The sequence below is a fragment of the Podarcis tiliguerta genome (genome assembly GCF_965153285.1).
Source record: "Podarcis tiliguerta genome assembly, chromosome: 3".
NCBI lineage: Eukaryota > Metazoa > Chordata > Lepidosauria > Squamata > Lacertidae > Podarcis > Podarcis tiliguerta.
This window is the reverse complement of record NC_139536.1, coordinates 55,479,360-55,551,448: the sequence shown is the minus strand read 5'-3', so window position 1 is coordinate 55,551,448 and position 72,089 is coordinate 55,479,360. Positions and strand designations below refer to the sequence as shown.

At 42.5% G+C, this 72,089-nt stretch overlaps 1 protein-coding gene across 1 annotated transcript; it reads left to right on the top strand.

Annotated features, from left to right (window-relative positions):
- The first annotated feature begins 12,220 nt into the window (after positions 1-12,220).
- Positions 12,221-53,646, top strand: PPP1R14C (protein phosphatase 1 regulatory inhibitor subunit 14C). The gene is made up of 4 exons (XM_083435167.1): positions 12,221-12,705; positions 49,568-49,651; positions 50,077-50,109; positions 52,382-53,646. The coding sequence occupies exons 1-4, from the start codon at positions 12,442-12,444 to the stop codon at positions 52,454-52,456; spliced, it is 456 nt and encodes a 151-aa protein (XP_083291293.1). The 5' UTR covers positions 12,221-12,441; the 3' UTR covers positions 52,457-53,646.
- The last annotated feature ends 18,443 nt before the right edge of the window (positions 53,647-72,089 follow it).

The window sequence follows — 72,089 nt, the reverse complement described above, 5'->3', positions numbered from 1 at the left end:
AAATTAGAAGATAGGAACAAACACAAAAACAAGCACCTGGTAGTATGAACAGAAAATACCAAAGCTGCTCCTCATATACATATACATGTGGATGTGGACTACTCTTGTCTAATCTGAATGAGGGGGAAAGTAGATTAACAGGTAATAATGCTCAAATATGGCTAGGTTCTCAGTCACATATGCTATTTCCTTTACATCTCCTTTTAAACATGTAACATTAAGCAACAGTTTGGCTGATGGGTAGGACTGATCTTTTGGGCTAGGCAAGATCATGCAGTCAATTCAGGGTTCATATTAGGCTTAAATGTGCCTTCTGTACCTTTCTTATGTTGTTTGTTCCATGTTGTTAATTCAGGGATGATTATGGAGGAGAAATCAAAATGTATGCTACAGATTTATGTAAACAGACAGATTTAAGTGAAAATTTACATGAGCCTCACATGTGAAAATGTTCTGTGATATCAAAGTGGCTTGCTTAATATCGTGGTTCAAGCTGATAAGAGTCACCAACTTTTTCTTTCTTTCTTTCTTTCTTTCTTTCTTGATCAATTAAACTTACAGCACATAAAGAAGCCACATTTACAAAGTAAATGAATATGATAAAGGTAACTTTTATTACCCTAAACAATGGATTGTAACTGTTATTTTAATTTCTCATGCTTAAGAAAAATTCAAAAGAGCATTTTTTTTCAATGAAAAGTTTCAATGAATAAATTTATCATCAGTTAATTCGTTTTTCACCTTGTTGGAGCCAGACAGTTTATCAGTAAACAGATAATAATCTCAAATCAGCTGATTGGACCTTATCTATTTCATTCTGTCACATCCTGAAATCTCAGAGCTGATAACACAACCAATCAATGTATGCCAAGGACTAGTTTGAAATAGAAATTGTCCCATTAAGAACTCCAAGTGAGAAACTAACTTTGTTATGGTGATCAGACTGAAGAAAGGGTGCAAGCAAGGGTTTGTCTGCACATCTGAGAAAGAATATTGTGAATGATTCAGCTGGCCGCCTTTTGCAATGCTACTTTGGCTTCAGACATCGAACCCTTATTTCCAAGGCTCTCCTCCACCTTTACATTCTGATTAGGCCAGATCTACGCATGCAGCAGAATGAGGTAATAGAGTCCAAAATGGCAGAATGAACACTTCTATACTTCAAAAGTGGGCATACCATTTATTTATTTTTAATCCTCATGTAAGCAGAAACATTCCAGGAAGAGAGATTCTAGCCAAGCCCTCTCCTTGACCCCATGCCCCTAAAAATGGCATGAGAAGCAAAAGTTCAACCAGTGAAACTTTTTGCCAGCAGAAAGATGCAATAATGGGTAAATTCTAATCCCCCTCAATGTTAAAGCCATAGGAGCCCCACTGGGGAGGTGTACAACTGTGTGTACATTTTGTTTCCATTTTTCTGCAGCTGAAGACAGACAGACAGATAGATTTGAAATCCATCCATCCATCGTTCCATCTATCTACTTACCTAATTTTTTTCCAATGTTTGATCCTAAAACAAGGCAGTCCAATCTACCTGAAGGGTACACTATCTATTAATGCAACTCCATTTTCCAAAGTCAGATAAAAACCACACACACAAAAAGAGGGTACATTGTACTCAGATGACTTTTTGGGGATCTTGATTATGCTTGTAGCAGTCAGCTAGGTTCACATTAACCTGGCAAAGAACTTCACAGCTGCACAAAAACTGCTGGAGAAGCACAAACAAGAAACAAGCACAAATACGAATAGAGTTTCATTCTGCAGAAACATATTCCCTGGTGCTTCAGGCAGGCTGCCAGGTCACAACCCAGAAAATGGTTGTGATTCCTTGTGATTCCTTCATAACCCAGGAACCATGGGGAGAGATGCAGGGGTGGCATCCTTCATTCCTAGACCTGTCACCCACCCTCTGTCCTTACCTGCTGTGAGGTAAAATTAAGAGTCCAGATTGCTGCAGTGAGGTGCCTGGGGCAGGCCACAAGTGAATAAAAAAAGCTGATCAAGGTTATGTACACATTACCATTTACTCTGGCTACAATGTGCTCTCACTGCTGCTGATTTAAGCCACAATTCATACGCATTGTTACATGCCACCCCAATCTCTGAGTGGTGTGAGATTCCAGGGGTTGCAGGCATGCTTGCCAGGCTCCGTGTTTCCTTTTGGACAATGAGGTCCAGTGGAGACTGTGGTGTCTTTATGATATATGGTTTGTTTATACCTATATACAACCTAAGCCTGGGGTGGGGGGCTTCCAGCTTTAAACTCCAGGAGGGCCTTGTCTCTCCCATGGATTGGTTTGGATTCAAACTGTCAGCCCACATTGTGCTGTGACCCCCTTTTCTCCAACTTGCAAACTGCTTTCCCAAAATGTAACTATTTCCCTCTTCCTTACATCAGCCCACTGGAATTCTGAAATTTCCCTTTCCAACACTGCATTGTCTTTGGCTAACCACCAGAGCCCTAGGAGGGGCTCCAGCCCTCTGTGTCTGACAGAGAGCCTTTGCCTTGTTGATGGCTTCCTTGATAGGCCATAGCCCAGTTTTTTGTGCTCATCTTTTCATGCAATTACTTCATCAGGAAACCAGCTCAGTTTATATTTTTAACATGGCTTATATTTTAACATGCTAAATTCGATGTCTTGTTTCTTGTTTAGTCGTTTAGTCCTGTCTTCCACTGCCTCCTGCAGTTTGGTCAAACTCATGCTGGTAGCTTCGAGAACACTGTCCAACCATCTCATCCCCTTCTTGTGCCCTCAATCTTTTCCAACATCAAGGTCTTTTCCAGAGAGTCTTCTCTTCTCATGAGGTGGCCATAGTATTGGAGCCTCAGCTTCATGATCTGTCCTTCCAGTGAGCACTCAGGGCTGATTTCCTTAAGAATGGATAGGTTTGATCTTCTTGCAGTCCATGGGACTCTCAAGAGTCTCCTCCAGCACCATAATTCAAAAGCATCAATTCTTCGGCGATCAGCCTTCTTTATGGTCCAGCTCTCACTTCCATACATCACTACTGGGAAAACCATAGCTTTAACTATACGTCTCTGCTTTTTAGGATGCTGTCTACATTTGTCATTGCTTTTCTCCCAAGAAGCAGGCGTTTTTTAATTTTGTGACTGCTGTCACCATCTGCAGTGATCATGGAGCCCAAGAAAGTAAAATCCCTCACTGCCTCCATTTCTTCCCCTTCTATTTGCCAGGAGGTGATGGGACCAGTGGCCATGATCTTCGTTTTTTTGATGTTGAGCTTCAGACCATATTTTGCGCTCTCCTCTTTCACCCTCATTAAAAGGTTCTTTAATTCCTCCTCACTTTCTGCCATCAAGGTTGTGTCATAATTCAATGTCTAGCACCCCGGAATTAAAAGGGGGGGGTTCAGGCACCCCAGAAACATATAATGTTATGCAGTAGCTTATTGAGAAATACTCCTGTTTGATGTGTTTCTCCTCAAAGAAGCTTCCATCTGATTTGAAAATGTACCCTGTGGTTAAGCTGAGGTGTGTACATTTCAGCCGTCTGTTGCACATGTGCCGATGGCACCTTCATTGAAGGTGTGTGCAGGGGCAGGAAAACAAATCAGGTAATGGTGAGTACAGCAATGTAAAAATGGGACTTGCAATGCAGTGAGAGGAAGTGGTTGTGCTGCGTTTTCAATTCTACAACTTTATGATTCTGTGATTCTATGGATGCTAAATATTTTATTTACAAAGTCTGAATGCTTGTCAAGGATACGATACGACTGAAGTGATGGGATATTAAAGTACATTAGAAGAAGAGACAGAATGTAATGGCAGTAGAGTATTATGGTGGAGCCTTCCTTCCTAGCCATAGAAAATCCTTCTGGACTTTTCTCAAGATTGGATCAGAAATGGCCACATATATTCCACACCTATTTCCCCTACAAGGCAACAATGAAAACTTAAAGGGGAAAAGATCTATTGACTCTCATGACAGCATCTGTATGCATGCCTCTAAGCAAGTGTATTTTGTCTCATTTATAAAGATGTGGAAATCTTTTATTTTTATGGGAAGAAGGTGAGAAATCAATAATGCAAAAAGGTTTTAAAAACAGCACAGCCGTGATGGACAATTAAAGTCTCATAGGCTCTGGTAATATTGATTTTCCTGGTGCCCTTGAGCCCTGCCGTCTTTAAAGAGAAGTGTGTTAACCCTTTGATTTAATGAGCAAATTGGAAGCATCAGTTTTGACACTTGGGCAATGTTTATCACAGGTTTCCTTCCAAGATATTGGGGACTGCCACAACTGCAAGGAGATTAACAGAACAAATTATATGCGTAATTGCATGGGGAGAAACACTGCCATCATGCCTGTGGTGTTTCCACTGAATCCAAAATATTCTCAAACCTGGCAGAATAAAAATGTTGTGTTTTTTTAAACCACACAAATGACAACCACAGGAACAACCAGAGCTCACCGGTCAACAACACCTGCAAGACACTTGGAGGTGTACAGGCAGCCCAACGAGGTCTTGATGATCTGATCACTGCTCCACGTACTTCTATGTCACAACACGCAGAATGATGCCACAGGGAATGTGGCTCTCATACTGCAAAAGGGCCTCCACATCTGTTTTGTAATATTAAGCTACCATCTAGAAGCCCACTTTCTATCTTCTCCCAGAGCAGGAGTCCTACGCTTGTGGCTGCTCTGACACGTCACCTTGAGACAGAGACAACATGCTTCTTTCTTCAGAAATATCATTTTTGTCCAGATTCATATCTATGCAAATATGCTGATTAAACATATTAATTTAAGTAATTTAGCCGGCTAACATTCATTTGCAGAGCTATTCATTTGCTCCCCGTTACAGATCTGCAAAGCATTCTCCCAAGGGCCATAACATCACACCCTTAATTGGGCTGCACCCCTATTTTTTGCCATGTTGGTTTTTTTAATATGGTATGTTGTTTTATACTTGATTTCTTTCCACCATCCTTATCTGTTTGTTTAACCGCCCTGAGGACATTTGGTTGCAGTGTGGTGGGATGCATAAGAGGCCTTTGTCTCCATCTTGGCTTAAGAGACAGTTGCTTAGATATAAAATAAAGTGGAGAGGGTTCGGGATCAGAAGCTATGCTGGGGGACCAGATGGGAAACCTCTTTTGACTGACTCGGGCCTGAGGACACTGGTTGTCGGTCTTCAAAGCTTCTCCCCTGCTGTCTTCCAAATGTGCACTTTGTGGCCACTTCAAAGAAAGAGGGGAAGTGATTTTCCAATCAAGTATTTTTTAAAAAGGAGATTAGCCATGGACAATGCTTAGCAGGAAGAGAATAGAGATGGAGCTGCTGATTTTGTACCGGAATTACCTAATCATTTCATGACATACGCTGAAGTGTATCAGAATGTTTATAAAGGCCTCTTTGGCATCAACAGTGTCACTAGCCAGCAGTCATAGCTAGGGAATGTTCCCTATTAAAACAGTACGCTGACATGCATAGGACTGGGTTGTAAGTATTCCAGCTTGTAAGTAGCTGATCAGGGCATCCTGTGTTTTTTTCAGCCAACCACCACCTGTCCTCTGTAAATGGTGGGTTTTACAGTTCTGAGGTAAACAAACATGATGGCTTCTTTTGCTCTGAATGCCTGCCTCTGCTCATCAAAATTAATAGGGAGCTTCAAGCAATCTTATTTCTTAATGCTGCTTCTATATTACTTCTAATTTTCCTAGCAGTATCCTCATTATTAAATGTCATCCTTATTAACAAAGTGCCCTGCTTTATCTGAAACGCTGGTCTTAATGTTTCATCCATTAGAGTCTAATTTTAACAATGACAGAATGATCTCTCTCTCTGTTTCACGGTCTACAACCACAGGCTTTTCATTTTTACCTTGTGGCTGTCTAGTTAGGAGACCAGACTGTATCGACTCTGTTGTTTCCCTTATGGAATTTTCCATGGACACCAGGCCCTTATATCCACTGCAAAGTTGTCCTGAGTCAGCCCCACTGAAATGAATGTGCAGCTCCCATTTGTTTCAGTGGGGCAATTAGAAATGTCTTTTCAGTGGATTCTGCTCTGTGTTAAAAGTACCCATTCGATATCTTGGTAATTCCAAAATGTTGCCGGTCCCCATTAGCGGCAGAAACAGCCTGTTCAGTGACATAACATCAAAATGGAAGTGTGTGTGTGTGTGTGAGAGAGAGAGAGACAGGGCACTTCCTCAGCTAACAGTGGTCCCATAGCTAGCACTACAAGGGTGGAAAACTTTTTGGGGGCCAAGAACCACTTCAACCCAAGAAAAATAAGTTCCAATAGTATCTATCTCTCATACTTCCCCCATCCTGATGTCAAAACAAAAGTGAAAGCATAGAATGTTTCGTCAAAAGAATGCTGGAAGTGAGGATTGGCTGACACAGCAGGGGTCCCAGTTGCTCATTCCGCACGCACCTCCACTCCTGGTCTACATTTTATGTGGATCAGCCTATTTGAATGAGACATTTACTGGAAAACTCAGTAGAAGGATAATGCTCCCTAGTTATGTTGCTGATTGATACAAAAGGTATACTTCGTTTCTTTTCTTTTTTAAGTGGGTCTTTTCCTTGTAGGGTATATGTGTTGTATGGTTGTGTTTTTCTCTTAGTTGTTGCCTGCCAAATGCCTTGCTTCATGCCTTGCTCATGCTGAGGACCACGAGGCCTAGCCTACAGCCCGATGATTAGTAGGTATGAATTTTTATTGATCAAATATGCTAGGGCACTTAGATTTGTTTTGCAACTAGATGGGCTGGATGGAGTTAGGAGTTATGTTATTCACTTTGATTGTTTTGACAATGCTGCTTACTATTTCATAAGCAAATTATATCCAGTTGCTTTAAATTAAATCATGTAAGTTGCTTTATTTTCAAATATTTTATCTAATTTTGTATTAATTCCTATTAATTCCTTTTTCTCTATAACTTGTATATAAGTTCTATTCCAATTCATAGTTCCAATTCATATCATTTTTTATAATTTAATATCACCATTGAACTTTGTATATTAATTTTAAAAAGAATGATTTGTTTCAGTCACCATCTGAAGCGCTTGTGTTTGTTTTATTGTGTAAGCTTTACTTTCTGTTGCATTGTGTTGCTACTGAGGAAGATTATTGGCATGGTATGAATTGGATCCCCAGATTAACATTTGGTGCTAAAACCTGGAACTTAATCAGAAGCCAGGAGTTGGAAAGCTTAACATGAGTTTAGTTTGTGGGAAAATTTGACTAGTGGGGGAGTAGCTCTAGCATGTAGAGATATTTAAAGCTGAGCAGCCTCATTATTTCAAAAGCACATGGACAAACAAAATCCCTTCCCTTTTCTTTGGTTTGTTTACGTAATTATATCTAATTTACAGAAATGAATGTTCCAGGGAAAGGGAAAGCAAAAGAGTGTTGCTGATAAGAGTCAGGGAAGTGTGCTGAGTGGCAGTAAACTTTCTATTGCAATTATGACTAATACAAGGAAAATTTGTGTTCAGTGGTACCTCGGGTTACATACGCTTCAGGTTACAAATGCTTCAGGTTACAGACGCTTCAGGTTACAGACTCCGCCAACCCAGAAATAGTACCTCGGGTTAAGAACTTTGCTTCAGGATGAGAACAGAAATCGTGCTCCGGCGGCGTGGCAGCAGCGGGAGGCCCCATTAGCTAAAGTGGTGCTTCAAGTTAAGAACAGTTTCAGGTTAAGAATGGACCTCCAGAACGAATTAAGTACTTAACCCGAGGTACCACTGTACTTGGTTGAGTGAACCCATAGGTTCAAGGCCCCATAGTGGCTCCACTGGAATGTACTGATGACTTATTGGAACAATATTTTGAAGAGAGGAAACTTCAGGTGGTTGTGAAGAGGAAGTGACAGGTTGCTTATGGCTTTTAGAAACTAGATGGTCGCAAGTTAAAAAGGAAAAAGATAAGATACAGTTTTCTTGACTCTGGGACAGGAGTGTATGAAGTTGCAGATGATGGGCGATGGTCTTGAAAGAGAAGTAAAGCAAATAGGTACATAGAATTTGGGACTCTCTCCTGAAAACAGGGGATTTCTGGAGAACTGGAAGAACAGACATCTGGCAACGAGCATTTGCAATGCCACTTCAAGAATATGAAGGAGAAAATTGTAGATTTCCAAGGGGCTGTAAAAGTTTTGACGCAGCACCTTAAGAAGCAACCGGTCAGTGATGGAGAAGTGAATGGTGTTGCGCATCCTCAAGGTAAAGCTTTGGTAGAAGAAATGAACAGTTCCATGCTCATACAACTATTTGGTCAGTAGTGGGAGGAACCTCTTCAGATAATAATGATGTTGATGTTTGGGAATGAGAATGGATACAAGGAAGTGGTAACAGGGAGAAAATGGTTGCTTCCGCTCCACTGGAGGTGAAGGTTTGCAAGCAGGTCAATATTAGGCTTGCTCACGCTTCTGCTTGTACCCGCTTAATCGGAGCAAATGTCAGTTGGGTTTTCCATGGATTGACACTTGCCCTGATTCAGCGGTAAAGAGCTGAAAGGGGTGGCAAACAGAAAACTGCTCGAACCCATGCCTAGAAAGCACAGGATAAACAGAAAACCTCTAAGACCTGTGCATTCTCAGCACGGAACAAGCAAAGTGTGAACGAGCCCATTGCTTTACATAGTGGAGCTAAATAGGAAGAGGAATCTGTAGTACCAGATCCTGTTATCACTGCTAAGGATACCACACACACCAATAGGTTATAGTGGAGGCAAAAGTTAGCTTCTTCTGAGCTTGAGGACATAGAGAAACTACAGGAAGTAGAGGAGACTATTGAGGACTTCCTTCTGAGTACACATGCACAGAATTGCACTCCACGAAAATTAAGCATTATATGATAGAGCCACCATATTGTGCAATTTGGTATTCAGTGCATGCCGTGGAAACAAAACAATCCAATTACACATTGGCTGGAAATATTTGGTGATAACAGGCAAATTATCTTTTCGGCAATTTATCTTCCATTATAGATCTTTGTCTCACAGGATCTTTGGAACTTCAGGGTTCCAAAGGATGTTGTTTGACAACAATTGCAGTAACATATTAAGAACATACAAAGAGGTTGCTACATCAGGCCACAGTGGCCAACCAGGTGCCTGTGGAAATCCTGCAAGCGGGACCTGAGCACATGAGCACTCTCTCCTGTGCTTTTTAGCAATGGGTATTCAGAAACATTACTGCCTCTGACCATGGAGGTGGAGCATAGCTGTTGAAGGTCAGTAGCTATTGACAACTTTCTGTTCCATGAATTTATCCAATACTCCCTTAATGCCTTTTTATATTTTCTGTGGCAGCTCCTAAGCTGTGGAACTCCTTCCGCACAGAGGTTCATCTGACACCTTCATTGTATAGCTTTCATCATATGCTGAAGACACAGCACTTTCCTCTGGCATTTGACCCCTGAGATCTACTGTATATATGGTAGGGCCCATCTTACTCTTCTAATTGTAAATTGTTTAAACTGATTTTAATCTTGTATTTTTTTATTGTTGAAGGCAGTTAATAAATCCAATTAATAATAATACACCAGATATCAATTTATGATTCTGGTCATACTTTCTGTTGCATTATCAGTATTTAAAAATAGATTTGACCCTAATCAGATTGGAGATCCAGTTGTTCTGACTCTGTCAGTAGTTCAGTACATCTTACTAGAAGCAGTCCAACTACCGTAATTTTGCAAGGAATTAGTTGAAAAGAGCTGCGGCTAGTGTTGGAGGACCGGCTCTGTAGCCATAAGGTCTGAGATTCAGTCTCTGCCATCTTCGGTTTATAATATTCTGTCTGAAGGGCTGGGAGATCCCTCTTCTTAAGACCTTTGAGAGCTGCTGCCAGTCAGAGTGAATTGCAGTGGGCTAACATGAACCAGCAGGCTGACTCAGTATAAAGCAATGTCATATGTTCAATTAGCTTTTCCCCTTTTCTGCCAAGTGAAAGAATTGGTGGTGTCACCTTTCATTGAAGGCTCTTTCTCCTTTAATAATGCATTATTCACAGGTGTAGTATCATCGTTTACTGTCACTGGGTGCTAAACTCAGACCAACTGCCGGAAGAAGAAATCACATTTACCCACTCATATTGCAAAGGTTACTACAAATGTATTTGGCAAAAATCTGTCGAGAACACCATAGAGTTCTCAATACTGCAGTTACCAGGGTAAGGGAGATGAGAGACATGGATGAAAAGGTAATGCAGGGTTTGGTTTGGTTTGAGACCCAATTTTATTCCCCAAGTATGTCTCTTAAATGTGTGATAAGAGCACTTTTGAGCATGTGCAGAGTGCTTTCCCCTCATCACTAAGTAACCACATGTCTGGGACTAGTGGGGGCCAAGAATTTCCCAAAAACATGTTTCCAGGTCCATCCCTGGGATGAATGGAATGGAATATTAATGTCTTTGCACTGTTGTGTTAAAGGAGTGCAGACTGATCAATATTATTAACACCATTTCCAGACATCACCACCACTATTAAGATTGCTATTTATCATTAGTAAAATATTCCCTGTGGCAATTTTCCTGGTATCATGTAGTTGTTTCGTAATTATATTCTACTAAGACATACTAGATTGATCCCTGACTTGAACAGGTCCTCCATTTAGGTTTTGCTGCTAGCTGTTACTTATTGGTGGCAGTTCCTGGAATCTGCTTCAGAAATGGCCATCAAGCCCTGGAATCAATCTCTGTTCCGTATAGATTTATTTATGCACATTTAAGGCCCTCCCCTTCAAAAGGCTAAAGCTGTGTGAGAATAAAAAGTGTCATAAAAATCCTCATTAAAACAGGATAAAAGTGTACCAAGCTACAATTACATTTAAAATATAACACCCCCCCCACCTGTGACCTAACCTTAACCTACAAAATCCAGCTCAAACAGATAGGTCTTACTGGAGATGTTCAGGCTTCGGGCCAGCCAGCACGTTACATTACTATTGTGTTTTATGGCATGTTAGACATGCCTCTTTCTTAACAAAATCTCCTAGAGTGGGATCCTGGTGCTGGGAAGGCTTCTTAAAATACCCTCCTGCCTAATAGAAGCTTTATGGGGTGATGAACTGTAGGGAAAAGGAGGGCATGGAGGGGAGGGCATTTAAATCCCCTCGCCCTGTGTCACAATCAGGATTGAGTTTCTGGAGTTGATTTTCGTAAAGGAGATGGCAAACTCACTCTTAAGCACCTTGCACAAAACACACTACAAACATTATTTGTAGCCACTGAGAATGAGTTAGAGGGCCACACACACTGCATATTTTGTCACCACTTTTGTCCAGGGGTGTATATCCTGTGCTCCCAGCAATAGTGGCTGTGTACACACCATACATTGAAAGTACACCCCCCCCCACCGGAATCCTGGGAACTGTAGTGAGAGGTCACAGAGCTGCAATTCCCAGAAAACTACAATTCCCTGGTTTCTTTTCTGGGGGAAGGGCATGGGCTTTATTGCGTGTGCAGGACTAGCCAATTGCCCGATGCCATACAGTAAGGTCCAATGTCTCACTATTCCAGTTTAAGCCCAGTGTAACTTCAGTGGTTCCCTATGGTGACTGGTAGTGGCTATCCACATATTAGCCTTCCTAGATTTAGCAATGCAGAGCGTTCTGGTATCCTTAAGCGCTACATCTGATGCAAGTTCCATCAGATGTAGCTTGTGCCATCACTGCTTTTGTTCTCCCAGTATAAATCTCCCTTCCATGTAATTCGTACAGTCCCATCCTACCCCTGTTTACTTGAAAACCCCTCTGGGTGTCAGTATTTTAAAGGAACAGGGTGTCTTTGAGAAGGACCAACCTGCATGAACAACTAAACAACTATCTGACTTTTAGTAGACATTTGAAGGCAGCCCTGTTTAGGGAAGATTTTAATGTTTGATGTTTTTATCTTGTTTTTAATATTCTGTTGGGAGCTGCTCAGAAAGCTGGCTGGAGAAACTCAGCCAGATGGGCGGGGTATAAATAATAAAGTATTATTATTATGATGATGAACAGGTGGGAGGAAATTCAGCAGGTGAACCTTGGGCAAAGCTTCACCTGACGAATTGCAGCCTAGCCACTATGCAGTCACGAAGTGGTAGCCCTAATGAAGCTTGCTTACTTAAAGGCACAAGAGCACTGGCCACGGGGAACGTTGGTAACCCCAAGAAGCGCTCGAGGGGGGCGGGAATCTGCCTGACGTCAGGCGGGCGGCGAGTTGCGCCTTTAAGGCGCTCTCCCCGCCCCGTTTCCCGGCCGCCGGCCGCCCCGCCCCTCCTTCCAAGGCTGAACCGGCGGCGAGAGCAGCGCGATGAGAGGCTGCGAGCTGCAGGTGCAGGCAGGGCTGGCAGCGCGCTCTGGCACGGCGGCGTGGCGGGCATAGAGCACCTCGGCGGGCAGCCGTAACAGAGACCCCCGCCAGCCCGAGACCCCCGGAGGATCGGTCTCCCCGCGCAGCAGGGGCTGAAGCAGACCATGTCGGTGGCGACCGGGGGCAGCGAGCCGGGGCCCGCCGCCACCGGAGGAGGCGGAGGGAACCGCGTTTTCTTCCAGAGCGGCGGCGGCTCGTCCCGGGAAGAGTCGGTGGCCCCGTCGGCGGCGGTGGTGCAAGTTCAGCAGCAGCAGCGGCGCCACCAGCAGGGCAAAGTGACGGTCAAATACGATCGCAAGGAGCTGCGGAAAAGGCTCGTGCTGGAGGAGTGGATCGTGGAGCAGCTCGGGCAGCTCTACGGCTGCGAGGTACTCCTGGCTGGGGAACTGATCCCGGGAGGGAAGGAGGGAGCCTTCGGGGTGATCGGGGCCCGGATCCGAAAGGCAGGAGGGAAGGGCGCCCCGTCGAGGCCCCCAGACACACCCCACAGCCCTCCGCGGCTCCCGGCTGGCCGGAGAGCGCCCAGCAAGTAGGAGCCACAAGTACTTTCAATCCGCCCTCCCTGCCTCGGGAAGCGGCATCCGGGCGAGCAGGGAGACTGAGCAACACGCTGCCTCTCCAGCGCCTTCTACAAAACCGCTTTCCTGATTTGATCGCATTTTTTTTTTAAATTAACCTGCATGCCATTTTTAATCCTCTCATTTGCATATTGGGGATTCCTTTTCATCACGGTCGTTTTATAAATTGCACCGGAGTGTGAAGATCTCCCCGGCTGAGGAAAACGCCGGAAATGTGTGTGTGCGTGTGTGTGAATCTGAATGAAGCCACCTCTAAATGACATTCCCGTGTTCTGTCTCCCCTTCAGCTTCGCCCTCTTAAGGGTGTGTGTGAGAGAGAGAGGGCGGGGGGGGGGAGCTATGCAAGATTCCCACTTCCCACAACCAAATAAAAGGGCACGTTGTTGCCCCTTAAAACAAACCCGTGTCTATTTTGCCATAGGTGTGCTGAGTGGGGGGTTCTGGGTGTTCCTGCATGCGGCGCTTCTCCTCGGGATCATGTGATGCTCATTACCCTCCGCGCTTCTGCCTACAGCGGCTTAGCTCAAATCCTCGGCCGGCAACGCGGAGGAGCGCGCTCACTTCTATGAATGGTTTATTTGCCTCTCTTTCTTGGCTCCAAACCCCACCAGCCTGCCATACCACGTACTGTTGATAATGATATTCATTAGTGTACGCGGAGCTGTCGGTTTGCTAACCTCTCAGTGTGATCTCAGATCGCAGGTTTAAAGTGCAAAGAGATGGAAACTGTTTTAATATCTGAGGCCAGCCTTAATTTGTTAGGCTAAGTGGGCTCTCCGCTTTCGGATAATGCGTAAAATGGGGAGGACATCGCAACCAGTGAGTGCTTCTGTCAGGCTTGCATACTAACTAGAGGTCGTATGTTACTAGATGTTTCTGTAAGGAGAGGAGCATGGGAGGTGGGGTGGAGTGATTAGATATATTTTTAAATCGTGAGTGTTGCCTACCTTAATCTTGTCTGTAGTCAACTTAGTGCCAGAGAAAAAAAACCAGATCAGTGCCTTTGGGGGTTCATTTCAACGGAGTTGGCAGTCCTTTTCTCCTACAGAGCCTGTTTCACGTTGGAGTTTGGTGGAATGTGTCAAGGCTTGTGCTTGGACATGTTAAATGAGAACGTTGCTTATTCCTTTACTTACATGTTGGGAATTTTCCTGGTGAAAGAACAGTGAGTGACAGTTCAGTATGTATAATGGGGAAAGCAAGAATCAGCTTTCCTCGGGGATGATGAGTTGTTCCTAAGGAAGCCAAGTGCTCATCAGGTTAGCAAATAGTATCTTGCACAATTTATATTTGATTGGAAGAATGAATGCTCGATTTCTAGCAGGATTGAATTGCTTTTGGAATTAGGTTCTTTTGACTTTGCTATGATAGTTAGCTTCTGTTCAAATAGCAAATTGGGGAAAGAGTGGTTGTGTTATTTCAGACTATAAATTTCTTAAAGAATTAAATGAGTACTGTAACTATATTACCTTCAGGACATATCTGAAGGCAGCCCTGTATAGGGAAGCTTTTTAAGGTTTAATGTTTTACAATGTCTTTATATATGCTGGAAGCCACCCAGAATGGCTGGGGCAACACAGTCAGATGGGGGGGGGGAGTACAAATAATAAATTATTAGTATTACTACTATAAATAACAGCTGGGAAGGGGGTTATGATTTAGATCAAAACCTTGGTTGTTTGGGAAATGGAGACTTGCAACTCTGCACTATTTTCCCAATGAAAATTATCCCCCACTCTCAAGCTGCTATTTCCCCAATACCTTGTCAAGGGGGACACAGGTATCATACCTGTAATATTGTCCTATGAAATAAAGAAGCTTGTGGTTGATTGTAATTGGGATTAATGGTTCCAAGGTGGGGCAAAAAAAGCCAAAACTCCTTTCCTCATCCCACCCTGACCCCCATGGTCCAGATTCAATTCTCTCTTTTCCTCTCCCAAATTTGTGTGCTCTTCAGTTGTTGTTGCTTTCAGCAATTTCAGAAATTGACTATTTACAGACCTCCCATATCTAGTTCTAGTGATGACCTTGGAAGTCTAGTTGTCATTGAGGTGGCAAACCTGAATCTCTGCTGAAGTATTTCAAACTCAGGGTGAGAGCTCATTGAATGTAACTCCATACAAAAATCCTGTGGAATTAGAAAACTTAAGTTAGGGCAAAGGGTGGTAGCCTAGTCAACTCACTGACATGCTAGTGTTTTGTAGCAGCTTATCTCCCTGCTGCAATGCTCCATGTGCACACACTTAAAGACCCCCCTTTTTTGTCTCACTGAGGGCCAAAGTGGAGGTAGTCGTGATTGTACACACATTCAGCATATTAATGGATAAAGGTCTACTTTTGTCACAAAAAGAAGTATGCTGGGAAAGAGACTTGAACTCTTTACACTTTGCCTCACAATAGTTTCAGACACTTCCCTGCCTGTTTCACTCCAGCACATGAGGTGAACTTGGCTGGAGAGAGCAGTCATTGAATGGGAGGAGGGTAAGACATTGGGGGAGGTTCAGAATTGGACACCTCCCCTCCCTGCTTAATATGTGAATGAATTAAGCAGAAGAGCCTGGTTGGATCAGGCTGAAGGCCCATCTAGTCCAGCATCATGCTCTCACAGAAGCCTGCAGGCAGCACCTGAGGGCAATGCAGTGGTACCTTGGGTTACAGACGCTTCAGGTTACAGATGCTTCAGGTTACAGACTCCGCTAACCCAGAAATAGTACCTCGGGTTAAGAACTTTGCTTCAGGATGAGAACAGAAATCGTGCAGCAGTGTCAGCAGGAGGCCCCATTAGCTAAAGTGGTGCTTCAGGTTAAGAACAGTTTCAGGTTAAGAACAGACCTCCAGAACGAATTAAGTTCTTAACCCAAGGTACCACTTTTATTGCTTTCTCTACTTGTGATCCCCCAGCAACTGGCATTCAGAGGCAAGCTGCCTCTAACAGCGGAGGTGGAACATAGTCATTGTGTCCATTGTAACCAATGATGGTCCTCCATTATGGCACTCCACATGTAGCTATTTCTATAGCATCTAGAAATAGGCCAGAAAAAGCATTTGGGATGAATTCTCCTCTGTTTTATGTTCTAATGGCTTCTTGGGCATCTAGCCTAACTGAAAGCTAGTAAAGAATTAAGAACCTGAGGGCAGGCTTCATTAGTTTCTTGCAACACACATCAAAGGAAAATGTCTAAATATTAATGCAGTGTAGAATATACATCTTCCATTGTTTTAAGTGAAGTGTACTATCGTAGCTGGAAGAAGCTTTGTCAGTAAATTGTGCCAATTTAGATCTTGTTCTGATGGTTTTGTCTTATTGGGTGGAGCTGCATAGTGCAACACTTGCACAGCTTGTCAGGGGCGTTATTCTATACAGCTATAGTTGAGTTAGGTATGGTGTTCAGTGCTTTGGCAAGACTGGTCAAGGAATCACCTGAAGTCTGCAAGATGTGAACGTGAAATGTTGCCGTGTCCTTGCCTTCTAACTTGAGTGCTTCTGTTCAAAGTGCCAGCCAGCCTCAATGATATGGAAGGTTCAACTGGGAAAATTCATGTTTTCCTGCCCCACCTTCCACTAAAGACTCTGTGGCTCTTGGGGGAGACATTGAGTGTTGCTCATTCCTCCTTTGATCGTTTTTGGAAAGTGTGTTTAGCCCCCTTAGGTGCATCAAGGCAAGTGGTAATTTTACTGACCGTTCGGGTTATAATAAGAAAAGTAAAATATAAATACAGTATATAATTAGGGCATAAGCATAATTAATTTCAGAGACAGGAAATGACTTTGGATTCATACATGTATTAGGTATAATTATTGTAAAATAAATGGTTAATGAAGCTGCAAGTTCTTATGCCTACAGGAAAGCGAATCCTCAGACAGATTGTGATGATTAAATGCTCAAGCCAGAAACTTGTTCTGATTTCTTCTTCTTGCCATTCTCATGTGGGGGGGGGGGGGGAGATTGTAAAAACCTATTCTATTCCAGATAATATTTTCGGCAAGAAAGGTAGCATTAAAGTTGTGCACTTTTAACATGTTGGTGCTTAAATAAGCAAGTTCTTTAATCTGAAAAGTTCACGTGTGTTATTGGCAATAACACACATTTGAATATTTGGAGCCTCTGAAAGGATGAGGCTAGAAAAGTATGCTAGAAAAACCTTTTTGATACTTGTAAGATCATCTTGACTAGTCCTCTCATTATAAAGGTTGCACTTTGATTTCTTGGATCAAAAGTGAATACTATACATTTGCTAGAATCAGCCCCAGGCTTGCATTGCTGAAATTGGTTTGGCCCAGCTCAGTTCCATGCAGGCACTGGCACCCACAGATCATGAGATGGTACATGGGAGAATGTGTGAACGGGTGAGCATTCCGGTGTAAGAGTTCTTCACTTTGTCCCAGGTTAAAGGTAAAGGGACCTCTGACCGTTAGGTCCAGTCGTGGCCGACTCTGGGGTTGTGGCGCTCATCTCACTTTATGAGCCAAGGGAGCCGGCGTACAGCTTCCGGGTCATGTGGCAGCATGACTAAGCCACTTCTGGCGAACCAGAGCAGTGCCATTTACCTTCCCGCCAGAGTGGTACCTATTTATGTATTTGCACTTTGACGCGCTTTCGAACTGCTAGGTTGGCAGGAGCAGGGACCGAGCAACGGGAGCTCACCCCGTCACTGGGATTCGAACCGCCGACCTTCTGATCAGCAAGCCCTAGGCTCTGTGGTTTAACCCACAGCACCACCTGCGTCCCTTTGTCCCAGGTTAGGCAGAACTAAATGTTAAGCTTACAGATCATAGCCATGGTAGCTGGTTTATAACACTGTGAAGGCTTTATCCAGGCATTGGGAAACTCGGCCCTCCAGATGTTTTGGGACTACAACTCCCATCATCCCTAGCTAACAGGACCACAGGTCAGGGAAGACTTTTTTGGGTACCAAGGATGTTAGGGTGATGTAGTAAACTGGCTGGACATTATGCAATGTCTATGTGTGTGCATGAGAGGAGGAGAAGGGCTCTTGTGCAAGGATCTAAGCCCACATGGTAGCGATTGTTGAAGACCCTGTGCTGCGCCTCTGCATATTAAGCTTCACTTGCATATGTTTTTGAGGGATCTCTTCACTTTCTTTCTAGCAGCTTCAACAGCATAGAGATGCAGACCAGTGCTCAACAAGAAGCCAAGTTCACACTGTTCTATAGCTTGTCATAACCCTTGCCTAAAGCAGTAGCCTTTGCTCTGATGCGGAGTTGCTGGCTGGATCAGTGGCAGATCTGTGGACTCAGAACAGCAACCTAGGCCCCAACACGGATGGCCAGCCCAATCATTAGTCCAGTGGCACTGGAGGACAACCCAGGTCCCAGCATCATGACCAAGCCTGAGCCCCACAGATCAGGAGCAGTGAAACATGAGACTTCCCACCCCCACAGGTCTCGGGAGTTTGTACTCTCTAAGCATGCATCTCCTGAGGAACCACCCCCCAAGATCCGGAGGGACCCACATCCCCAAATCACTTTGTCAATTCAGGGAGCACACCTGGATGGACTTCTCAGAAGGGCTCTAAACGAAAGGCAAAACACTCCTTCTGGTCTCAAGATGCAGACAACAGCTAGTATCTCATAGAAACCACTTGTGGCCACGTTAAAGCAGTTTCCTAGATCAATTGTTCCGGTGACCGCATCTGGCCCTATTTGAGAAACGGTGGCTTAGACAAGATAAATGCACTGCATTGCAAAGCAAGGCTGATGACTAATGTTGCGACTGGCTAACTTTGCCCTCCAGAATCTTAAGTGCAGGTCATTCCTCTTAATAGATTGTAGATTGTCTGTGGATCACTCACACAACACGGCTCCTAGAAGCTGCAATTTTAATAAGGTTTAGTTTACGACAAAGTAGTTTGCAATAAAGCTTGCAAACAAAGTGATGTTTAAAGCTATAAATATTTTCTGACTTGACTCTTCAGAGAATGGATCATATCTGGAAAGTGTTGGGTAAAGACTTTAAAAGCATTCTTTATAGTGCCTGTTACTTTAAAAATCTTGAAACCTGATGTGAGTGAGATGATGAACTATATTTAGAACATAAATAAATCATTATTCAGGGAACCCTTGTCTTTTCTATTTTTAAAGTAATGGATATGGTAAAACAGAAGGAAGTGATTTCAGGATGGCTAGTTACTACAGTAAGAATGCAACTTAATTACTACAGGAAAAGGAAAATGTTCAGTTCAGTGTGTATATGCCCCCGTCTGATCAAAAGAATCTTGAAACTTGATGAGGTTCATTTTTAAGCCAAGTCCCAAACACAATAGTGTGTGTGTGTGCGTGTGTATGTGTGTGTGTTAAACAGGGTCACATCAGAATACATATCAGCCTGTTTGTTCCAGGGACTCTAAATGGATTGGCTTGATAGAAAAAAGCAATCTATACTTCATACATTCATCATTGTCTAGCATATTGAGGTGGGATTAATATACAATAAGAGTGTTCATTTTGTAGCTAATAAAAGTGGAATATTGAAGCCGCTATAGGAGAACTGTGTTGTTCAGCCTGCTAGCCAAAGCATCATGGTGAATTATATTTGGGGTACTACTTTGCTACTCTGGGAGCATTTGGCTCCTTGCTCTGGAGATGATGGTGTGGAAGAAGGGCTCATGGGCAAAGTCATTGTTGATAGTATGGAGCTAGAATGGACCAATGGTCTGACAGTTATGGCAGCCCCTGAAGGTGCACTTTTACTGCTGCTTTGGAAAGTGACACCACTTGTCACATTTTCCCCTCTGGGCAGCCCATCTCTACCACGATGCCATCCTTTGTGGAACTGTCAAAATGCCACATGAAATATTTCAGGAGAAATATGCTTCTCTGTTTGATTACTCATTTGGGTTGAAATTATGCTTTAATTGCTTTATTTTAAGCTGCTTTTAGGGTGTATTCCTGAGGGCCAAAAAGTGGCACATACAATTTATTTGAAAATAAATAAAAACCTCTTATCCCTGAGGAAATGAACTTGCAGTGGCTGAGAAGATGGGCAGGACACCCACACTTCTATCCAAGATACGTATTATTTTTGTACAGAAGCCCCAATAAGAAGACCTCTGCTGGATCAGACCAGCATTCTGCATTCTCATAGACCAACAAATAATATTGCATGGAGACGTGTATGAAAATAGGAGCTGCGCTGCCCCGGAAAGTGTGCTCATCATCCTGTTAAGTACACAGTCTCCTCTTGAGGAGCAAACTCAGAAGGGCGTGTGACAACTTTTGTCAGTCGGAAGCAGAATTATTAATTGCAGTATTTATCTCGCCCTTTCTCCAAGGTAGTGTGTATCACACTCGCCTTCATTTTGTCCTTGCCAAACTGTCCTGTGGCTAAGTTAGGTTGACAGAGCATGACTGTCCCAAGGTTACCTAGTGAGCTTCCTGGCTGACTGGGGATTGCTCAGCAGTCTAACCCCTACCCGCCTGTGCAGTGTACTGACTGACTGAGCAGCTAGGATGTCACAAAGGATCCTCCTACTGTTGAACAGTCTTGTGGCTTATTCTAGAAAGGGGGGGGGGGGAGTTGGACACCAGATGATAGTGGAAATAATTCTTTTTGATAAAGGGAAAAAAGCACAGGGGAGAAGGGCAAAACTGACAAGGACATCATCTTTTGGGGTAGAGACAGGTAAGTGTGTCTTTTGAAGTATGAAAGTTTGGAAGGCATATTCACAGGGGTAAAAAAACAAAAACCCCACCTGTGTTGACCGCTATTCTTATGTGCAGCTGTGTATGCCCTACATTTCACACCATGATGTAGGATTTTGGTTTGACTGGGTGATCTTTGGGATTTTTTCCAACTCCAGAGCTCGAATTTGTTGATAGTCTTTGGTAAAATTGCCCATTTCTTTCCCTTTGTTCAGGAGATTAGCTGATGGCTGTCAATAGCAGGCTTTAGCAGTGACTAAGAAAATAGCCCCAGACTATTTGGAGAAGAGAGCCATGTCTGTCTTCCTCCTTTGCCTGGGGATGTTGTTTTTAACTCTATATGTGAAGGCCTGGCAGTTTGGGAGAAAGGCAAATGGGAGCTGAGTTGGTTTTGGAAGCGTTTTGAGGTGCTGGTTGTCCCTGATGTGGCGCTGAACATTGGAACGTGGTAGAGAGTTTTTATCCCATTTATTTGTATATAAGCACAAATATTACAAAACACTGCTAGCCTCATTCCACAGTAGACTCAAACTTGAGTAAGCACTATGCTCCTGAAGCTTCTCACCACCTAGAAATTGGGGAGCTTGTAATAACATGATTAGTTTGTTGGATAATTCATTATTTCACATAGTGCTCTCGCAAATTGTATATCTGTGTTGATGACAATTAACTTGCAGAAATACAGTATTGTAAACCCAGTTTCCAGTCGAAGTTGAGCACATACTTAATGAGCTCCTGGGATATAAAAGTGCTTCACTTTGAATCTAACCTTGTTAGAACACAAGGTTGAAGGATAGTGTCTTGGGGCCCCTCCAGATATCCTGTTTATTGCACATTCATGATGATTTGTGCTTGCAGTGCTACTGGAGTCATTACACGCAGTCCTGCTCTCAGTGCTATTTGCACATGCAAAGGTTTTGGGATGGTCACACTTCTTCGTTTCCAATCGGTGCATATTCTGTAACTTCCACTGAAATTCCATCTCTCTTTATCAGGGCTTTTTTTAAGCTGGAACTTGCTGGAACTCAGTTCCGGCACCTCTCAGGTGAGCACCATTGCCATTATAAGAGAACAAGGGAGGCCTTCATAGTGAGTCTCAGCACCTCTTTTTCCAGGAAAATAGCACACCTCTTTATACCACAAAAGCAACTTTTAGGGCTGCTTTTGTTGCACCATAGCCCCTCTGAACAGCAGCAATGTGGTGGCAATGTGGAAGTATTGCTGAGCAAGCTAAAGCAGAATAAATCCAGCACTAATTCTCTATTATTGTGTCAAGAAGATGTTGCAGGATACACGTGTAATAAAACAGGTGGGGAGAGGCCCTTGATTTAAAGACATGATACTGAAGTGGGTAGGGAAATGTTTTGTTCAGGTGATGGGAATGTTTGGCTCTCCAGGTGTTGCTGAAATACAACTCCCATCAGCTCCAGCAAGCATGACCAATTGCCTGGGATGATGGGAATGGGAGTTCAGCAATATCTGGAGGGTCAAAGGTTTCCCACACCTGGTTTTGTTGGGCATGTGCTTCACCCAGTGGCGGAGCAAACCAATTGGGTGGTGTGCGTCCCAGGGGCGGAGCCAGCTGCCTGTGGGGGTAGGGCCAGCCACTTGCAGGGCGGAGCAAGCCAGGGCAGGACACTCCGCGGGGCCTCCGAGGAGTCTGCCTGCCTCCTCCCTCTCAGCCGCCCTACAGCTGAGGGGGAGGCAGTGGGCGGACTGTTTGGGGCAGCACGGAGCCTGTGGGTGCCCAAGCCAGGAGAGACACATGGCTTGGGCACGTTGCAGGCCCCGAGGTGAGTGCTGCCCTGTATTTTGTCACTCCCCTCAGTGGTGACACCTGGGGAGGCCCGCCCCCCCTTCCACCGCCCCTGGCATCACCCACTACAACGTATTTTCAGAGTCTGTGCCAAAATTGGAGTAATTGGAGGGTCTCCTTGCACCCTCTTGCTAGTAAGAAAAGAATATTTTTTGGTGTACTGTTTCAATACATGAAAAGAGTTTAGTTGCAGAAACTGAAGTGATTCTGAATAGCATATTCTGAGTCAATAGCAGACAAATTGCCATTTGTGCAGATGTGTAGGCTTTTCTTACACCTACATTCAGAATCCAAAAAACTCACAAATTTGACTGGATACTACAGATTCTGTCATTCAACATTTTGGAGGGCAAAGCTTTTTGTGACCATTCATGTAAGATAAAGAAGGAGGCAGCTGTCCAATTCAAAAGTATATGATAGAAAAGTGATTATTGTAAAAAGCATATGAATATTCTTTATCCATTATTTTTGTGTACTTTCTGCAATAAGTATTGTACTGAGCTGTTCTCAGTTGGCAAGGCAGGGAAGGGGTTAACTAAGCCAACAAACTTAAATCCCCCTCAGGAGTGGATACTCCTCCCAGTTTCAGGAATTATTTCCTGTCTGCTTCCTCAAAAGTAATGTAAGGACAAGGGAAGCAGTATGAAGGAATGACAGTAATTGTTTTATGGGCTAGTAAGGGTAAAAAAAATGTTGTCCATACCTGGTTACCACAGTATCTGAAATGAACAGTTTTTGTTGAGAAATTGTGTCCCAGATTAAATCCTATTGACTTGTTTGGAACAAGCGCCTACTCTGAGGATCAAACTGGTTTTTGCAGAACTCCAGGGTTGAGGCTCAGTGGCAGGGCGAGTGCTTTGCATGTAGTTCCCGGATTCAACCCCCAGACTCTGAAAGACTAAAACCTGGATAGTCACTGGCAGTCAGTGCAGACAATACTGAGCTAGATGGATCAATCGTCTGCCTCTGTGTAAGGCGGCTTTCTGTCTTCCATCACTTTCTTAGCAGATCATCATGCTGGGTCCTGGGTGTTTTTTTTGGTGTGCTGCTAAACCAGGAATAGGCAAACTCCAGCCCTCCAGATGTTTGGGACTACAATTCCCATCATCCCTCACCACTGGTCCACTGATGGGAGTTGTAGTCCCAAAACATCTGGAGGGCCGGAGTTTGCCTATGCCTGTGCTAAACTGATGAAAGTCTTCAAGATGACATCTTAATACATATGCTGTGGCAAGATCACGATTAGACAAGCCTTCATTTCCCTGTTCATGCAGCATCTGAGGGTGGCTCCAACAGTAAAGCTATGGATACGTATGTAACATCTGGAATTGGTATCTGCCATGTTAAAAAGCAAGTCAACAGCTCTTTAAGTGAAAACTGCCGAAATCACCTGCAACCAGTCCTTAAGTGGCACTTCATACTGAACAAATTCCTCAACACTGCTGTTATAGATTGTGGTGAAATCTGCTGAACTAGGTGTAGGTCTACTTCAAGTAGCAAGGTTCTCCAAGCTGACGGCATTCTTCAGACTTGGAAGTGGCTGTCAAAGCTACTTAACCCATGATTAATATTGGATTGATTTTAAAGCATGTATTTCCTCCTCTGGCATTCGGAGCATGGCATGCAAGAATGCGGCTATGCAAACAGTATAAATGAGTGGCTGCAGTTGTTCCCTAGATCAGAGGAGTATTTCAGGCTTGATCAGTCTCTAATGAAATTATACTATATTGTATATTCTCCATGTTGGGAAAGCTCCTTCATAACACATCATCTTCTTCAGAATACTTTCCCCAGGCTGCAATCCACTCATTCCATTCTTCTCTTCTCTTCTCTTCTCTTCTCTTCTCTTCATGATGACCCTTCACCTGCCAATTGGGGTTACAGTCCAAGTTTGGGGAAATTAAACCTTGGTGGATTATCTTTATTTAAGCAAGGCCCATCTTGTAGAAAATAAACATATACTATGCATAGCTAGTCTTATCAGGCTATATATATATATATATATATATATATATTCTGCTTTAAAAATGTACACACGTAAATAATAAAACACAACATGGCTGACAAAAAAATGGGTCACTAGGAGGGTAAAATACTAAACATATTATTTTACAGTGCATAATAATGAGGTGATGACAGTAAACCAGTTCATTCAATTCTTCCATAAATCAACTTGGAAAACACAGAATGATATGCAACAGGCTACTTTCTGTATGTATAAGAGTAGATTAGAGGAAAACTTGGGGATTACATTCCTGTACTCTCCAGCGATGGGAATCCTCCTCACTGCACAATTGTCATCCTCATGGCATAATTTAGCCAGCAGAAGTCCTAAAGTGATTTTTAGAAATTACATACAATATATCATCAAATAATGATTAAAACAATTTAATGGAGAACAAATATTCTGCAGTTTGTATTGCAGTTTCATCTTCAGTATTTGGTATGTAATGAACCTGAACCATGAAAATATGATAATACAAACATTAAGAAATCTAAACATGCAAATGCACTCTTTTGGGGAACATGTACACTAAAGTTATTCTCTAACAAGGTACAGGATACCAACTCTTATAAGAAAGAGATGAGTTACATATTGTTGCTCACCACCCCAATATTTGAGCAGTGCAACATTCAAAAGGGATTCCGGGCAGTTACCCAGGGTTCTTTTTTCCTTCAGAACGCGATACAGCGGAGACCGTAGTGTCTTTAGGATGTATGGTTTATTTTCACATATATACAACCTGAACATACAGCATCAACATCAACAGCCCGAGAGGATCTTGTTCTCCCAAAGCCCCAGCATTGGATTCAAGCAGAAATCATACATCCCTCTGACTTTCTCTGACTTCCCAGTCTGCAGCCCCCCCCCTGCTTCTAGTGCACATTACTCAACTCTCAGCTCTCAACTCTGCCTTTGTTCTTCTAGCTACCCATGAGTTGAATGAGGGGCCCCTTCCCGTTTGTCTTCTCATGCATAGCCCCTTCCTTTCTTCCCTTAATGGCCCATTACCTGGGTTATCACCTCACCAGGCATCTATACCATGAATGAGAAGGGGAGCCAGGCATTCTGCCTACTACTCCCCCGAACTCAAGACAATGTCTTGCTTGCTACTTCTTATAACAAACTAAGGTGTTTTGGCATTACAAATGTTGTGTTAGCATATCTTGAGAGCAGATTTCATTGAAGCTAAAGAGGCTTTCAAGTAAAGGCTTCATGTGATACTGTGAAATGAACGTTTTCCTTTCAAGTGTTGTGTCTTCACGGGTTTAATAGTGAATCAACATAGGCTGTATGGCTAGATGTTAATGGCACCCAAGTGTGTGTAAACTCATTTTGTGACCTACTTTAAATCTGGCTTGTAGTGTTTTTCCATCTCCTGGAATTTCATTCATGTTAGCCAATGACTGATGTATTAATATTTATATTTGTCTGCACCTACTTCAGTGAATGCTTCTCACCTGACTTATCTGCTGTGCACTTCAGAATTGAGCTGGTTGCTATGGTTACCTACAGTCCTGGTTCAGAGGCTGCATAAACAGTATGTCGCAGGCCTTTTGCAGCATTTAGGGTGGGTTCTCATGTACTAAAATCCTCCCTGAATTTGCAAAATCTAAGTAATTACTGGCCAATGGCCAATACCTGGACATGGTTCTTGAGCAGGTGGTCACAGACCAGATCCAGGCGCTGTTGGAGGAAACTGATTTTCTAGATCCATTTCAGTTGGGGTTTAGGCCCAGTTTTAGCACAGAAAGTGCTTTGATTGCTCAGTATGATGACCTCTGTTGAGAGAGAGAGAGACGGGAGAAATGTGTCCCTCTTAATTCTCCTTGACCTCTCAGCAGCTTTCATACCATCAACCATGGTATCCATCTAGAGTTGCTGTCTGACTTAGGGGTGGGTAGAACTTCTTGGCAATGGTTGTGGCCCTACTTTGGATGGTCATTTCCAGAGGGTGATGATTGGGAAGTGCTGTTCAGCTCCATTGAGCCTTCAGTGTGGGGTTTCTCAGGGTTTGATTTTACCCCCCGTGCTGTTTAACATCTACATGAAACCACTGAGTGGGGTAATCTAGAGTTTTGGAGTACATGGTCAGCAATATGGTGATGACACACAGCTCTGCTTCTCCTTTACATTGGCAGGTGTGGCAGTGGATGTGCTAGACCTTTGTCTTGCCTCAATAATGGATGGGATGAGAGCCAACAAACTGAGGCTCAGTCTAGATAAGACTAAGGCACTATTCGTGGATGGTCAGACTGGGTGGATGGGAGGTGGCCTGCTCTTGATGGGGTTAAAACCATTGGAATACTTTGTTCCAGGCACCAGGCAAACCATTTTCCTTCTCCCAGGCTTTTGACTAATTAAACCATCTATGGCCTTTTAAACCGGAGAGGTATTGTTTTTGTTTGTTCCTGGGTTATGTATCTTGGTGTTTTTATCTTGTATAAAAATTAAATAAAAAAATGTACTGAGAAATGCCCAATCTACTTGCTTTTCTTTGTGGTATTTGATAATATACATTGTGTCTGTCATGTAGTGTTGGCAGCAGATCAACGCTGTGTGACAGTATGTAATGTTTTGCAACGGTTAGCCATGCCTAGCATATTTGGGGATACCACTGATAACAGCAAACAACTTTTAGAACTCATTAGCTACTAGATCAATTTCAAGTAAAGCTGTAAATGTTAGTGTATTGTTTTCAGTTTGTCCTATTGACTTCCATTCTGCTGTAAGAGAACTTGTTGCACTCCCTATTTCTGTTGCAAATATGGGTTTTGATGAAATATTAGTGGTCTAGTAGGAGGCGTTAAGGTCACCTTTGACTTTAAGAAAAATCTGTTACACTTATACAATGTTCTTGTTTTTGTGTGATTGTATAAGGTAGGGTGTGGTAGCCCTTCCCACTGGCTATTTAGACAAAGGCATTTGTAAACATTGCAGTTATGGTTAGGCATTTGCAATCAGCCTTTGCTTTTGAATAACTGCTCTTAAAAATCCAGCTTTGGTTTTAGTAGGATGAGCATCTTTGTAGGATCGGGACACACATCCCTGCCACACAAACACACCATCTTCCTAAAACTCTAGCTAAAGTAGCACATACAGGTAGAACTGTATTCCATGTTCTCTTCATCCTTTCTTACCATTAGCATGGTGCTGAGTCTTCTCTGTGCTTGTTCCCCATTTGTGGGAATTCCCTCTCTAGTGAGATGCATTTGTCTCTCTCATTGTTAATTTTCAGAAGGAATTTTAAAAACATTCCTGCCTACCTGAGTATTTGAGACTTGAAAGATGCTGTTCCTGGCAGTGCTGAAAGAATTGGCTGAGAGAATGTGATTGTTTTTAATGATACTAATGTGTTTGCCATCCTGGGCTCCTTTTGGAGAAGGACTGGGAAATAAATTGAATAAATAGTAATATGATATTTAAGGTATTTTACAATGCTCCCCTAACATGCCAAACGAGTCTCATCTGCAATCTGAAATGAAAATAAAATATGAAAAGGCACAAGCATCTCTGGTGGTGGAACATGGAATAGAACCGCTGTCTTATTTTACCTTACTGTTTTTTTAAAAAAGATTTTCATAGCACTCTTCATCATATTGAATTTCATGCTGGTGTAGAGTGCAAAACAAATTTTGAACAAAGTCCACATACTTTGATACCTCCATAGATCTCTGGGTCATAGCCAGGGAAGGATACATGCCTGGGGAAGGCTGTGCAAGGTAGTAATTTTTAACCTTTTCAGACTTAGGACCTACCTGTAACCCAAAACATGCATTTGGGAACCCACTTCTTCTTCCTTACTTTTTTTAACCCTATATTTGTATGATGTTGGTAATGTTGCTGCTGTTGCTACCGACCTTAGATCAGTCCATGACTCAATCATGAGTCTCAACCCAATACTTGAAAAGCAGTGGTCTAGGGAATATTCAAGTCCATCAAAGTTCAACTGTGCTTTTTAAAATTAAAATTAAAAAAATGCATGATTAGCAGTGGTATGCAGTGAATTTTTTCACAGGGGGACAGTGAGGGCCAGAGGCAGCAGCTTGCAAGGATGATTGTGGGGCGGGGGCAATGATGTCATGCACATGAGCAGCACACGTCCCTAAGCCAGGCAGAAGATTTGTGGGCTTTGGGAAAGAGGTGCCATACCTCTGACAGGATCCTGGAGCCCTCCTGCCTCCTTCCCAAAGGCAGGCAGGCTTTGGGAAGGTGGTAGGAGGGCTTTTGGACCCTTTAAAATATCACACCTTCCTCCCAAAGCTGGGCAGAAGGTTCCTGGACTTTGGGAAGGAGGTGCCAGGGGAACAGTTAGGGGACTAGCTTAGCCCACTGACCGCAGGCCACTGATGTCTAGCATTCTTTCAGGCAGAGAAATCAGGCATCCAGAAAAAGTGCTACCCAATTCCTCTTACGTAAACCTGATTCTAGTGATAGTCAACAAGCGTGAAAGCAGTGTGATGCTTGATGAGCACGCTTGTATTCATTCATTCATTCATTTTTATTACATTGTTTTAACATCTTAATTTTGCTTCATATACTTAGATTTTTGTTTTTGTTTCCCAGCCCCCTTCCCAAGTTGGCTATAGCATGCGCATTCGCATGCACACACTCGATCGCATGCTTGGCAGTTGAGGATTGAAGAAGCGCCATGCTCTGAAACATCTTACAAAAGCATGTTTTAGCTATACTTTATGCAAAGTGCTTGTGAACTGTGTCAGATGTTCCTCCTTTGGAGCCCACCCACCAGGCCCATAGCTTTCTAGGTTGCTTGAAACTCCTCTTTCTTTTTGTGCTAACAACACATACCTGAAACAAAAATAACCTGGTTAAAGCAGACATTTTTTGTACGTAACGATTTCCTGTGTTTCAGAAATAGGCACAGTTACTAGGGAAAGCTGCATGACTACTCAGCCAATTGCAGAGTAGGTCAGGCCAGTTTCTCAATACTGTAGAAAGTTACTTAGAAATTGATATAACTTAGTTTACCTCCAAGGATGCATGGACAAAGGCTAACATTTATTAACAACTGACTTTGTTTTCATGCTTCTCAGTGAGAAAGCAAATATGTACAAAAATGGAAAACGAAAAGACGGGAGGGGGCGCCACATAACTCAAAAGGGTGGGGTGCCTCAAAGATGTTCCAGTGATGGCTCAATGATGGTCAGAACTCTTGGGACACTTGGACAACCGATTTAATCCATTCAAAGGAAAGCCAAACTTTTCTTCTACAACAGTAATTGCCGGAAGATCGTTTTGAGTCTAGGAACCTCTCAGAAATTGGATTAGTACTGCAATGTAAGCAGCTTGTCCCTGAAGGTAAATAACCTACCCATTGGTCCATGAGAAAAAGTAATTCATTTGTTTCTCAAACGATTAGCAAGGATCATTTCCTACTGTTGACCAAATGTTACTAGTCTGAGTAGATATTACTGGGCTGAATGGACTAATAATATGACTTGTTATAGAGCATGTTTACATGAGGCTGATGCTGGGTAGACTGCTGAGTTCAGAAACCAGGGCACTGCTATAGAGAAGGCTCTGTCCTGAGTTGCCACCCCATGGGTCATACACATTGCACTGTTCATGGCTTTAGTACACCAGTATCAAAACCTTGAATGGTGTGGTAGCTTACAGGGAGTGCAGTGTTTCAGGGCCAGTGATGCTACCCCACCTAGCTACCCCACTCAATAATCTGCAGCTACATTCTTCAGTGGCTGCAGCTTCTGGACTATCTTCAAGGGTAGCTCCATGTTGAGTGCATTGCAGTAGTCCAGTCATGAATTAGAACCTGCTTGAGCTACATTCTTTCATTTGCTCAAATTTGCTCCCTTTGTCAGTAGGAACACTGTAATGTTAAATAGGGTGATGTGTTGAGAGACTAGTAACAGCAGTTTTCCTTTCTTCTACTGCCTATGTCAGGGGTCAACAAACTTTTCCAGCAGGGGGCCGGTCGACTGTCCCTCAGACCTTGTGGGGGGCCAGACTATATTTTGAAGGGGGGGGGGAGAACGATTTCCTATGCCCCACAAATAACCCAGAGATGCATTTTAAATAAAAGGACACATTCTATTCATGTAAAAACATGCTGATTCCTGGACTGTCTGCGGGCCGGATTTAGAAGGCGATTGGGCCGGATCCAGCCCCCGGGCCTTAGTTTGCCTACCCATGGCCTATGCCTACCAAAGGCTAGCCTCCAGAACAAGTGTGAGGAACTGTTGGCCTTCCAGGTGTTGGTGAACTACAACTCCCATCATCCCTGGCCACTGGCCATGCTTGTGGGGACTGATGGGAGTTGTAGCTCAGTAACATTTGGAGGGCCAGATGTTCCCCACATCCACTCTAGAAACTTAGACCTGGCTTTCTCTAACCTCATCTGCATTTCAGGGGGTTGGACTAGATGACCCTTGGGTCCCTTCCAACTCTAAGATTCTGTGATTCTAATTTAATTCAGCTAGGTTCTCATAGCTTCTGCTTTGCAACATAATGTTGCCAGTCCTTCCAGGGAAACAATACGTCTCTAACAGTCGACTTGTTCATTGAGCAATGTATATTTGGAAGATTTAACATTTAAATTGAATTTCCTACGGCACTGCAATACACCACATAGCTTGGTGAAATGTTGACTGGGCACTTAAATTAGTTGGAGTAGAACAGGCAGAAGGTTCCTTGGAGATCAGTTAGCCTCCCATTCATAAGTCTGATGAACATATTAGGAGCATTATGAAGGCTGAAGGTCATACCATTGATCTTATTATAAGCCTTGTCTGTTTTCCCTTTATCTTTTGCATGCATCACTAGCTGCTAATCACCTTGGGTCTGGAGAATGGGCAAGAGATTCTGAGAATTCAGGGTAAAAAATTCAGGGTATTATTCTTCTCAGCTGCATCCTTGAATTGCTAGTAATCAACACAAGTGGATGCAACCACCTTTCTCTCCCCCCCCCACCACCTTAAGTAAGATGGATCTTTCCATGCTGCAGTTTATGATCAAGTAAACACACAGTCCCCAAAGACCTGAGTAGATTGCTAATGGGAGGATTTTGAATTTTAGCATTGTGCTCAGGACTTTACAGAATGACAGCACAATCAGTGCCTCCTAGTGAAAATCCTCTTATCAGGCTGCCTCAACAGGATTACTCTGCGGTAACTATAAGCTTTGCTTTTGACTTAAATGTTAATAGGGTAATTGTAGTTCTATAATAGAAAAAATGGATTCAATCTCCTTTGTGGTGTAAACCTATTTCTACCTATGCTTCAAATGACAGGCTTAATTACAAGCTGTTAGGCCCTGTCCCTTTCTTCATAGACACATACTAGTAGAAGGCATGGGTCTGTGCATTGCGGCATGTGTGAATCAGGACAGTGTTGTGCTCCACACTTGTTTGTGGTAGGGCCAAATTAGCTTGTCCTGGCTTCTCCCTCTTCTTCCCACTGCCCCCAGTGTGTGTGTGCAAACTACTGAATAGTTTAAACCAATGTTGGAACTGGCATCACTGCTGGCTGTTTTCGACTTTTGCCCTTTTAAAATGGAAGCCAACAATGTAAAAAACAGCTAAAACCTTAAGACAAAACATGATATTAATGTTCTTCTCTGCAATGTGCAAGAGAGAAATGTATAACATGCTTACATTTTGAATTTAGCTCCTAGCAGCATCTGCTGTTTACTTCCCAGGCAAATTAATAATGATCTGGCAAGATTTCATGCTGTTGAAAAGCTTGATTTCGTTCAAGAGCCAAACATATTATCTTCTGTGGGTCTTGATAAGCAAGAATTCTGAATCATGTCTAGAAACTTCTTTTTGAATAGTTGGTTAGAACTTAGTGCAATTTTAATAATTACACTTAAGGTTTCAATAGTACAGCTTGAAATGTAAAACTAGTCAAGCGGCTATGTAGCCCATGAAGCTGAATCAGCTTCCTGTTGCCTCTGAGCAGGTGATTTCCTAAATTACATAGAAGTGCAGACTTCCACAGAGCTCAGTTGGTTAGAGTGTGTTGCTGATAACGCCAAGGTTGCAGGTTGGATCCTTGTATGGGACAGCTGCATATCTGGGTTGGACTGGATGAGCCTCAGAGTACCAATGATTTTAATCCTTTGCAAAAAAAGAGCGTTGTCTCAAAGGTACATCTTCTCTGCTTGCAATGTGCTGACTAGCAGCTGAGCCTTGCTTGAGCATCTGTTTGCTGCGAGGGGTTACTCAGCAGAAGCAATTACTGGAGGCAAGCTGTGAGTTCCTTATTTGAGGAAGTTCAGCCTACTCCTATACCAACTATCTGCTATTACCACATTTACATCTTTACAGTCAGCCACATGGTTTTAATTAAGGTCAGGGCACGGAGACCTGTCACTGTGAGTGATTTGATTTTGCTAGTAGAGAGATGGAGCCCTGGATCTCTAGATAGTTTGGTAACCCATGGAAAAGGAAATTTGCTAGTGAGAGTGGGTGGAGTCACTTTAATAACTACTCTGCCAGGATTCTAGATGGTCCATGTGGTGCCTACTTAGAACATTAGCTGGGGCAGATTCTTAGCTCTGTTTTCATTTGGAAATATGCAGCCAAATTCAGTATGAAGCAAGTCAGCACCTGCATTTCTTCCAGCATTCCAGCCAGAGACTAAAAGCTCCTGTTTTGATTGTTGCCTCTTCATTGGTACATGATTGACTGCACTTTGTAAACTGATTAGAATGGGATCTCTAAATGAGATAACATCCTGAGTTTAAAGGAATGTTTCCTCATAGATGAAAATTGGTTCTCAGAAACTACGTTGTTTCTCTATAAGCACATAGCTGTTATGCATTTAGTATCTATGGTATGCTACAGCCATTTCTGTATATTCAGGTCTACTCCTTTGCGTGTTGAAATGACTGCAGCTCCACAGATACCAGCAAGGACTGTACAGGAAGAGGAGTCTGTCCCTAACACATTTTCAGACTGTGCAGAGTAGCCCTGAATGTGTGAAAATGGCTTGTGGATCTGGGTTACGAGACTTAAGAGGCAGGTTAAGGATAAGGTAGACAAGTTAGGCTTTTAGACTTCAGAAATTTAAAGATGCTATTTGTTTGTTGTTAACTTGAAGCGCCAGGTTAATTTCAGTTTAGTCTCGGATTTCGTAACTGGTAATATGGAGGCAGAAATATCCATGTATCCTTTGCCGCTCAAAGCCTTAAATTAGAGGAGGGGCTTTCTGTGCCATACAGGTGGGATCCTTTGTGAATGAGAAGAGGTTGTTGACTTGTGTTCACAAAGGTCTGGTCCCTGGGGCTTGGTGCCTTTGTGCCATTGTGAACGGGGACATTTTCTCTCCGCTGTGAATTATTGTATCCTGTGCCTCAGCCTGTTTGCATTGGCCCCAAAATGGTGGTGGGCTGCTCGAGGTGACCTGAGGTGAGATGGTAGGCAGCTACTTGGCTGAGAGGAAGAGGCTCGCTTTCCACTTGGGGCTTGCTTAATAAGGCCAGGTCAGCCTATTTGCTAATTGATTCCCGGGGGAGGGGGCATTCCTGACATCAGAACTGCAAGTGCAGCTTATTCTTTTGCCAACCCTTCTGTCATACGGTAACTACTTGCTGAAGCATAAGAAAATGAGACATGCTTAGCTCATTCTTCCATCTTTGATGGAGGCCAGCCAGCTCAGAGGCAACAGGTGCTGTCTGTAATCTGGACAGGCCCCACGCCTCTTTAAAATTGGAGCCTAACTGAGCTCCCCACAGCGGCACTGGGGCTTCTGGGTCATGCTCTCACTTGAGGTGGTAGGCTGGGCAGCCATGTTGGTGGGCATAGTAGCCTGGCTCCTTGTCTCATTCTTCCTCCACAGAAAAAGCTAGATTGCCCTCCCTTCCGTCCTGAGAGCCCTCTCATTTCTTGCTAGATTGTTAACGCCACAGAAACTGGTCCCTCTATAGAAGGTGAGGCTCATGGCCTCTCGTTGCTCAATCATGAAGTACCGTATTTTTCGCTCTATAGGACGCACTTTTTCCCCTCCAAAAATGAAGGGGAAATGTGTGTGCATCCTATGGAGCAAATACAGGCTTTCGCTGAAGCTCCCGCCGGGTTCCCAAGGCTTGCGGATAGATGCCCGCACACCCCGGGCTTCGGGCATCTATCCGCAAGCCTTGGGAACCCGGCGCAAGCCTTGGGAACCCGGTGTATTGTGTTTCCAATGACTGATCTGATTTTTCAGATTCCAGATCAAGGGATGACCTGTGGCCCTCCAGTTGTTGTTGGACTTCAACTTCAGCCAGCATGGCCAATAGTTAGGGACGATGGAAGTCATTGTTATCAACATCTGGAGGGCTACTGGTTCCCCACCGCTGCATTAGAGTGCTCTCTGCTTTTCAGGGCCAAGTTCATGGTCTCCCATGCCTTCAAGACATTGGAAAATCCTTTTCTGAGTACCGGTATTTGCTACATGTTCTAGCGCACACCACTCATTAGCTTGTCTGATTCACTTTGATAGGCAACTGTTAGAGGCACAGGAGACTTAACACACAAATTTTAGCAAGTGAAGTTTTCCTTATAGCCTCACTGTGGAGAATTACTGTAAGACAATTAATTGTTCAAGGCACAGAAGCCATGCCATAAAGAGAGAGGGCAACTCAAGGTCTCTTGGTATGTCTTTCTGTATGAGAACAATACTACAAATTTGAAAGAAAGGGGCTTTCACTCAGGAAATGAACTGAGGCGATAGGAACTTAAGACTCAGAACTTGATATTTTTTAGATAATGATGTGGATTACTTTAAAATGTTATAAGCTAGCCCTGCTGTGCTTATGGGGTGGGGTCTTGCTGACTTTTTGCCCCAAAGTCCTGTCCTGAAGGCACCACTGTCATCAGTAAGACTCAGTGAACTCAAGCACTCAAGAGCCATTATTTCCTAGGGAATCACTCTGGTAGTAAGGCTTCTTTCTGCCCCTTCTCACTTCACTTCCAATGTTTCATATGCATATTCTGGTTCCCATTGGCATGGGTAAATTCCTTAAGTGCATAGTCCACAGAAAAGAATTTGACCAGGGGTCTGAAGCTGAAAAGCCTTTGTAATATGGTGGGCAACCTGCATTTGGGGAGCTGGAGCACAGCAACCCTAGAGGTGGGCATAACAACGTCATTCTGAATCCTGTTGAGAACTAACAATAGGCATCTTTGTATTGTTGTATATCTTCAGAAGCAGGTTAAATAGGCTTTCATAAAATAGGAAAGGAAATGACAGTCTTTAGACCCACACCTTAGAAATTCATGGCACTTGGCTTAAGGTTTCGTGACACTAGGTTTTCATTTAATACAAGCAAGATCTAATTTAGATAAAAATGGTGTATGTTTGACTCTTGTGTCTCAGCAATAGGATGGAATGTAATCATATTCTGCTGTGTGTTTTTCACTTAGGAGAAAATACCGTGTTTTGTAATCAAATGATGGTACTCCAACTAGTGTCCTTTGGCTCAATACTGAGATTAGTGCCAGTGATATCTGACACTATTAAATGTGCAGTTTTTCCTGTGCATTTTGTTGTAATTAAAGGTAAAGTTGAAGATAAAGCTATATTGATTCATTTTCCGTTCAAAGGTTGTTGGTTTTTTTAACATTTGAGTTTTTGTTTTAAAACAAAAACAATTCCTCAACACAAAATTTATTCTTTGTAGCTTAGGCAGAAACCTAGCACTATGTTATGACAAACTATGTGTTTTGCACACCTAGTGATCTGTGTGGTATTTTGCACAGAAGTGTTTTCCATGTACAAATTTTGTAACCAGCCACTTCAGTATCCAGAAGTGGTGACCTGGGACTACTACAAAGTTGTTTTCCGCCATGCTGCACCCAATTTCAAAACTGTTTGCTTATGCCATTTGTAAGATCATGCTGAGAATGTTTTGGCAGTGGGCTTATTAGAATAAAAGAGAGGTTTAAGGCAAGATGCAGCTGGGGAAAGCTTTTTTAAAAATCTCTTAATACTTTATTAAAATGAGTTGTGAAGAAGCAGGACTTTCAATCACTTCGGGTTGGATTGTTGTTTGTAAAACTTGGGTTGTAAAATGGTTGCTTTTTGCTTTAAAGGCATAGGACAGTCAAAAGTTCTTAGGATGGTTAAAAGCACAATAGGTTGTTTTGCTTAGAAAGGTTTCCACAGGAAGGTCTAGTGTTCATCCCAAGAACCTAGGGTGGAATCCATCATAGCACTTACGCAGTTGTGCTGTGAGAGCAAGGATTTCTGCTTGTGAAACAGAACGTTCTCCCCCTGCACATCCCCCAAATCTATTCTAGAAGTTCCCCCAACCCCCTGAAGCAGATTTGTGGAGGGTGTGGTACAAGCAGAAGAGGGGGAAGTCCCACTATGCGAGCGGAAATATTTGCACTTATAGGGCCCATTAGCCGAATGTTGCCCCTTTCAATTAAGGGGAAATGGAAACTTACCGTATTTTTCACTCCATAAGGCACACTTTCCCCCTCTTAAAATCTAAGGGGAAGTGTCTGTGTGTCTTATGGAGCGAATGTGTGGTCCCTGGGGCTGGGGGGGAGGATCCGGGCTTCCCCTGCCAGCCCCGACCTGCTCTTTGGGGCTGGGGCTGGGGGAAACCTGGGCTTCCCCCCCAGCCCCAACAAGCTCCTGAGCAGCTCTGGGGTAGTCCGCGAAGCTTCCGCTGGGCAGCGGGGAGCCTTCATCCTGCTGCTCTGGGGAGGCTTCGCGCGGCTATCCCTGGCTTTTGCGGGAGGTGGGGGAAGGGACAGAGTGAAGCCTTATGGTCAGGTGCGCCTTATGGAGCGAAAAATACGGCAACTAAGACTCCTCTCACCTCATGATTGACTAATGGGATGGGAGAGGAATTTATTTTTTAAATCTGCCCTTATGTGTAGCTACTCAAGCTATTCAACTAAATTGTCCTGTTGGTTCCTTGTGCAACTATACTAGTACAGAGACAAAAAGTGACTAGATATATTGCTTGGTTGTGATAGAAAAGCCCCAAACATCCCTCAACTTCTTGTGAAGCTTAACTAGTTCAGAGCAGAAAGGTCACTCTTCTGTCAATCACATTCAAAAGCTCTTCATTTCAGTGGCTTTTCTCAGTATTCTGATCCATCTCCCTAGCTTTGTTGGGCACCATAGCGTAAATCCAGCCCTGCACCCCATGCTGCTTTTATTTACTCTCAAGCTGCCATTGATCTATACAAAAGTCTGGTAGGCTCTACAAACAGCCTTCTTTTACACACGCAGGTTGTCATGTTGAATAATCTACCCTGTCACAACTTTATTAGAGCCCTTGTAGCTGTTGGCTCCGCAGGTGAGCAAGCTCTTCAGTGCGTTTCAGCTGTCCTTTGTTATGACTTTGATAGAAGTGGAGGACTGATATTGGTTTGACACTGTCAGGCAGAGAGGTTGAACGAATCATGGAAAAGAGTCAGAGCTCAATGTTAAGTTTAAAGAAATGGGAAGGAAAATGGAAGAGAGATAATACGGAAGCAAAAGGGGAATGGAAAGGGCCATACTTTCCCCTGCTCCTGACAACCTACCTATCTCATGGCACACATCTCCAAGAGCCATTATGGGCTGAAGCAGGCCAATTCTTCGCCATTTTCCTAAAACAACAACAACCCTACTCTGTCAGTGGCACTGTTTTGCTTCCAAACTGGGGCCATCAAATTGAGCCATCAAAAGGAAAAATTGCTAAGAATGCTGAGCCCTATGTGGTACTTGAGCTTTTCATAATTTGTGTTCTATGTGTGTATTTGTGAACAAAGCAACTATTATAAAGTTGTCATGAATCTGCAGAGGTAGCCAACATGGTGTTCTCCAAATAATCTTGAAGTCACAACTCCCATTGCTTCCAGCCAGCATAGCCAATGGTCAGAGATGATGGGGGCTGCAGTTCAGAATATCTAGAGGGCATTGCGTTGGTGACCTCTATGTGGCTTAATATGTAAAGCAAGCCAAATCAGGTAGTGCTGTCCTTGAATGTCTCACTATTTGAGGAAATGAAGAATGAACCACAGAATAGAACCACAAAAGACCATATCTTCTCCAGATGTAAATTATTATTATTTTTGAAGTCTATTTTTAACTTGATAGTTTTAGCTTCAGGTTGAAAGTGTAAATGCTCCATTAGGCTTAGGGGAAATAGGCAGATTGAAAGATAACTATTTCTTATTCTTCTACTACTTCTTCTTCATAGTCTCAGACATTCAGAACTTAGTGTTAGTTGTTAGACTTTAACATTAGAACCTTAAAAAACATTGCTACTGTCTTTTTGTGATTGATTCTGGACAACTATTTATGGAGCAGTAAAAGATTTGCTTCCTTTCATATTTCTGAGCTCAAATTTCAGATCTGGGTATGTGTCGTCTTAAGTGGCTGGTCTTGGCAGTTTAGTAGAGCTTATTGGCCATCTGTTCTGTCTAGTTCACCACATGGTGAACTTGAACTGAGCCAAAACATGACAGAACAGAATGTAGCAAAGCAACTTGCTCAGGTAATGTGTTTTATTCTGAATTAGATACTCATTTTTTATATATATAACCCCCCCCTCCACACCAGTACTTCAGAAGTACTTGAGTGTTGCTGGAAACTTTGCAAGATGTAAAGGACAGTGCAGTGCACTGGGGGAACCAAAATTTCTATATATAGTCAGTGTGGACACCTCTAGTCTGCTTGCCGCCACTAACCCTCTTCTCAATGGGTGGGCACCAGAGCCAATTACAGCCTCTTGACTAGACTTCTCACTGCTGCTGCACCCTGCTGACTTATTAGGGTACTAAGAGCATTACCAGCTGTCCTTTAATTTGTACATTTTCTGTGTGCAAGAAACAACAAATACAAAACTGATGTCACCCACCCCTAAAGGAAGAGGCCATATTTTCCCTCCAGGGTTCAGAATTCCTGAAACCCGGTACCTCCAGTCAGAAGGTATTGCCCCCTGAAGTTCCAGAAGTGTTTTTGCTCAGTAAAAATTGAAGTGTATCTGTACAGTAAAATGCAGAATGCTTCAGGCTATTTAGAAGTCTCAAATACTACAAGCAGGCAGCAGTTAAGTGGGCAGTTCATGAGATTGGGGCCACTGAAGACTTCCTAACACATCTGTAGGAGGCAGGCTAAGGAGAAACCGCCCACCCACATCTTCCTAGCAGCTCTGGGCCCTTGCTGGAGCTTGTGATTTTTAACTCCTCTCTGGTCCATCTTGTTCTGTGCGTGTTTCAAAGTCTCTGTTGCAAAGTCTGACAATTCCAGGGGCTTTTGAGGTTGAGAACACTTTTTGATGTACTCAGATTGATTGATAAAAACTTAATCAAAGAGCTTTCTCAGGGTGGTGCACATAATAAAACACAACTAAAATCCATGAAACTGTTAAACAAGTGTGCATAAAATAATTATCATTAAAACACAGATAAAAGCAGCAAAGCTTTCTAAAGGAATATAAGTAACTGAATGATGTCTGGGTAGTCTTGCTGAAATAAAGTCTCAGCAGGAGTCTAAAACAATGTAGTGATCTCTTGATATTTATAGTGGCGTGGGCAAGCTAGCCTTGGAGCTTCCCAGCCAAAGGCTGCTGCTCTCCCTGGAAACTAACATACAAAATGTTAATAAAGCTTACAGGCTCTGAATCCAGCCTGGCAGCCCACTCCAAGGGAAGTAGCATTCAGAATCACAGGGAGCAGTAGCTAGATGAATTCTGTAAGCTCATAGGCAGGTTAGAATAGGGACTGGTAGGGAAGTAAAAATGAATGACGGTAGCAACAGGGTGGCTTTGAAATCTGTTTAGATTTAGATTCTGGGCTTTATATAGCAGTAGCTAGGAAATTGGGTCACATGAACTGCAAACTCTGAGAAGCTGGAATAACAGAAACTCGGGAGTCCCAAGTATAGGCAGCTTGGAAAAGTGGGCAAACATTGCATGGTGAGCAGGTGACTTATTGTTTTGACTCTGCAGGCTTGAAGATGATCAGCTAAGAAGCAAGCGAAGCATGGCTGTTAAGGCATGATTAGCACACACTGTGACGCACAGACAGCTATTGTGGCTTGGAGTAGATTTACATGTCCACATGTGTACAGTGGATACTCGGGTTGTGAACGTGATCCATGCAGGAAGCACATTAGCAACCCGCAGTGCTGTGTCTGTGCACACGCGGGTTGTGATGTGGCGCTTCTGCGCATGCGCAAGGTGCAATTTAGCACTTTTGTGCATGTGCAAGCGCCGAAACCCGGAAGTTCCAGTACTTCCGGGTTTGGCGCGGTGCGCAACCCGAAATTACGCAACCTGAAGTGTCTGTAGCCCAAGGTATGACTGTATTCATACCAGGGAGGCACTTCTGCAGGGGGAGGTTAATATGAAAGCAGGCAGAATGTAGTCAGAATTCAATGAGAGCAGCAAGTGTCATGAGCTCCCATTGGCCTCTGGAGTTGATACAGGTTTGTAATTAGTCCTTGCCTGCCTCAAGTTTTCATTACCATAGTTGGCTGTGCAGGTCCATTGGACTGATTTCCCTCTGTAGCCCAAACAAGCCCTTAAAAGTGGTTTGTATAATTAGGGCTGCTTATATAAATAGGAAATGTGCCAATGGGACAAATGGCAGTCACTCCATGTACTTTCTTATTCTCTCCACCTGCCCCCCCCCCCACGGTGCTGAAGCAGAACACTGGCAGTAGAATATCTGATTTCTGATGGAGATGTAGCTTCCCCCTGTGAAATGCTTGTTGATTGCATTGTGATGCAAGGAATTTGAAGTTGTGTCCCCCCCCCCTTCATTTTGAGATGGTGACACTGCTGCTATGATACAGCTGGTGTAATTCAATATGAAGCTGTCACCTTTGTGCCAGAGGCAGAACATCATGGCATGGGGCATGGCAGGCTTTCTGGTGTATGCAGTGCTGTAAGCAAATGAGTGACTTGAGACCTTATTGTGTGTGTATATGTGTGCACATTTTCCTCTATCTGGACCTATTAGATGTTATCTGGAACTTTGCGTATTTGTCTCCATTTACAAGGGTTGCAAATGTATCCTGTTCCATGGAGTCTCCACCAAGCCACAGCATTCAATTATTTTCCCCAAACATACCCAAACAATCCAGAACTCAAGTTTTATCCTGCATAATACGTGCAATTGTGGAAGGGGATGTCCTCACTGATAGCTGACTACTGTAAAGGTGCAGGTTCTTTAATCTCAAGATTTTTAAGAGAAGGGAAAAAGTATGCCCTGAATTGCACACTCAACAAATGTATGGAAAACTACTTGGAAGACTTAGAAGATCAGAGTAATAGGATCTGGAAACAAGATCAAATGAGCAAACAAGCAGACAGTGGGACAATATTCACCTTTTCAGCTAATTTTTCTTGAGATGGAGAGGGCAGGAGATGGAGTAGGCCCAGTGGTTTTCAACCAGTGTGCTGTGGCACCCTGGGGTGCCTTGAATGATGCTCAGGGGTGCTGCGGGCAGTACTGGCCTCTGTCCCTCTTTCCCTCTCTCCCTCCTCTGATGCTCTCTCGCATCTCTGCCTCCCAAAGACTTCCACAGCTGTTTGTTTCAGCATCTCTGGCTACACGCTCCCCAGGTGAATGATTCCTCTGGGACTGGTCAGGGGGAGCTGGTTGGCATGAGCTGAGGTGGCCTTGGAATAAGCAAGCAAGCGGGCAAGGGAGCCCAGCTAACCAGTCCGCCTGCCCTTGCTGTTGGGAATGGACAGACTAGTGGGAGGCTGGGCAGGCAGGTACCGCAATAGCTTGTCTTGTGCTAGCTGTGTACAAGGCCTGCCTGGGAGCTGAGTGCCCAGTGTTGCCACACAGGCCCGGCAGTGCCTGCTGCTGCCACTGCTGCCTCCCAATGTAACGTGCTGGTCTCACATTCACCTTTGGCCAGTCTCCATTGGGCCACTAAGGCTGGGGGGGTATCCTCATCCCAGGCCCCTATGGGGCAATGTGAGGAGGCACCTCTTTTGGGGCCAGGACGGGCAGCTCAGACACCAGGGGCAGCAGCACCGGCTGCCCAGAGGACTCCCAAGGAGAAGGGAAAGGAGAGGAGGCTGAGGGAACGCTCCACAAGGGTGTTCAGAAAAGGGTGACAAGCTGCCAGCTCTGCAGGCAAGGGGTGACACAACTGGGCTCCTGAGTCCCACAGGGGAGCTGCAGAAAGAATGTAGTTGGTCAAGGGAGCCATGAACTCAAAAAGTTTGAAAACCTCTAGAGTAGGCAATGAATGGCGGGAGCAGGAGGGAGAAGCTGCAGTGGCTGATCGGTCACCTGCCTGTCTTGATACACGTTTGCTCTCCCTTTATAGCATTTTAAGAGAATCCACTGTAGAAGTCTTGCCCAAGGGCTTCTGGACCTGGAACAAGCACAAATAGCACCAATGGTACACTTTGGGTTACCTAACTCTGTAATTTATGTTGAAGTGTGTACTTGACATCAGTTACTAACACATTTAACTACCATGTCCTACTCTATGTGAAATGGAGGGCTTCTGCCACAGGATATGGAATTTGACAAGTGTATAGTTAAAACACATTGGTTTATATCCAATACTTTTAATGAGTAAATTCATTAAAATTAATAGACATGACTGATTTAGGCTTATATATGTCCATGGTGTAAACCACTGAGCGTAGGGCTTTCCAATCGGAAGGTCAGCGGTTCGAATCCCTGCAATGGGGTGAGCTCCCGTTGCTCAGTTCCAGCTCCTGCTAACCTAGCAGTTTGAAAGCACATCATGTGCAAGTAGATAAATAGGTACCAGTGATTCATAATGTTGCCCTTTTTGCTTTGGCGGCCAAAAAAAACCCAGAAAGAAGACCCTGGACAATATAGCAGTGAACTGTAAGGGAGACGCAGAGATCTAAATAGAGACCATTATTTGTGGCACGACTCCCTTTTGCTTGTATTTATTTTTGATTCAGATTTGTCATGGCCAATGGCTAGTACAATCAAGTTATTTGGATTGGATTGGCTGACAATACAAGTTACTTAAAAGGGGACAAGGTTTTGACCCTTTAAAGGGTCCACCATTTCTTGCGCTAAATGTAAGTCAGTAGCACCTACATGCCTGAAAGAAACTAGATCCCTTCCAGATCTATTGAGTTATAGCTCAGCATTGCTTCCTGTTGCTTTTGTGCCCCATTTGGAAATGTTGTCCAAGATCATGCTAGCCAAATCTCTCTCTCTCTCTCTCTCTCTCTCTCTCTCTCTCTCTCTTGGGGGGGGGGTGTCTAATACCAGCCTGTTTGGGTTTGTTTGTTTTTTGAGCTTTTAACAAGCCATTAAAACAGCAGTCTAGCTGCTTGGGCAGATGGGATGCCCAGCTTGCATCATGTTGTCGGATGTTCACTGGTATGATTTACACCAATAAATCATCAAAGAACACACCTTAGCCTAGTTGAAGCTTGCATGTCAGATTTTGTCGGAGATAGAAAGCAGCTGATCAGAGGCACGCCCTGTTGATGAGGGGTTATTTCTGGAAAAGAAAAATATTTTTACAGGCACCGTTTCCCCAACTTATTAGGGGTGCAAAGAAGCCTGTGCTTCTAAAAATTAAAGCTACTGCAAAAGTCGTGGTGGTCTTTACTAAAGAAATAATTTAAATGAACATTTTCTAAATATTCCATACTTTCCCACTTACCAGATTTGAATGTCACAGTTCATGGGAAAGGATTAAACTTTGATCAAGAGAACAAAAGCTCTTAATAATTTCACCCCATCCTAAATGGTAATCTTTCACCAACTAATTTTTCATTCTTCAAAATCTTTATAAAGCACCCTTTTAAGTTTGGTACTAGAAAATGGTCTAAAAATAACCCTGGTTGTTAACAGTAAAATACTTAATAGTAAATCCAGACATTCATTCACACAGCGACCTAGCTGTGCTTGCTGGTGCCAGCTTGCCCGTGACAAAGTCTTTGAATGGAGCACACTAATTTGCAACTCCTGTCATAATTGCAGTCATTCGCTGCAGCAAAGTGAAGTAATTCACTTTTCAGCTGTGCTGATCCTCTGCAGTAGTGGTTCTTGTAGCAGGAAAATGTGCATCGTAGCTGAGGTGAAAGCTCTGATCTTTTTCTTTTAGCAGCCACAGGAGTAGCTTGGGACTGGCTGGGATGAGACAAAAGCCTGGATAGCTCAGTTGGTAAGAGTGTGGTCCTGATAGTGCCAAGGTTGCAGGTTTGAGCCCTGTATGGGATAGCGGCATTGCAGGGGGTTGGACTAGATGATCCTCAGGGTCCCTTCCAACTCCACAATTCTAGGATCCTGAGATCTTGTTAAGGGTCGCCAAATTCTGTGTGATTGCTATAAAACTCAAGGAACAAGCTGTACTATCATAATGATTAAGGCCTTAAATGATAATTTTAGGTTATATGTTAGTGTCTAAGTTTTAATTTATATATTTTTTAAACTGTTGCTATATCTGTATTGTCCCTGTTATACCTAATTGCAAATTCAAATGTATCCCTGTCGTGTTTTATGACTTCCTTGACATTGTATGTGGGCTGGAACTGGTCTGTGATTGAAATAATAAAATTCATTCTATGATTCTATGAAAAGCCATCTTTGGACAAAGGAAAACACTTAAGCTCCATCTCTGAGCAGACAGGCATATGTGCTCCTTAACAATCAATCCATTTTTCTGTCTACACAGAAAAAGCAAGGCTTCCCCCCCCATATCAAGTGGCCAAAAGCAAGGTGTGTTTTATATATTCAAAATGTGTGTGGAGAGTGCAAGTTCTCATCCATAAAGTGGGTGGGATGGTGGGGAGTACAGAAACAAGAGGTAATGTAAATTAGAAAAATAAGTTTTACTTAGGCATGAGCAGAGAATCTGTGGTCCTCCATAGGTTGTTTTACTACAGCTGTCCTTCATCCCCCAGATAGCATTGCTGGTGATAACCTGGAGGGCCACAGGCTGACCACCCTTAAGGCTTGGGTCCAAAGTCTTGGATGAAAAGAAGGCCACTTCTGCTGGACAACAGGGAAGTTACTAATTTCAGATTCACCATTGCTCACTGCATCCCCATCTGTTGCGTCACTTTTAGTTCTGGAGTGTCACCTGACTCTTGAGGAATAGCTTTTTGAGAAGCAGCAATGGGAAGGAGTCCAGGAAAGCCCAGTTGTGTGAATGGAACTCTATCCAGATCCAGATCCAGATCCGAATAATCTCATGTGGGCAGTGATCAGTGGAAAGGTCAACACTTCCTTTGAAGGAGAGGGAAGTGGTAGTTCTCAAATACTGTGGTTTTGCTTTTGCTGGTATGAGTAGGCTCTCTAAGACAATGATTGGTGTCAGTTGTGCACACTTTTGGTTTTTTATTTCATGTTTTTAAAAATAGGCTTATGCCAAACATCATATGTTAAACTTTGCCATTAAAAGCCTAATTAAAATTCTATAAATGAATCTCTTTCCCCAAAGTGGTATGGGGAGAGCTAATTGGCTATTGTGAAGAAAGGGTATTTCCTTTCAGTTGGATGAATAATCAAAGTAGAGTGGTAAACAGAAGAGACATTTCTTTGCTAAACAAATGTCTATATTTGTGTCTGGATACCATCAGACTTCTAAAAAAAGATGCATGTAATTTAGAAACTGTGTTGTTATGGGAGACTTGTCAGCATGCTGTAGCAGTTGTGGTATAAGCTGTCATTCTGTAGAACAGTTTACAATTGTAAATGGGCCACAGGCAAGCTACTTTTGTTTCCTTATGAGAAGAAGGAATTGCTTCCTATAGCACAGGTTGAGACGATGAAGAAACTAGATATTAATAGTGCTCGGTGCAAAATAATATTTTGATCAACAATTCCTATTTCAATAAGAATATTACATGACAATTTTAGTATATCATAGATAGCTGGCACTGCATGTGGGTCTCCAAATATCCAACATGCAAATGAATTATTATCTACTGTGTCCCAGATGATGCTCCTCAACAGCTCTCAACATTCCTGACCATTGACCATGCTGGCTGGGCTGGTGGGAGTTGGAGCCAAACAACACCTGGCTCTGGTTTACTCCATAAAATATAAAGTGCCACACTCCTAAGAGGGACCTTTCCCTTGGCTTGGTGAATTGCCTGGTGGCAACTTGAGCTTCTAAGTAACCAGCTCCTGATTGGATTTAAGTAGCTAGCAACTTGGGATAACTACTTTTTCAACTGGATGCAACTGGCTTTTATTGGGAGATGTTCATAAAACTTGTACATTTTATAAAAGTGCAAATGCATGGGCAAAGGTGATCCAAAAAACATGGCAACATACAACTCAGATGCATGATTGAAATCTGTTAGGCACCTTTGGGGAAGACCCCTGATTAGAGCTGAAGCCTTGATCAAAGGGTCAAGATGCAGCATTATTTGGTGCTTTCTTAAATAGTATGGGGACACGGGTGGCTCTGTGGTCTAAACCACTGAGCCTCTTGGGCTTGTCAATCAGAAGGTCAGCGGTTCGAATCCCCGCGACGGGGTGAGCTCCCATTGTTTGGGCCCAGCTCCTGCCCACCTAGCAGTTCGAAAGCACGTCAAAGTGCAAGTAGAGAAATAGGTACTGCTTCGGCGGGAAGATAAACGGCATTTCTATGCGCTGCTCTGGTTTGCCAGAAGCGGCTTAGTCATACTGGCCACATGACCCAGAAGCTGTCTGTGGACAAACGCCAGCTCCCTCGGCCTATAGAGCGAGATGAGCTCCTTTGACATAGTTGCTTACTGAGGATACTTTACAAAACTGAAAAAGTACTGTCTCAACAAATCCTCAGATTTAAGAATCCTCTTAACACAATCTGTCAAGAAGTATGGTTTATGTTCCCTCTCCCTGCTTCTAAACAACTTCTACAAACCCCACCACGTGTTTTTCATGCTTTCCTTATGCCTTTAATTTAAGAGAGTTGTGTTTGAAGTGAATTGCCGAGCACTTCAGAGGGAGCAAATTGTAAATATTTCTGGTGGGCCCCAAAGCCCTTGGTCTCAGAATAATTGCAGCCATCTCTTCAATTGCAGGAGCATTCAAGGTAGCCCAAGTGGGACTGAAGTAAAGGAGCTGATTGCAAAAGGGATGGGTGAACTTACACTAGTCTTGGAAAACAGAGTAGTGCCAAAAAGTCTTTTTTTTAAAAAAAAAAAGTCATTACCTCCCCTTCAGTGATGCTGAGAGGACTACAACAAGAATTACAGTTAATGTCATCTTCTTACCAAACATTTTAGCAAACTAAACAAACCTCCAAACCACCATCAAACTATTTTTTTTGTTGTAAGAGTACTGACTCCTTTTTATAACCCTTTTTTAATGATAGGGCAGATGTCTTGATAGACTAGCATGCTGTCATCTCTCAGATGTAGTCAGTCTTGACATTTTAATTTTTTTAACTTATCAAAACAGAGCTATTGGGGGGAGGCGTATAGATGACAGTTTGTAAACTAAGGGTCTGGTCCAGCTTCTGTTAATGCCTGTTGGGCATATGTGAAGTTTGTCTCAAGGTTGAGTGAAGTGAAATAGAGTTTGTGCCTTGGGAGCAGCTGGGTTGCACCCAAGAGTGACTTTTAGGCAAATAATGTTATGACTTGTTTTGAATCGGTTTAATGACTTCAAAGTCTTTATATCCTCTTTAAATAATAAAAAGCTGCCCATCTGTTGGTGTAGATGAGCTCACACTGACATAAAGGCTGTTTTAAACCGTCTCTTCTTGTACTAAGGGGCAGACCCTGGGGCACACACAGATGTGAAGAAACATGAAGATTCCTCCAGATCCAAGTGTTTGAAGGCTTGTGGGAAATCTTCAGTCACAAAGACTAGAATTGTAGCCTTTTTCTCCACAGTTTACCTTGACTCAGATGTGTGTGTGCATTTATTTGGCTTTCTTGGCTGGTTTTCTTGTAGTTAGCCCTACAGAACAAATATTTACTAATGATTTCTTTTCTGCCTTGAAGTATTCCACAGATTGTCAGTTGTGAAAAGAATTTGGCCACACAAGAGCTCTATCCTTTTGGTGGCTTCCTGGTGTCTAATGAATTACCACCAGGATGCTTTTTCCTGTTTATAATGGTAGGTAGGAGAGGGGAAAGAAAGGAATTGAGTTTGTACCTCCACCCAGAAAACTAATGGTCACACAGCTGAAAAAATCTCTCTTTTAGCTCATGTCCCAATTCTTCAGTGAAACCCAACTCTCCTAAATGCCATGTTTATGGCAACTTCCTTCCCTCCATGGTCTCTCTTCATAGGGCTGGTATATGCCATCTTCACAACCACAATGTACTCTGATAGCAACACACTTAGATTAGCATTAACAGGCAACACTAATCCTTTAGCTTCAAAGGTGTAAAATTTAATGTCCTAACCAGCTGTTATGACCTCTAATTAGGCTTAAATGCATCCTTTTAGGATCTGAATTCTTGTTCCCAACATTTGATTTAGGAATTATTGCTGATTTTTATTGCTGATTTGAATGTTTTACATAGCTTAATGTTTTTATTGATAATGTTATTGTTTTATTCTCTTTGTAAATCACTTTGAGGATTTATTTTACAATCAAGTGGTATATAAATTTTATGAAGTTTACTATATATTTTGGAAAGTGGTTTCAAAAAATTCATGGGGAGCCCTGAACACTTCCAGCTAGTATTAAATAAAATAATAACAATTATGCTGTAGGAATTATCAGAATGGAAAGAAATACATTTTCTCTAAGTTAAGCTGCTCCCATAATGTAGGTGTGAAAAGTGAGATCTTTTGATGAAGGGCGGTATGCAAATCTAATAAATAAAATATGGTAAGTAAAATAAAAAGTCATCTTTTTTCTGGAGCTGAAATGAAGTGGGAAAAGGGACGTAACCCTCTTTGAATACTTTGCAGGTCTCTCCTTTAGTCTGCTTCTCTTTACACCTGCAAAACTGCATTATTTTTACCAGGTAATGGTTACATCTAGCTGTGCTGCTCTTGGTTTCTTAAATGGATAAGCAAGATATTTCAGCCTCTACACATTTCAATGTCTTTCTCAAAAAGCCCACCAAGCAGGTGCTTTCACCTCTTGGTCTGTTTCATGCTCCAGTTCACATGGTGGTGTATTAGGGAAGAATTGGGTCTCTGCATGCCACAAGTCTTATTAGGACCAAACCAGCAGGTGGTAGAATGAGGTGTGAATGTATGTGTGCGAGATTGCCATTCAGCTTTTTAACCTGGCTAAAATGAAATTGAATGATATAGTTCTGAACTTCCTCTTTTTCCCAGGAGGAAGAGATGCCCGATGTAGAAATCGACATTGATGACCTTCTTGATGCTGCTAATGAAGAGGAGAGAGCACTCAAATTACAAGTTAGTTTGATTTTACCAACTTGGGACAGCAATTAAGATACATGGGCAACCTATGGTAATTAGTTCTTCACTGTCTGAATCGCAAACCTAGAATAATTTCCTGTGCAGAGTTATTGGGGTAGGTGTGGAGGTTACTGCTGCAATGTAGAATAGTCTTTTACCTCAATCCCATTCTAGGTATAACTTGGGAGAAATGAAAGATAAACCCTTAATTGTGGAGTAAAATAATATGAATCCAGGCATTGATTGCAGTAGGCAGAACTTGTTTACCTATTTCCCCTAGACCATGAAATACTGACATAGAAAAGATGTCTATTCCCCAGCAAATGTGGTGGTTACTCTGAAAGTGTCCAATCCTTAGATGCAAGAAGGATGAAGGAAGACTGCCCTTATTAAAACAACTGATGCTCTTATTTTGTTTCTAGGAAGCGCTTGTAGATTGCTACAAACCCACAGAGGTAAACCAATCTTATACTGTTTTAAATTTAAGAACATGATGATAGTTTAGTGTGTACAAATCAGCTTGTCTTACCCAAATGAATAAACTTGCACAGATAGCCATAATCTAGATCCATGTTAATGGAGTTATTTGAATACTTTGCCATTATACTTTTGAAGAGAGAGTTGGATCTCAAATTGTGTTGAGCCACACTGCCCAATGATTTGCCTCTCTGGTACTCCTCTGCCATGTTTCAAATCCTTATTAACTCAGGTAGCTTCCCATGTGGCTGTGAGGAGCACTGGTGGTCTTCCTGCAACAAACACATGCTGGGCAGACATTGCACACATATTTAAAATGTGTGTGTATGCTCATCACTGTAGTTGCATGGGGAAGCTGAATAGATATTCCATAAATGTGTGCAGTGTTGGTCTATGTCGACATGTGTTTAAGATCTACACGTTATTTGTTTGTTAAAAGCAACAGTAGTGGACTACTGATGGTCTTCCTGCAACAATCCTCTGTTGCAGTTTCTAAGTACAAATATTTGCATCCATATCACCTGTCCTTTAATTGATCCCTTGTAAGATTAAAGGGTAAGGGGATAAAGGTATATAGCACATAGAATTTTCCTAGTTGTTCCTTGTTAAAGGCAACTGTAAATTGAGCATGAGCCTTTTGTTGAGTGTTATTAAATCTACCACCTGAAAAATTATGACAAACAGAAGAATCAATGTGGAATGAAAAATTAACTGTTGTGGAAGGGCCATAGCTCAGTCATGAAGCTTGTGTTGTGCATCCTTCAGTTTCAGTCCCTGGCATCTCCAGGTAAGGCTGGAAAAATCTCCTGCCTGAATTCCTGGTGAACTAATCAGCGTAGTCAATATTGAGTTAGATGGGTCAGTGGTCCAAATTATTATATAGCAGCTTCCTGTGTTTAGTAACTTGAAAGTGTGTTGTGCAGCTGCACATAGCATCACGGTGATGTGTTTGGGTGTCTTCTGTGTATTGTAAAATAAGGGCATTTGAGACACCAGCTTTTATACTGTGCTAAACAAGCATACTATAGATACTTGTCAGGTTGTTCACTGCTTCCATAATTCCTTTGCTGCTTTCTACAACAGAGGGAGAAAGAGTCTCTCTCTCTCTCTCTCTCTCTCTCTCTCTCTCCTGTAGTTAGTCATCTGTAAGAAATGAATGACACAATGTTTTGATGTGGCTGTCTTATCTTAAAAGTAAGCTTGTTTAGTGGATGCCAGCAGCTAAAAATACTTTTCTGGGCATGTGGCATCAACCTGGGAAAACACATACTTTGCAAGCAGCAGGGAAAATCTCTGACCTTCTGTGTGTATGTGAGCAGATTCAGTCAGACTGAAACAGCCAATCTTTCAAACTATTGGAGTGTTGCACTAAACTTTATGAACAACTGTACCAGGCACTTGGTGCTGCTGAGAACCGCGTGTTACTTGAGAACTCCTAATGTGAACCCCAGTCACAGCTTGCCAATGGAAATTCTGGAGATGTGCAGAAGCCACATAAATCTGTTGCCTAGAAAGAGGCACTCTGGCTTTACAAGCCTCTAGGAAATGTTTGAGTATTGTAAATGACTAATGCCTCTGTACTATTAATACACGCACTGTCCTTTTCCCAGTAAGCAGGCTAGAAATAGAACTCTCTTGAAACTTCACAGCAAAGCAGAGAGTGTTTAGTGATGCAGGTGCTATTCATGCTTGAGCCGGAGATGTATACAGTAGTTTTTTTTATTTATTCAGATGGAACTCCAAATGGGGGACATAAGTTGGCTCCTTTAGAAGTCAGTGCTCATGTTTCAAAATGCATCTCCACAGCAGGAATATATGGAGATAGCTAGAAACTTAGCGAATGTTCTCTGCTGGCAGGTGGGAGGGAAGCGTGTGTGTGTGTGAACGGGATCAATTTCCCTCTGTCACCATTGTGATTGAGAGAAAGGGAGTGGGGAGGAGGCATTAGGTCTGGGCAAAGTATGCCCTTTGGTTGCACGTAGGGCCAATGGGGTCACTAGGGGAGACGTTCCCATCTTCTGCCGCTGGTAGTCTTTTTCTGGGTTCCCGTTTGTATAAACTCTTACCGGCAACTGTGCTCAATCTGGATCACTGGGATTTTGAAGGCAGCCTTTTGTTAAAACATGCATTCAGGAGTCCATGGCCTAGTCTTGCTTTGAATGTTGTGTTAGAATGAATGCGTGGGTCGGGGTTGCACTTTCTTGGTGATTTTTCTAACGACACGTTTCCCCCAATTCTTTGTTTTTGTAGGATTTTATCAAAGAACTGCTAACTCGGATAAGAGGAATGAGAAAATTGAGCCCTCCTCAGAAGAAGAGTATATAACTGGAAGCAGAGCCCTCTTGAGAGATGTGGCTGCTAAACTGGGACTTTCAATAGATCAACTTCTAGTTCGGTCTTTATGAGCAATTTATTATTACTTTTTGGTTGAGTTCTGACATTTTAATGAATTTGACGACTTCTGTTTTTAAGGCTTTTTTTAAAGTGTCAGTTGTTTTTTTATCATGGATATCAACATTATGGATGCTGCTTTTACTACCTGAGGATGCTCAAAGTAGCTGGGGAAACGCCAAATTTAGAGAGACTTCCGCTGTCCCAGACAGTCATCCTACCTGACGAATTCTGTATAGAACTACTAGGGGGTGCTCTTCCTTTGCAACCAGTTGGGTTGTTTCATTAAGTTGTGCACCAGACTCATGGATGTTAAGGTTCTTGTGCTTATGTACATAAATTATCGAGTGAGTGTTACGTTTTGCTTCACATGGTTGGAAGGGAAATGTGGTCTAGTTAACAATTTAAACGAAAGTTGTAGCAGATGTGATGTTGGGGGTGGGGGAGGGAGGCAATTTGTTAAAAGTCAATGCTGCCACTGTTTCTAAATGCATTTAAAGCATTGGGGTGAATAGACTCATTCACAAAGCAACATATGAGCAAGCTAGGGGGTTTCAAGGGCTTAATTTTGTAGACTTTGAACTTATTTTATTGACTTTTGATGCTTAGCCAGATCATCTCCTCTTCACCTCATGGTCTGTTAGGATTGTGTTAACCTACTGCCTAAGGGTCTGATGCAAGAGCCAGGCAAGGGTTGATGCCATTTGAAGGTTTCCAGATGAGGAAATGCAAGTGAAACCAAACAAAACCATGTAATATTGGCCCAGTGCAGTTTCTTCCTGCCCTCCCTTCTTGTGACAAGAATATTAGACTGATTCTCCAACTTTGGCATCAGACTTGGTAGGTTGTGTGGGTGGTACTGGTTCTTAGTTGTGAAAGCCGGAATCCCTAACACTTCAGGAAAACATTTTAAATGTTTCACAAGCTACCATCTGCTGGTAGATGCTAGTCTGGCATTTTATATCAAGGGTGCTCTGAACATAATATTATTTTTTAAAAGAAGAAATACATGTTTGTGGACTTTATGTATACTGGCAAGCTTTTTAAAATGTATTTAATTTTGTAATGTTTTATCAATGACTTTATTTACCAGATATTTACTCAAATAAATGCAACAAATTGGGGCTTTGTTTTATGTGTATTTTAACCATTAGCAGAAGTGAAAGGTGTTCTTACTTTGCCAACCTGTTTTGAGTACAGAAGCAACCTGATAAAGTTGTGTTAACTCAAGTCTCCTTACAGCATTCCATTGAAAGAAACTATTGACCAACTTATTTTAAGGCGAAAGACTCCACTGTGCCCAGGAAAGGCGTGAAGAATGGATCTTAATTGCTTTTTAATGTATAGCATTGCATTTTGCTTCAGATTTAATTTTGAAGATTTTAAAAAATGGCATATGCCTATCACAAAGGAAATATGCTGATGCGTTTAGTACATTATAAATAGCTTACATGGTCATAATTGACCCACAGGGCAACAAGATGTCATACTTTTTAAAGGAATGATTGCTACCTTATGCCACATGTATTTCTCTATAGTAGTCCTCTTAAAGTGTGCATTGAGGGCCTGGGGTATATGTGCAGCCCCTTATCTTCCATGTTGAGACACCTACATGGTTATGGCTCCTCCACACATCATTTTATTGTGCCTTCATGATGAGTTGTGCTCATGATGGTGTTGGGCCTGTTCTACATGATCCTAATTTCAATAGTGTTTATGCCTGCTGAAGATTGAGAGCAGTGATGCTGCTTTCTTTGCAGTCAGTGGATGTTCCATTGCTTCCTGCTGAAATCCTGCAACTCTTTATACCACAAATATTCTGGTTTTTGTCCCACTTCTGTTGTGCTACAGTCAAATAAAATATTTATTGTTGCTGTCAATGACAAGCACCAAGGAAACAAAATAGAAAGCACATAGAACACAGTCTTAAAATGTGGAATAATAGAGTAAAAGACGATAAAATAAAATAAAAGAATGAGGTAAATAAGAAGAATAGCATAGAGTGGAATAAATAGGCATCAACAACTTAAAAGATGAAATCATGTCATGAACTCCAAAGAGGAAGGTTACAAAGTGGGATCAGTTCCCACTGTGAGTGATAGATGCATTTTGAACCAAAAGGAGTAGAAGGACATGGAATGCATCTGCTCATCCTGCTAGATTTGATAAGAAAGGTCCAATAAAGATTTAAGTTGGATTGTGACAAAAGGAAGAGGACATGGGTCACTGACTTGACCTGTGTCAAGTCTCGGGGGCACTTGCCTTCATGATAGGGTTTTTTTATATATCTTCCTTCCAGGACTGCTGGGGAGAATGCATTTAAATGTGCCAGCATGAAGCCTTGGCAATGCTTTTGGACTGAGTACAGAAAGATAGTTAGTTGATTTGCTGGACTTGGAGTGCTTTGGCAGAGGAATGAGAGAGCCTAAAGAGAATCTATATAGCTGGAGTTTTTTGAGGAAGGCATGTTTCCATACAGACTGAAAGCCATCCTGAATAGTCAACCCTAACCCCTTCATACAGCAATAATGTAATGACACTGGGGAAGTATCACAGAACTAATAAAATGGAAAGATGGTCTAGTATAAATCTTCCACAAATGTGCTATTATTGCAGCAATGACATGTTGCTGAATACATCTACAAAACAAGGCACCACAGTCTGGAGAGGCCCTTAGATAGTTTATAAAACCTGCAGAGTAAAATGAACCTTTCTTTTTCAGCACATATTCATTATCTGAACTTGATAATTTCACTAAAAGTTAGAATTGGACCCTGAACTGAATGGGATGGGGTGGGGAATTAAATATGGCATTCTCACGGTCTAAAGGGGTTCTTAAAAGTTAAACATATATGCACACACACTTTCCCATATTGGTTGCTTGCAAGCTGAAATTAAAGGGGTGCTAAACACTAAGTGGGACATGGGTGGCGCTTTCCTCACAGCAAAATATCCACCGGGGGGGGGGAGGGTTGGCTAGTTGTGCAAGAGCACCAAGCCAGCTTTCATTGCGTTTGCATTCAGTCTGAAAATAGCACCACACTAGAAGCCCAAAAAGATTCTTACGACTGAACAATGGATGGAAAGAGGGAAATCTAGTCTCCCCCAGCCCATAGTGATGGCAGCTAAACAAAGTGTCTTAAGTAGCTTTCTGGTTCATGAAGTAATTTGGGTCTTTTAAAAATGGAAGCCAGACAGTAAGGCAACCCACTGTAAGTCATGTTCATCATATGAAAATATGACAAATTTTCTTACATCTGAATAATTTGTTAATAAAGGTAAAGGGACCCCTGACCATTAGGTCCAGTCGTGACAGACTCTGGGGTTGCGGTGCTCATCTTGCTTTATTAGCTGAGGGAGGCAACATTTGTCTGCAGAGAGTTTTTCTGGGTCATGTGGCCAGCATGACTAAGCCGCTTCTGGCGAACCAGAGCAGCACACGGAAATGCCATTCACCCCATCGCGGGGATTCAAACCGTGGGGATTCAAACCGTCCTAGGCTCTGTAGTTTAACCCACAGTGCCACCCATACCCCTACTTAATACTTAATACTTGGCAGTAAAACAAAAGAAACACTGACAATTAGATAGGGATCTTCACTTGTTCTTCAACTCTGAAATCGTCACATAGCACAACATAAAGATTTACCTAAAATGAATTTTTTTAAAAACACCCCGCAATTTCCTGGAAGTTAACCAAGTTGGTGCTATATGCTCTGAATTGCACAGCAGAGTGGTTGCTGAAAATGGCATCCTTTAAGAAACTCATTTCAGAAAAGATTCCCACCACCCACCCACTAGAAACATGAGAAGCTCTGAGCTAAAAAGCAGTATCTGTTTGCCTTCAGTCTCATGCGTGAGCATAAAACAGTTAGTGTTGTGGCTTGCACTCCTACAGATTACACATGCTGAAAATTCCTTTGTCCCTTTACAATGTATCTGAGAGCGGAACTGAATTTTAAATCATTTCTTGGCTGGTTTTGCTTCTGGGACTGAAGCGGCTGGATTCTTCCCCCCTGAGTAGTGGTGTAACGTCAGTGATCTAACAGAATTACTTCTGATGTTGTTGTAAAATGAGAATTGGACCCATTCAGTTGAGATCTCATTGTGATTCACCTCTTTTATGCTGTGTGGGTGTTCCTCTAGCAATGGAGTGACATTTCAATAGCACACCGTGAACTAAAACAGCAAGAAACCAGATCTCCAGCCTAGGCTCTTTAGGTGGGGAAAGTAGCATGAACAGAGTCGTGTTTGGCCACAGTATAATTTCATTTACCTTCAGAAATTGGGAGTGCCATTAAGCCTAATCTTGTCTAGGAATGAACGTGCATTTTCTTTTAAAATAGGACTGAGGGAGAAGAGCCAGCAGGAGGGTTTTGCGTACACATTATTGATCTCCACTTGTTGAGATTTTGGCTTGGATGGGTGGGTTTCAGAGTGAGGCCAAAGTGATTCTAGCTTTCATACTTCTTCCACTTCAGTCATTGTTTATATTACACTCTCAGACCCAGGGGAATTAATTAGTGCACAATAAGATCAAAATACGGGTTAACTGAGTGTGGATGAGCCCTTAATTCCAGTGTCCTCCCTGCTGAAGAGGTGGGGACTTGTAAAAGCCAATAGGCCGTTTTTATTTTATGCTCTGTCCTTCTTCTAATGTCTTGTGTTGCGATTACTGTCCCAGTTGAGATTATTACATGCCCAGCAGGGAGCTGTGCAAGGATGAGAAGAGACAGAGGGTTGGGAGGTTTAGAAACGAAGGTTGAGGGTTAGACTGAAGGTTAAATTTAGAAAGGGACTTGAGTTGACATTCAAGACAGTGGCTTGAGTCATCTGTGTCCTGGAGATGGGGATCCCACGTTGATTCTGGCATGCTGTTTTCTGGCCCCACCATTGTGAGACCAATTTTAGACCGGCAAATGGCATCAGGTGAAGTGTGCAGCTGCTTGCTTGTTCCAGTCTCAACATGCCAGCCTTTTCCTCCTGTTTGCACACAAAGTTAAAATGGTAGGAAATACTGTTTAGCCTTTTACCATAAATACTGCTATCTGAATTGCCAGTCTTCAAATTGAGGTCTGATGTGTAGTGGCTACAAACGAAATGAAACACAATGCTGCCCGTAGGAGCAGGCTAAATCTGTACAGTGTCTAATTTGTTACTGTTAGAGGGCCTGGCTTGTGTTAAGTGTAGGATTCCATTAGTCTATGTCTGATTAGGGAGAAAATGGCATTCTTAAACCTTCCACTTTGTGCACTGGCTGTGGAAACAGGGCTGAGCACACTGTTCTTTAAGCAAGTCAAGCTCCTGCGTTGAAATCGTTCTAATTCTTTGCCAGCAATAGCTGGGTTTTGCTACTGTCTATATTTGTATTAAGCACCAAAGAGTGATAAGTCATGGCATGTTTAATATGAATTTCAACAAGAACCCATGAAGCACTTTTTCACTTAATTAAATAGAAGTTAAATCATGTTCAGGGACTGTAAACAGCCTTGCCATTCTCTGACTTGTGGACAGAAGAATCAATGGAACTTTTCCTCGCTTGGAACTCCTTAAGAATTGGATGCAGGCCTTGTTGAAAGGCATCTTCCAGTTCCTGGTGCTTGCAAACTCTTTAAGAGCTGCTCAAGGCAAGATTTATGCTGTTGCTGATGACTTCCTGTTTGTAACTATGCTGTAGAGGACTGGCTTGAAAGCCCATGGAAAGTTCTGTAAGCTTGCAAGATTCATGTCTTAAAATGACAAAAGACCTTCTCCTGGTTGCCATAACAACCGTTTACTGGACCAGTGAATGTGTATAATGCTGCAGTCCTTAAGATGTCATTTTTTTTAAATCAAGTGCTCTCTCTTTGTCCTCAGCTGTGCTCCTGGCATGGGCTTGAATCAGTTGTATTGACTTGCTTTTTGGCCTTAGTATGTGCATAGAGCTTAATCCCAACTCTCTCCTCTTTCAGGCTAGGTCTTCTGTTGTTGGGACAAAGAAAAGTGTATGTTGAGAGCAAGCTGATTTGTCTCTTAGATGCATGGAATCCTAGATCTTAGTAGAGGTAGAAGATCAATCTAATGGCTTTAACAGAATGGAGCAACACAGGGCAGTTGCTTTTCAAAAGTTGCAAGAGGAAGATATGAGCAGTGCTTTTCTCTGGGGGGACGCAGGGGTTCACATACCCCTAAACATTTTCTGAATCTAAGTTTGGCCACATTGAGGGGCAGTATTTCAATATGAGTAGGAAAATGAGAGTACTCCTAAACATTTATTTCCAGAAAAAAAGCACTGGATACAAGCATGCAGGTTTTGGATCATCCTAACCACTTTGCTGTGGGACGTGGGTGACGCTGTGGTGTAAACCATTGAGCCTAGGACTTGCCGATCAGAAAGTCGGAGGTTTGAATTCCCGCGATGGGGTGAGCTCCCATTGCTCGGTCCCTGCTTCTGCCAACCTAGCAGTTCGAAAGCATGTCAAAGTGTAAGTAGATAAATAGGTACTGCTCTGGCGGGAAGGTAAATGGCGTTTCCGTGTGCTGCTCTGGTTCGCCATGTGGTCATGCTGGCCGCATGACCCGGAAAAACTGTCTCTGGACAAACGTTGGCTCCCTTGGCCAGTAAAGCAAGATGAGCGCCACAACCCCAGAGTTGTCCATGACTGGATTTAACTGTCAGGGGTCCTTTACCTTTTTAACCACTTTGCTGAATTACTCCTTTGTTCCTGTGTCAAGGCTGCAACTAGCAGCCAATTAAGTCAAAGGAATGATTTCACTCTCCTGTGTGAAGTTTTTACCAGGATGTTAGACAATAAGCTCATTTCAGAGTGCAGATTTTCAGATCCTTTGAGCAGTTGGGGAGAAAAAAGAAGTTTACAGCCTTTAACAGCTTTGAGGGTTTTTTGCAACAGAGTTTCAAATGGTTAACCTTCCCCCGCCCCCTTGAGCCACAAAATAAGTGGTTCTGTAATTATCAGGGTTACAGAACACACCCTAATCTACATATGAGCAGAGTGTTTTTTTCTGTCCCCCCCCTTTGTTTCCTAACTTTTTATAGTTCTTTCATGTACCAAAAGCTAACCAACCATGTTTGCATTTAACAATATAAAATCTATTTAGGTTTGTTTTTTAAAAAATAAAGTGATCAACTGAGGATTGCTGAGGACTTTTTACTGTACAGACATTGGGAATAAATAAATTACGTCTGGGTTTAGTTTTCTTCATTGCGTTTGTGTGCTTGAAGTGATGTGGTTTTTATGCTGAAAATGCTGAATTTCTCACTGGGCTGTTTTGCAAGAAAAACAAAAACAAAGATTGAGTTACCACACTGTCCCCTGAGTTCAGTTTCTACACTAAAATATATGATCCCTGCGAGTGCCAGAACTTATTGGTGGACTGACAGAATCACCTGTTTGCAAAGTTTCAAAGGAAATGCCATCAAGGAATACCTTTCAGTTGGATGCAATTGGATGTCGGAGCTGAAGAAAGAAGGCTCTTTTTGCATTCCCCAGCTGATTTCTCTCAATCCAGTATTATACACCTAATTTCATATTATGTTATTGATTTGGGTGATAGGTAGAGTCTAGAAGGAGCAGTGACCCCCAGGCCGCTTGAGTAGGATTTCTTTCCTGGTCCCTGTTCTGCTACTGGACTTGAGGAGAATTTTAAGAGTGCATTCCTTGAGGATCAAAACAAAACACAACAAAAAAAGGCTTCACCTAGCACTAACAGAAACATACTTGCCATGGGTTCAAACAGGTGTATATCACATTCACATTTTGCTCAGGTGGGTACAAGTAATGGTTGTAAATATGAAAATTGGTACCATTTAATTACATTTAAATTAATTACATTAATTACATTTAAAAATGCAGTATGAATTGTAGACTAAAATTACTACCACTGTTTATTTAGTATATCCTTGCTCTTGCAATAATATGTACCTGTCCAATATTTATCAATACCTGCATGCTCTGTTCTTTTTTCCATGTGAATTAAGTCAATACAATGCATAGCAATATTGTACAACCTAACAGCTCTGATAAATTCTACTGTTGGCAATACTGTATATGTGTGTGTGAGAGAGGGGGGTGGAGAGAGAGAATAGTGTAGTGTGATGCATTTCTGAGTGATAAGTGTAGCAAAGGTCTAGAACTATGTAACATTCAGCTGAATGTTGCTTGAACAAAGGACATATGTGAGAGAGATGTACTTGCTGCTGAGGCTCCATGTACGCAGCAGATGGAAGCAGAAGTGCAGCTTTCTGTATGAAGTCTAAAGGCCTCAAAGGAACTCTTCATCTTCATGAGGCAGTGTTTGTTTTGTGAAGACAAAAATTGATGTGAATCTAGATGTGGGGGGACCCATTTCATCAAAATGTACTATGTGAAAAGGCAACTCTGGAGAGAAGAGAGTGAATAAAGATATGTTGGGGAAGAAAATTGTAAGTGGGTGCAATAAATTGTTTGTTCCATTGGTGGTGTGCTTTGTTTCTATTGCAGCAGAAGAAAACTGTAATTGTGAAGTGCCGCATAACATTCAGAACTGGTAAAACAGTACTGGCTTAATCCTATTTCCAGCTGGCTGCTTGCTGGATCCTGTCAGATGATTTTTGTCCAGCTGACTGACTTTATTGAAAGCCACACGGTTGTCAAACTAAACCATTCTCTCCACCCTCCTTCCCCCAAGATAATTCTTTTTAGTGTAAAATTCAAAACATAAACCGTAAGAATGCAATGGTGATTATGTGATCATCACAAACATAGCATGCAAGAGAAACATTGTGTGTTTTTGTGTAAGTTGCAAGTAGCAAAATCCTTCCTGATATGCTGCAAAGAGAGAGGCATTTGTGCTTTTGCAGAGACTCCCCCACCCCATGATAAAGTTGCTGTACTCAGTGACCAACCCACATGCCAAACAAAATGCCAGAGCAGCCTCAGGGGAGTCCTGTGTTTTACTATGCATGTTTCACATACTGGTGGCTGCTTTAGATGAATCTACAAGCTATGCATATCAAAAGGCAATTACTCCTCCATGACTCTTGCATTTGACCTAAATGCAGGAGCTCTGATCTGGGTCTCACATTTGGTGCCAACTTTGTTGTTGTTGTTGTTTAGTCGTTTAGTCGTGTCCGACTCTTCGTGACCCCATGGACCAGAGCACGCCAGGCACTCCTGTCATCCACTGCCTCCCGCAGTTTGGTCAAACCATTGCTGGTAGCTTCGAGAACACTGTCCAACCATCTCGTCCTCTGTTGTCCCCCTCTCCTTGTACCCTCCATCTTTCCCAACATCAGGGTCTTTTCCAGGGAGTCAACAACAACGACTTGGATGATGGACTCAAGGGCATCCTGATCAAATTTGCAGATGACACCAAACTAGGAGGGGTGGCTAACACCCCAGAGGACAGGATCACACTTCAAAACGACCTTGACAGATTAGAGAACTGGGCAAAAACAAACAAGATGAATTTTAACAGGGAGAAATGTAAAGTATTGCACTTGGGCAAAAAAAAGGAGAGGCACAAATACAAGATGGGTGACACCTGGCTTGAGAGCAGTACATGTGAAAAGGATCTAGGAGTCTTGGTTGACCACAAACTTGACATGAGCCAACCGTGTGACGCGGCAGCTAAAAAAGCCAATGCAATTCTGGGCTGCATCAATAGGAGTATAGCATCTAGATCAAGGGAAGTAATAGTGCCACTGTATTCTGCTCTGGTCAGACCTCACCTGGAGTACTGTGTCCAGTTCTGGGCACCACAGTTCAAGAAGGACACTGACAAACTAGAGGGCAACCAAAATGGTCAAAGGCCTGGAAACGATGCCTTATGAAGAACGGTTAAGGGAGCTGGGCATGTTTAGCCTGGAGAAGAGGAGGTTAAGGGGTGATATGATAGCCATGTTCAAATATCTAAAAGGATGTCACATAGAGGAGGGAGAAATGTTGTTTTCTGCTGCTCCAGAGAAGTGGACACGGAGCAATGGATCCACACTACAAGAAAGAAGATTCCACCTAAACATTAGGAAGAACTTCCTGACAGTAAGAGCTGTTCGACAGTGGAATTTGCTGCCAAGGAGTGTGGTGGAGTCTCCTTCTTTGGAGGTCTTTAAACAGAGGCTTGACAACCATATGTCAGGAGTGCTCTGATGGTGTTTGCTGCTTGGCAGGGGGTTGGACTTGATGGCCCTTGTGGTCTCTTCCAACTCTATGATTCTATGAGTCTTCTCTTCTCATGAGGTGGCCAAAGTATTGGCGCCTCAGCTTCAGGATCTGTTCTTCCAGTGAGCACTCAGGGCTGATTTCCTTAAGAATGGATAAGTTTGATCTTCTTGCAGTCCATGGGACTCTCAAGAGTCTCCTCCAGCACCATAATTCAAAAGCATCAATTCTTCGGTGATCAGCCTTCTTTATGGTCCAACTCTCACTTCCATACATCACTACTGGGAAAACCATAGCTTTTACTATACGGACCTTTGTTGGCAAGGTGATGTCTCTACTTTTTAAGATGCTGTCTAGGTTTGTCATTGCTTTTCTCCCAAGAAGCAGGCGTCTTTTAATTTCGTGACTGCTGTCACCATCTGCAGTGATCATGGAGCCCAAGAAAGTAAAATCTCTCACTGCCTCCATTTCTTCCCCTTCTATTTGCCAGGAGGTGATTTAAAAAGTGCTAAATGCAATTCCAACTTGCACAGGAGCAATCTGGAGTGCACTCTAACACTCTTTCTTGTTCCTTTGCAGTCACAGATTTACCTGCACCACACCTGACTTGGGACAGGTGCCTGGGGCTGAGGAAAGCTGTCTTATGTATCAAATTAGAATGCCTGGTGGGCCTAATTTGGCCCATGGGCTGGAGTTCCCCATGTCTAGCAAACAACACCCATGCAAAATGGCAGGCATGTTGGTTATCAAGTCTTTATGGAGATCTTGTGGGAGTTTTAGCATTAAGGCACCTTGTGAGGAATATACATATTTGCCATTTTGTCGCCATTTTGTTACTTATACCGTTTGTCCCCAAATGTGGTGATTTTATCTGGGCAAACAAATATATATGAACTATTCATGTGAGTAGCTAACATATTGAGGCTACCTAGAATGAGGCAGCAGAAAGTTGGCAATGATCTGGAAAAATGAAACACGGCCTCAGGGAAGTCTTGGTTGATTGGCTGCTTTTTGAAACCTTCCCCTTCCCAGCTGTCTGCTGCTATTGAGCTAGAACTTCCCTCCTGGCAATAAAGTATTTTTACAAAGTGAACTTTACTCTAGAAACAGTCCTCCAGCCCTGCTCATGTGAGATAACCACCTTGGTTGTATAAATTGTATCTCTTTCTCCCTCCCCATAATGAAGAAAATATCCTTGATATTCTTTGAATCTATGGTGTTCATTATCAAGTCTGTGTGTGTGTGTGTGTGTGTGTGTGTGTAGAGGCTTTGTAGAAGCCTAGAATTGTAGGGTGTGCATATCAATAGCAGTTATACAAAAATAAAAAGCCATATATTATATGCAAGGCTATTCACATTACACACACACACACACACACACACACACACACAGAGTTTTCAAAAATAAAAAAAGGAAAAAGAAAAACTAAAAAAGAAAAAAGTTACATCAAAGTTATCATACACATTCACATATCGAGATTGCTCTGAATCTCCTGACTCCCCCCCCCATCCCACCCATGGGCCCTTACTTCTATTTTCATATGCATAACAATACTTCTCCAAAGTTTTCATCGTCCTAAATTATCTGTAATTTCTATTGCATTACAAGTCTATTTAAAATCCTGCTAATGTTTTAACCTGTTTACAATGATTCTGTATATATATTATAAACATTTCCCATTCTTTTTTAAATTTCTTGTCTTCTTGGTTCCCAGTTAATTAGCTTCCCAGTTAGCTTCCCAGTTAATTTTGCCATTTCGGCATAGTGCATCAACTTGATCTGCCAAACTCCTTTGGTCGGGGCTGTCTCTTCCTTCCATCTCTTGGCTAGCAGCATCTGGGTGGCTGTTGTAGCATACATAAACAGTTTCTTCTTATCTTTTGGAATCTTGGTACCTATAATTCCTAATAAAAAAGCTTCTTTTTTTTTAAACAAAAGTTAGTTTGAACATTTTTTTCATTTCATTACATATCATTTCCCAGATTTTTTTTATTACCTTACAGTTCCACCACATGTGATAAAAGGTACCCAGGCTATTCACATTCTTTGGCTTAAAAATCCAAGTTGTCTACATAAAAATACGAGTGTCATAGAGTAAATATAACTGGAAGTTATACTTTATATACTTTAAATTATACTTTAACTTACAGGACCTTGTACAACTTTCTATATACTTTATCCTTCCCTGCTCCTGCTGCTCCTGCACTACCCAGGACTAAGCTATTGTTTGGCTTAGCGCGACATCTGACCCTGGACTTGTGACTTGTCAACCCCCAGACAAACCATAGGCAGCAGAATGAAACTAGCTCATGGTGTTTCTGGAGGAAAAGGAGGCATGCTCCTGGATTTGTAGGTAACTCTAAGCCAAACCATGCCTTAGCCCTGGATAGCAGAGCAGCAGCAGGACCAGGCGAGGAGTACAATGGCCATGATCTTCATTCTGAGAACCCACACATTTGCTTGGTTGCGCTCAACCATTGTTTGGCTTAGCATTACATGCATGAATGACATTAACAAAACGCATATACTCAACTTCAAAATTGCTATTTGCTACATGTGGATTTTTTTTGGGGGGGGTGAACGCTTAGGGGAGAAGTAAGGATAGTGGAGAGGCTATAATGGGTAGGGGATACATGGACAGCAGTGTAATAGCTGAAGGAACAAGGGACCTCCCAGAAAGTTCAGCACCGATGGCTCTGAGCACTTTCTATGCTAATCCATATTCAAGCATCTCTGCAGGCACGATAGACATTTCTCTCTTAATCTATCGGATTACTTAATAGTCTATTATGCCTCCATCTTGCAATATTTTTAGACCTGCTGTTGGCCCTTTGCCACCCCTTACTTGCATGCTACTCAGGCCCCTTCCATGACAGCTGCCAGGTTTGTCTACATATGTGAGTGGTACAAAGAGTGTACTTGGCACCGAGAGCTGCAAATAAACACAGAAGCTGGGCAGGTTCTGGAAAGCTGAACCAGAGAGGCCTATGATCTAAATATAATGTAAAGACAACAGGAAGAGACTGGGCTTGAAAATCTGTAGTTGTCCCTCACTTAGAATGGGAGAGCTGAAGTGGCATTATGTTTGGGAACTGAACTATGAAGTATTGTTAGGAAAAGGCAGGTGGTTTGGCTCCAGCCTTGCCACGTTCATAATGCAGATTCTTTTGTAGCCAAATGGAGCTGCAGGTAAGGCGGTTGTTTATATATAACCCCAAAAATAGAACAAAGGATAATAGATTTGCATAAAATAGGTTTATGCTAATTTATATATATGGACACAAATATTTTTTTTTTTTGGGGGGGGGGGAGATTGTGACCAGGTACTCTATGACAGCATCTTAAAAAGCAGAGACATCACCTTGCTGACAAATATCTGTATAGTTAAAGCTATGGTTTTCCCAGTAGTGATGTATGGAAGTGAGAGTTTGGCCATAAAGAAGGCTGATCGCCAAAGAATTGATGCTTTTGAATTATGGTGCTGGAGGAGACTCTTGAGAGTCCCGTGGACTGCAAGAAGCTCAAACCTATCCATTCTTAAGGAAATTAGCCCTGAGTGCTCACTGGAAGGGCAGATCGTGAAGCTGAGGCTCCTTTACTTTGGCCACCTCATGAGAAGAGAAGACTCCCTGGAAAAGACCCTGATGTTGGGAAAGATGGAGGGCACAAGGAGAAGGGGACGAGATGGTTGGACAGTGTTCTCGAAGCTACCAGCATGAGTTTGACCAAACTGCGGGGGGCAGTGAAAGACAGGAGTGCCTGGCGTGCTCTGGTCCATGGGGTCACAAAGAGTCAGACACGACCAAACGACTAAACAACAACAACAACAATCTATGTTTGCTCGGTTTGCTTCCCAGATGTCAATGGGGAATTTCAAGGCTCCAAAGGCAGCTTTGTTTGGTTTCTTAATTCTTCAGCCACATGGGAAGTGGATGTTTGCACAGGGCTTGTACCAGTTAGTGTTGGAGGTGGGTAGGCTCCTCACAAGAGATGTAGCAGCACCGCATGCATGATTCTATAATATTTGAAGCTACTGGAAATGCATTTTCTTTTTACTTTCTGTATTCATAGCAGGTGTTATTTAAGGTCCAATGTCAGCTATTGAGGATCAATAAAATGATCCAGGGGAACAAATGGAGGAAAAAGCAAACTTTGCTAACTGAAAAAGTGATACTATTCTAGAACAAAGTTTCTCAGTTCTTAATGACATTCTTTGGACCTTTTAGAATCATGCATCCTTTTCCAGTCTAAAAATATGCTGACTCTATTTCATTGCAAGGGTGCTAAAAAAACTTATTTTGGGGGGTGGGGAAGCTTATGTGCTGGATGAGTGAAATCAAACTAGTGAATGATTATCAGCAGCTGCATTGTGACATGAGCTGAAGCTAAGCAGGTTTGGATTTGTTCAGTTCATGAACAGGATGAAAGAAAAATGCCATATAAATATATATTAAAAAGTGTTTTATTATTGGGTTTTAAATCATTCATTGCCTATATTATGGTACACAACCCTGGAATCTTATTTGATTGAAGGTGGCATAGAAATGTTAAATTAATAATCAATGTGTTATGAAATGCAATGCAATGTGTGACTTAATGGCACAATCCTATATGTGTCTACTCCTAAGGAATTCAGTGGGACTTCCTCCCTATAAAGAAGGTAAAGGATTTCAACCTAATTCTCCATCTAGACAACAGCTACTCTCAGTAGAGGCTCCTTCCAGCTCACTCACTCCCAGTGCTGGGTCCCTGAAACATTTGTCCAGCTGGGACCACTTCTAACCTATGTCCCAGGGACGCCATCTTGCCCTCAGGATTGTGGGTGCCTGCTGCTGCATGTGAACATGCAATGTCACATGCTCATGCCTGAACATAGTGCATGTGATGTCACCAGGGCCAGATTTATGTTTGATGAGGCCCTAAGCTACTGAAAGTAATGGGGCCCTTTATATGTCCAGCTGTCCTTTGTCAACAACAATTGGTTGCTGTTTTTTGTGTTGCATATATGCCCATTACTTACATCAGGGGTGGCCAACTCCCAAGAGACTGTGAACTACTCACAGAATTAAAAGCTGGCAGTGATCTACCTCCCTTTTGGGGGTTCAGCTACAAGTTGTTTAGCAGATCATGCAACAATGGAGGGTGGGGCTGGATCCTATTTTACCAACGTTAAGGAAAGGGACCCAGCAATTGACCGCAATCTACCAAGACTTCCTGGGGATCTAACAGTAGATCACAATCAACCTGGTGGACATCCCTGACTTACAACATAGGAGCCTACACAACACAAAACACTATTGCTGTAGGCCTATGTAGGTTTTGTTTTATTTTATTTGTTTTTATCTTACATTTTGGAAATGTACATCCAGTTTTTTTCCTTTAAATTTTTCGGGGGGCCCCCAAGAAAGTGGGACCCTAAGCCATAGCTTGTTTAGCTTATACGTAAATCTGGCACTGGTTGTCATACAGCCAATGAGGCACCCTTTTTCGCGGGGAGGAACAGGGACTCAGAGGCAGAGAGACTCTACCTCCACGCCCAAGCCCTACCCTCTAGAAAAGGACGCCTTGCTTGCTGGCTGTGGAGGACGGAGCTGGACTGCTTCTCTCCTGCTGACTTTTTTCCATTGACTTTGTGGGTGCCTGCCCCCCACAATTATCTTATTGTGGGTGCCCAAGCACCCACGGCCCCCTGGAGTTGACCCCTACACTATCTCCTATTCCCATTTTAAAAAACAAATGGCAGTGGGTTCTCAGTCACAAGCCTCATGACCCTGAAAAGCACTATATTTGCAAAGGAATGTTCTAAAAATCTAGCCAGCGGCATACAAGAGCCTGAATGGAATGCTATTCCCACAACTGCGCACCACCTAATGAAAGACACAATAACATTCTGCCTTTTTTTGCCATGTACTAATCCCATTTTGGTTGGAGAGAAACTACCACTGAACTGCCCTATGAACTGGCCTGAGTGAAAGCTGCTTAGCCATTTAGTTTAGACATAGAACAAAAATGAATGAAACCTCTCCTCCCCCCCATATCACAATGGTCTGGGTTATTTTTAACTCTTGCAGGAGTGCTGGGCATATAAGGCTAATGCTAACGACAGGAGATGCTTCACATTTCATCCGCCAGCAAGAGAGTTCGGGTTACTGAGCTAAACCGGAATAACAAGCTACTGTGCTAATCCCGCTGTTTCTATTTTAAGATACTAAATGTATTTGACGATCACTATTATCCTGACCCTGCCTACTAACACCTACATACAACAGCCAACACTGACCTAAGGGCTTCTTCCCATCTCCAGGCACCAGCCAATTTAAATACGATCACCCAACCACTTTCCCTTCAAAAACAGAAAACACTTGTTCCTCACTAGTTAATGTCACTTTTAAAAATCCTTTGTCATTCTTGTATCCCATGTGTATTTTTCACTGGCCTGGAATCTTCCCTTCCATACTCCAAATATTATCTAAATTCTACCGTTTATTAATTTATAACATTCACCAACTTTAGCAGTTATGGGTGCCCTTACACACCCAAACTCTGTTACCCCAAATCTGTAACTAAATATCTTCTTTATGCATTTTCTGAATGTCCTGTATTCATGGAACATGCTTTACACAACTGAACAGGGCTAACATTTTCCTTCGGATTAGAAAAAATGTTCCTATCTTCAACATAATGAACTCTCACTACCATAATTCTGCTTGTGGTTATCTTACCTGGCACATTTTTCTGCCTTCCAGACTACAACTCCCATCAGCCCCAGCCAGTACAAACCTGTCCAAAAACTCAAGTCCAAAAGGACCTAGAGAGCACCATGTTGGAGGAAGCTTCCCTAGTGGAAAATTTATGAGATAATATGGCTGCTGCAAAATGTTATCAAATATATTGATGAAAATTCCCAGTTTGAAACTATGGCATGCAGCCTAGGAATTTTCTGTGCTTTCTGTGTCAGCAAGAAAGGCTCTGTGGTGATGGCTATATTTGCACATCTGTCCTGGTGAAAGCCTAAAGAACTGCAAGTGTCTTGCTTTCTAACAAACTCTAAGGTAACTACAATATGTGGGGCAATTAAAATCTGCTTTAATATGGAAGCCTCTTGAATAAATGTTCTGTAAAATGTGTCATCTTTTGGTTTTAATGTGAGTTGCTTTTAATGGCCAATGAGTGACTCTCCAACGTTACGAGGTTATTATAGAAATTAGCTGCATATGTTTATGGGGACTCAAGCACATCAGCAGGAGACAGGTAGTTATGAGCAACTGTTACAAACATTTTTATTGCCCCAGATGTCTCTCTAAGTATCAGTAGCAATAACCAGCCATTTATTAACACAGCTATTAATACCTTTAATGAGTTTTTTAAAGAAAATATTTATTAATACTAATAAAATGTGGCCCATAAAAATAAACCTGAAGAGACATTTATAGAAAATGCAAGCAGTATCTGCCTTTGTCTGCCTTTTTACTGGCAATAAAAAAAATGAGTACTCCTAAATTCAGCCTGCAGTTTTTACTTTTATTTCTTCTTTGATACATAATTAAATTACAAAAGGAGCAAAAAGCCTGGTTTCAAAAATAGTCCTGGATCATTGCTGATAAAGTCTCTGCCCTGTATGAGATCAAGGCCCCTCCTTTGAGCTTTACACTACTGGAGACACTCTGCCTCTGTGTGCCAGGTGTGTATGCAAGAACAGAATGCTGCCCTAGCTGGGCCTTTGGTCTGATTCAGCAATGCTCTTCTAGTGCCTATGTGGCTATTTAAACCTCATAAGTTCCTTGAGGTGTGAGTGCAAGGGGTTTTGGCCTCAGCTACAAGCCTGGCAGAATCTGGAGGAGATGACTGGAGACATCTGCAGCTTGTCGAAGACACTCCCACCCTGGGAACTTATAAGCAAGTGCTGCCACAGATCACAGCTGATGTAGCAGGCGTGCATACCCTCCAACATTTCTCTGATGAAAATAAGGATGTCCCATTCCATAATGATAATTTTACTACAGTCATACCTCAGTTTACAGACGCTTCAGGTTGTGAGTTTTCAGGTTATGGATGTGCCAAAATCTGGAAGTAGCGGAACGGGTTACTTCCGGGTTTTGGCGCTCGCGCATATGCATAAGCACTAAATTGCGCTTGGCACATGTGCAGAAGTGCCAAATCGCAACCCGTGCGTGCGCAGACATGGTGCTGTGGGTTGCGGATGTTGCAGGTTGCAAACGTGGCTCCCGCACGGATCACGTTTGCAACCCGAGTGTCCACTGTATTTATACCCCACAAATTTTGCTGGGTTGCCCCAGCCACTCTGGGCAGCTTCCAACATATCTAAAAACATAATAAAACATTGAACATTAAACAGGCTTCCCTCTACAAGATTGCCTTCAGACAGCTCGGGGGTCGGATACTCCATACCCTCCAACATTTCTCCAATGAAAACAGGGACATCCTAAGGAAAACAGGAACATTCCAGGATCAAATCAGAAACCGGGACAATTTCTCTAAATCAGGGACGTCCCTGGAAAATAGGGACACTTGGAGGGTCTGGGCATGATCTTACTACAAGTTAACATACAACTCCATCATTATATGTCTAGACAACAATCTAAGCAGGGTTTTTTTCTGAGAAGAAACTCAGGGGAACTTCATTTTTTTTTTTTATATAATATTTTATTTTCCGCATTCAATAAACAAAAAAAAGAACAAATCGACAAACACATCAAAAGGAAAAAAGCAAAGGAAAAACAATACATACATTATACAAAAACATAAAGAAAAATAAAAACGGTAAGAATAAAAGAGTTAAAAACAAATATTGTATCATTATATTCTTCAGCATTAACTTAGGTCTGCGACTTCCCCATGCCTTCCCACTCTGTATTCTAGGTCTTATATTCTGGTAGTAAACTCTTTCCCTCTGGCGTATCTTTGGTTCAGATTAGTATTATTGTCTTATTTATCCTTACATTTCCCTATGTCTTATTAAATATACTTTCTTTAACATTGTCATTTTTATAATAACATTCTTTTACATTCAATCTGATAACCTCAAACGTTCGTAATTTTATAATGCTTCTGTAAATAGTCTTTAAATTTCCTCCAGTCTTCCTTCACCATCTCTTCTCCCTGGTCTCTGATTCTGCCGGTCATTTCTGCAAGTTCCATATAGTCGATGAGCTTCATTTGCCATTCTTCCAGCGTGGGTAGATCTTGCGTCTTCCAATATTGCGCGATGAGTATTCTTGCTGCTGTTGTAGCGTACATAAAAAAAGTTCTATCCTTCACTTGAACCTGTTGGTTTACCATACCCAGGAGAAAGGCTTCTGGGGTCTTTCTAAATGTGTATTTAAATATTTTTTTCAATTCATTATAAATCATTTCCCAGAAAACCTTAATCCTTGGGCACGTCCACCAAAGGTGAAAAAAGGTACCTT

Coding starts and splice junctions, on each gene's coding strand:
- PPP1R14C (XM_083435167.1), top strand. CDS start 12,442: ATGTCGGTGGCGACCGGGGGCAGCGAGCCGGGGCCCGCCGCCACCGGA. Junction 49,652..50,076: donor AGAGAGCACTCAAATTACAA/GTTAGTTTGATT, acceptor TTTTGTTTCTAG/GAAGCGCTTGTAGATTGCTA. Junction 50,110..52,381: donor ATTGCTACAAACCCACAGAG/GTAAACCAATCT, acceptor TTGTTTTTGTAG/GATTTTATCAAAGAACTGCT.